Consider the following 71,909-nt stretch of genomic DNA (forward strand, 5'->3'; position numbering starts at 1 on the left):
GATGTCTCCAGATTGGCACCCCTTTGTAGTTTAGTGCCTCCATGAGATTTCCAGAGGCACCCAAAGCAAATAGTCTGAGCCTTTCTATATAAAATGTATCAAGCAAACATTAAATAAATTTCTGGGATATTTAACTATAGGCTTCTTCCTTCTTGTCACCAGTTAAAAGCGTTATGAATACTAAGACCTCATTCTCTTATCTTCATTTTAGTCTAGATGTGTGGGCAACTGGCCAAAGGATTGATGCAGCAGATCCTTTCAAAGGGGTTAGAGAAAGTACAGTTAAAGCGGAATCTTCAGGGGGAAAAGGCCTTAAAAATGCAGTTAAAGACATTGGTTGTGTGCCTTTTACCTATTTGAGATTGATGACATCTGGTAGGAGGGACAGATAATCACACTGTACTAAGCTGCTTGTCTTGAGTTTGTAATTCAGGCTAGTAAATTATGTTTTGGTTTTTGCTGCTTTAATTTAGTTGTTTTAAGTATCACCATCCAACTTTTGATTTTTTTCCTTTGGACTATTCACTAGGTGCCACCTAGAGCTTCAGTTCTCTTTATAATAGAATAAGGATCTTTTTGAACACAATTACAATTTTTCTACATGTTTTCATCATTTTTATCTTTAGGAGCTAATATTTTAAAAGTACACAAAGGTAAATTCCATAGATAACAAACACATTTTGAAGTCACAGTTAACAGTAGTCAGGGTGTAGAAAGTCGAGTTCCTTTGGTCTGCTTTAAAATTTAAGCTCTAGGATAACTGAGGTATTAAATATATATTAATTTTAGTAATTATTCATAGAAGGATATCTAACTATTTAGGAGATTAAAACTAACTCACCCTAGTCAATCCAAAGCTAGACTTAACTATTAAAGGGACTGGAAAGGAGTGTGTTGGCAAGATAGGTAGTGCCATTTGTAAAGGTGTATCTGTTTAATTTAGTGGCCTCTACTAGCTTTTTAAATCCAAAAGTCTAACTCCACATAGCCATTTCCACGAGGGAGCTATATCTAGGTCCCATACTGGGAGTTTAGAGGAAAATCTTGGCTGTACTCAAAATTGGCGCATAATTTTCACTTTTGTCTTTTTGAGGGGTCAAAAGACAAATCTAAAAGCTTACAGCATCAAGAATGTCATCAAAATATAACAGGTGCTCCTTAAATATTTGCTGTAAGTAGGAGAATGGAATTTTTACTTAGCTTACGGGTTTTTTAATTACTTCAAAAGCCATAACTGTTGAGAGAGATTGTTGGCCTGCATGGTGAGTGATTTTATTCCATGCAGGCCTTCTGTTCAGTTCAACCACAATTTTGCAGATTTGACACTTCACAGGAAAAGCTCAATCAATACCTCACTGATACCGTGGAGAGAATTAACTAAACTTCAAGTATACTTACACTCTGCTGATTGAAAAGTATCACTTGCAGATAGGTTTGCACCTGCTCCAAATAACTTGAGGATCAGATTGGTGGACAGTTGACTAGCTTAAAACGCCAATCTTGGATCTTTTCCCACCAAAGCCTCTTCCTTAATAATAGACAATTTCATCTCTACATTCTGTGTTTGAATAAAATAAAGTGGTTGTCAGCTAATTAGCTATAGTTTGGGTCTCAGTTATTACATTAATTGAAAATGATCATGAAGAAAATATGACCATTCAAAACCACTGTTCATGTTTTATAGCAAAACGAGACCAATATCTGTGGATAATCCTGGAACACTGGAAACTTGCAGAGTCATGCTAAGCAGTACAGTTAGTTATTCTTCAGCTGCCACACTTTCAAACATTCCTGACCCAACTACATTAACATCAAGAGCAATTAAAATGCTTTGGGATTTTAAAAATTCAAGTGCTAGTACTTTGGCAAGAGTTATTGCCTAATTTGCCTTGAAGTGAAGTTCAACTACTTTACAATGCGTGAAGATTCTGCTCTCTCATAGAGTGGGGCGCAGTTGTGCCAATTTGGAGTCCAGACGAATTCAGTTCATGTCAATGCCTATTGATATTCAAAAAGCAATAAGGAAACTAATTCCAGGGACGTTAGACCTTGAAATGCCGAATGGGAAATGGTGCTTTAAAAGGCAGTCTTACAATGTAAGAAATAAAGTAGAACCTCACTAGCTTGGAATTCCTGATCCTTTAGGTTTTCAAGACAAGATTAAGAGGACACAATTCAAACTAAGAAATTTTTACTTAAGCACTTTGGAAGTATCTATTCCCCTTAAATGTAAGTTACATATCTTACCTATTCATTAAAAGAAGTCTAAGCACTTGTACTTGGCAGGAATGCTAGCAGTGACTTGTGCCAGATGACTGTATGAACTTGAAAATAATAAAAATGTTTTTAAAAATATGATGCAGACTTTTTACTACTTGAGATTACCCTACTGGTGAAGTTATCTTGGTACCTACTTGTCTCAGTTAATGTTTACTTTAGAACCTAATTTTCATGCCTCATTTCCCAGTTCTAGCTTTTGGTCCTTTAGAGAGCTCCTGCTCCTGTCCTTTGGCAAGTCTTGCTTGCTGGGCATCACTTTGAATGCCACTTTTCACAGCTATAATTTTACCTTTTTTTTTTTTTTTTGTATGGTGGCTAATCTTTCCAACTGAGTCCATGATTTCTTTTCTGCAATGTATAATACTTACGTAGGCTTATTTTCCAAAGCAAAACAATACTCTCTGTTGAACCAAAATTTTCCCACCACCCCCACTTGAAGATGAAGCATATCACCTGGCAGATCACTTGAGATATTTCCATAATTAGTTTGCAAAATCTGTGTAACCTCAAGTATGAAAACTATAGAAGTTTATGCAGGAATTATAATAACCAGAAACAAATGCCAGTGTTTATTCCAAAGGAGTCAAGAGTTATTGACAGTATTTCATGGGCGAGAACTCCCACGAGACGTTTCATTAGTACAACATGGCGAGTTAGTGTTGAAACAAGGAAAATCTATGTTGTTGCCTGAAGAATGGCTGGCTGTGATGATGGGCAAAAGTCAGGTTCTGCCACTTCATGGCTGCTCTAGCATTAAGGGACGGGTTGTAATCAGGAACTTCACCTCACTCCAAAGCAGTACAAAATATACAAAGAAAAGTCTTAACACACTCCCTTTCTTCAGGGAATCTGTATCATCTGGTAGGAGGGGAATCCTGGTCCTGTTCTATGAGGACCTTGTCACGTTAACTTCTTGATAGCTTCAATCCATTCAACTCGCTCAGCCTTGCTGCTGGCCTGGATATAATAGTGTATGTCATCCTTAGTAATCACTTTGAAGAGATTTCCCTGGACATTCCCTTTAACACCTAGGCAGGAAAAAAAAAAAATCAGTGAGTGAATATCTTGCGGCTGGAACCCGGTGAAAGTCAGAATTGAGACACAGATAGAAACACTTGTGACATCTAAAATACAAATGTATTTGATTAAGGAATCCCCCCAGACATAAGCTTTTCCTTCCATTCCCATTCCCATGCCTGTGACTTAAGAGCTATCAATGGTAGATCTGGACATTCTTGAAAGCCTTTTTGGCTTGCCCCCAGTGTTGACCATAGAGCTACAATTTTGGTCACATTACGGAATCCAGTATGTTTATGTTAGAAGCAGGTACAGCTTTGGGATTTAACTGGAACCTCAATTGCCACAGTCATGAAATGGGAATACGATCTTCCTGCCTTAGTGTGATAATAGAGATTAAAGAGTGTTGCTACCCTTTTTGTACTATGTAAGTTACTGTTATTAAGTGGAAGCTTCTGGGCCAGTAAGTACAGAATCTGAGTGAGAGGCCGAGTGAATATTAAGGAGAGGATGATTTAGTTGTACTGATCACTAAAACACCCCACACACCCTTTTCACCAATTCTGAAATTAGTTTCAAAACACTTCACTCCTTGTGTTACTGACAAGGCCCAACTTAGCTCCCGTAACTCGGTCCTTCAACAGCAGAGCCTTGCTGAGCGTGTAGGAGGGAGGCCTGAAATCTTTAAAGACCGGGCCGAAGTTACACCTTACCAGTGGGAACGCCATTATCCTCCAGAGCAGACACCAGTGACCCACGAAGAGAAAACCCACCCACTGGCCGGTTCTCTTCCTACAGAGGAAAGAGACTTGGTTAGGAATTGTGTGAATGCATAAAAGGAAAGTTACACTCTCACCTGTTATTACTACACATCGTTATTACTATTCCACATTATTACTATTACTATACATCATCTGAGTGATAACCACCTCGGGTCAGCAAAGTCAGTCAGTCAGAGTTACTGTAACAGCCGATGAGGCTGAACTTAGACGTCTCTTTGCCAAGTTATTATGCACCAGTAAGGGAGCTTGGGCTTCATTTCATAGCCAGCAGCAGAAATGTGACACCCATCCTGGACCTCAGCCCTCCCAGTGGTCTGGCCTGCCCGGAGGGGGCTCCATGCTCCGGGCATAGGATGGGGGTTTCTGACTAAAGCTCAGTGGAGTAAACACCGCCTGCTCTCCACACTGTCAAAAAAAATAATGAAAAGCACACATGGCTGACCAAGGTGACGAAAGGGTCACTATCCTTGCCACTTTTGACTGAGTTGATGTCTTATCAACTCAGCAGGCTCTCTGAAACTCGGAATAGCAATTCTTTGATCAACTAGGAAAAAACACAAGAAAATTAGTAAATGGTGTTTAAATATTATATTGTGAAAAAGAAACTTTCAAAGCATTTGGTGGGGAGAAGTCGAGGAGGCAGGATCCAGGGGCTCTTGGCCCAAAGGAGGAAAGAGACTAGGAAGCTCCAGCTGAGTCTCCATCAGCCTCACCCTCCCTAACCACTCCGCACTTTCAGAGAGACAAAAATATGCTTTTTCCCTCAAAATAATGAAGTCTCCTTCCTCAGGAAGTGACGGCAGATGCTGCAGGCAGCAACACTAGGAAAGAAAGGACTATAAGGAATGAACGAGTGGTATGGAAGGGCGGGCATGGTGGGGCGGCACTTGTGGGGGTTCTGGGAGAAAGGAAACTTCGTGCTGTGCTCAAGGCAGATGGGTCTGGACCCCACAGGCAGGCACTCGGGTGCAAGGCACTCACTTTGGAAGGGTCGTAGTAGTGAAGGAAAGCCGGGTCTTTCCTCAGGACAAAGCGCCGCACCTTCCAGTTTTTCCTCTTGTGGCCCTGAACAAAGAAAGAGTCGAAGGCTCATCAGTGACAGCGGAGAGAGTCACTTCCTCTGCTTCCACACGGCTGAACCTCCAAGCCAGCCTGCTCCAGGAGGCTACTTTCCTCAGTGAGTGGGCAGGACCCCCAAGGATTGCAGTGATGTAGGGTGGACTTCCGGCTTAGGAACACTTTAGCAAAATCACTGTCACATTTAATTGAGTTGCCAGAGCCAAGGAGAGTCAGTGCTGAAGGAAAAGCGAGCAGGACCCAGACATCACTCAGGGCAACAGGGAGGCAGCAGGAGTGAACTGGACCCAAAGATACCAACGTTTTAAGTGGCAGCTTAGTCCAAAATCTTACAGGTGCAAGGACACACACACATGCACACACACACAATGAAATCACTTTAACATTCTGCATCAGAAAAAGAAAAATGATGAATTTATATGTTAAAATCTAAGTGCAAGATATTAGCATGTGACTCTCCAGTTTCACACAGCAGCCCCCATCACAAAGCTTTCTAGCCCTCAAGTCTGCAAGGCCCAGAGGCCCTCCCATGCCCTCCTCCTGTTCTTCCAGGCCCTCACTGCCTCTCGTCTCTAGTCTCCTGTCTGGCCCAGCAGAATAGGCTCTTGCATGGGTGGTCAGCCACCTCAGATCAGGCGGAGATCCTGATGTCCAAGAAGCAGGTGACAAGGACAGCACCTGCCCTGAGGAGCAACAGGAGTTGCACTGAGCGTGTGCACAGCACAGACACACATGCACACACATGTACGATGGGCCCACTAACACGGGCCTTGCAGAAGGTGCTCTGAACTCCACATGCTAGGACTTGACGATGTATTCACACCATGGCTTTGTCTTTGTGCTTGGGCAGCTGTGTGGTGACATGGTGCTACCGTTTAACGCGGTTAGCTGAGAGCAGCATCATGGCCAGTGTTAAACACGAGGCTCCCACTGCAGGTAGAATTTCATCTTATGGTAGGTGGAGAAAATGCTTGTCATTTTTAGTTCAGAAAGTCCGGCTAGGGGGTGTGAAGATCCCTACAAAAGGAGATAGAGACTCCTGGATATCTCAGGGAGTAGGGGCCCAACAAATGCAAAACACCCGCTCAGCTGGCAGTGCCCCTCCAGACAAATGTGTTAAGTGGGCAGTGCCACAGGTGTTTTGCAATGTGATGATTACTTGTGTGTGCCCTTTTCCTGCACATCCCTGTGTCTGGGCTCGTGAGTGTGAGGGGGCATGCTCATGCCCTGGGCCTTGTTCTCTGCAGCTGCACCTGGGTTCCGCTCTCGCAGATTCTGCCAATAACGAGTGCCCTCTGGAAGTTTCTGCCTGGCCCCCCCTTTGGGGTCACTGCTGCCTCCCCTGAGCCCGAGCAGTGTCTGGTCCTCCCTGCCCAAAGGCAGCCATACCTGCTTGGCCAGATAGCCTTGTTTGACCACGGTGCCGCTTAATTCCACAGAGCTAAGGTTGATTTCTTCCTTGGGGGTGGTCTTCTTCTTGTAGCTCTCCGCCTAGTGGGGAGGAGAGAGCAAGTTTCTATTACAGAGAAAATCCCAGTTCCAGGTATGAGGTCAACCATAGGGAAAAGGAAGTTCCTCGATACAGAAACCCCACTCCACCAGGGTGAACGTGCCCGCCCAACCCAAGGCCTCTCACCCAGGACGGCAGACCCCGGCCCTCCCTCTGCTGTCTCTTCCCTGTGCCCTGGTGACAAAAGAAACCTGTGCCTAACTTACGAAAGTGTACAGGGCCGTGGAGTCATCCAGGAACTGCTCGGCCAGGTCCCCAGAGCGAATGGCTCCCAGGCTCCGGGAGCCCACAGGTCTGAGGAAGTTCTCCTCCATGAGCATGGACGCGAGTGTCACGGCTTCCAGGCGGCTGGCTGCGAAGTTGCTGGAGATGAGCCAGTCCACCAGGGAGGAGCCTGCATTGGGACAGAGGCAGCACCGGTGAGATGACAGGCTGCAGACCACTTGCCTCAGGTGCTTGGCTGTAACCTTGACGTTGACATTGACATTGACGTTGACGTTGACATTGACATTGACGTTGACGTTAACATTGACGTTGACGTTGACCTCCCGGGCAGCCTGGGAGCTCTACCTAAAAGCAGACTAGAGGCTCCTACGCCCACTGCATGGAGGCATGACCCACATGTGGCTACCCCAGGTCAACCGAAGCTTTGACCCCAACTCGGTCTGGTCAAAGCACATGACTGAGTCCCAAATCTCCATGACCCAGATATCCACTGCTCAGCCTGGCTGCTGAGCGGGGAGGCTCACCTATGAAGGTCTTTTTGTAGGTGCTTCCCTGCTCCATGTTGGGGCTCGACCGGATTCCAGTGCTGCTGTCATGCATCTTGTCCACGATGCGGCTGCACAGGAGAGCAAGGCAAGAAGAGGGGCCCTCGTCACAGGGACAGGTGTGAGGAAGGGTCCCAGAGTCATTGCTCAGGGCATACAGCAAGCGGCAAATGGTACACCATGCGCCACCAAGAAAGAGAAGTATTCAGATCAGAATGTGGGAGGTGGGCTCTAAGGACCTGTTTTCTCTTTGCTCATCTAACTGTTCTAACATTTCCAAACTAAACATTTGGTAGTAAAATTAAAGAGTTGTGATCTTTAATTTAAAAACAAACAAAAAATATGTACAGTAAGGACTCTTTGTGATCTGCTGCATTAAGTCTAAACTCCCCCAGCTACTTCTCAGTCTCTCACCATCTGAATTCAGTCTTAACTACTGCTGCTCCGCCCAGCACTCCCCCCGGTTTAGCAACACCGGAGATGCACAACCAAGATTTCAGGGCCTGGCTTGGATTTTTCTGGTGAGCCCAGGAGTGGTTTCTCGCCACGTCTTCTCCAGGTTCGAGTTCCACTGCCTAGGGGGGTGGAGGAGGGTTGTGTTTCCTGCAGATGGGTTGGCATCTCAATTTCCATGACAAAAAGACTTTGAGTTTATCCCTGCTTTATATAGAGAGGAATATTGCCTCCATCACTGAGCTGCTTTCCTTCTGTTCTGCGGGACAATTCCTGCCAACAATGGAAGATCTGTTCTCAGATTTCATTTGTGTACTTGGGCTGGAAAATTCCCAAGATGAGACCTTATTTATTCCCAGTGCAGTGCTGGGCATGCAGTGGACGCTCACTGTTTCCTGAATGAGTGAATCAATGAGGAACTCACAGAACAAGAAGACAACTGCTACCAGAACACATAGCTTTTGCCACTAGGCTGCAATCAAGACCAATGACTTGGTCAGTGGGGAGTCTCAGATGCTGTGGCACAGGCCTGAGCACCCTGGCTAAAACTGAAAGGGGTGGGTCACAGAGCTGGGGAGAAACAGCAGAGGCCCAAACAGGTTGCACAGCAGGAGGGCAGGTGGGTAAGACCACTCCCAGGCAGAGGCAATAACAGGAGCAGGACAGAGACAGAGGAAGACTGTCCCACTACTCAGCAGGCCTGAGTAGCAACAGGGGCCACCTGCCCCAGAAGCTTGTCTGCCCCTCCCAGGCCACACATACAGAAGAGGCTAAAGAAAAGCCAGGAAGTGGGAGGGTCCGGCCCCAGCCAGGCACTCACTGCAGGCTGATGTGAGGGGGCAGCTTGAAGGAGTTTTTTAATATATGGAGTTGCTGGACCTTCCCCGGCTGCCCAGCATGAATAGCCCCTGTGATCTCAAAGGCCCAAGCGTCTCTCTCCTCTCGAGAACAGGCCTCCAGGAAGTACTCCGTGGATGTTCGAGTCTTCAATTTAATCAGGAGCTGTGGGAGAGACAGCCAATCAGACCAGCACTCAGAGGCTGAGCAGGCAAAAGCCAGCTGGGCCAGGGGCCAAAATGGTAGGGTCACAGGCAAAGGCCAGACCCTTGACCATCCCCCAGCTGGTGGTCTTTAAAGATTGGCTTGTACACCAAGTGATAGGAGCATCCGGTCACATAAGACAGCCTTTTCCTCGGGACAGTGTCGCACAGGGACGGCTTCCCAGATGTCTTCTAGGCCACATAGTGTTTTGACAGACCATCATTACCTTCGAGATCTTCATCGCAACCATAGCAATAGTCAGGTGGCATCATTTTATCCCATTTTATAGATAAAAAACTAAGGTTCAAAAGAGGTTCAGCTACTTGTTGAAGGTCAGACACCTGGCATTTGGTGTAGCCAGGACTAAAACCCAGGTTTTTCAAAAACTCAGCTCTTCCCATTACCCACACCACCTTCACCAACCAGGCCAGAGGTGGGAGTCTCTGGGGCAGGGAGTAGCTGGGATGCAGGGGCCTGCACTTACAGGTCGGTTTTCATACTCCAGGCAAGGGCAGGTGATGGTGCAGCCATCCAGGAGTATGCGGCCCTTGGGAGGGGTCACTTTCCTGCCCCCCTCAAGCTTGTAGTACAGCAATGTGTTCTGCTGAAGGATGAACCATCGCACCTTCCAGTTGTGGACAATGTGACCCTGAAGAAGACAGGAGAACTCTGTGGTGAGGTGGCTGAGGGGCAGTACCATGAGCAGGGAGCGTCCCGTGGCACCTGCAGCCACACTGTGCCACAGAAACAACCCCCAACAAGGGGCGCGGCCTTCTCGCTCTCTCTGGTTATTGTTTTTTTAAGCTTTATTTTATTTTTTTATTTTGAAATAACTTCAATTCAGAGAAAAGTTGAATAATATAAAGATATTTTTCAGAAACATTCAAGAATGAATTTTTAACACAATGTTCCATCACTTCCATATATTTTATCATGTATCTCCTACCAAAAAAAAAGAATATTTCCTACATCGATGATGGGAAATTTACATTAATATATTGTTTTCATCTATTCATTCTACAAAACCCATTCACATTACACCAATTGCCCCATTGTGTCCAAGGACCCAGCTCAGAATCATAAATTTTTCTTTTCATAAAGCAAGCATTGTCCTAACCAAGGATGTAAAGTACTTATACAATGAAAACTACAAGATTCTTTAAAAAGACACAGATCAAGACATAAAGAGAGGGAATGACAGTCTACATTTATAAATGGAGAGATTTAATATAAGCAAAATGACTATTCTACCAAAAGCAATATATAGATTTAATGTAATACCCACTAAAACACCAATGATATTCTTCTAGGGAATAGAAGTGAACATATTAAAACCTATGTGGAACCAAAAAGTCCTTAAATACTAAAGCACTCCTGAGAAAAAGAGAAATGGAGGCATCACGTTACATGACTTTAAACTTTACTCCACATAAAGTTTAACTGCGTGACAGCTGCATGTAAAGAATGAAGTTGCATCGCTCTCTAACAACTTGCACAAAAATAAATTCAACATCCATTAAAAACTTTCACATAAAACCTACAACAATAAAATATATAGAGGAAAAAAATGGTGATACAGTTCATGACATTAATGGTAAAGATGGTTTTAGAAACGTGACCCCTACTGCAAGGGAAATAATAAGAATTATCTTAAATCAAAGAGCTTTTACACAGTGTAAGAAAATATAAACATATTCAAAAGATGTCCTGAGCCTCCCTGGTGGCTCAAGGGGTTAAGACGCAGCCTATGAAGCTAACCACAGCCACTGCAGCATGAGTTCAATTCCCAGCCAGGGAGAAACTCACATGGTGCAGCAGACCTCTCCTGACTCGTCCACTGCTCCCCTCAGCAGTGTATTTCAGTCAATCTGCCTGTTCTGTTCCCCACTCTGTCTAGGGTGAATCCTCTCATCCCCTGCATCTCTGGCCTGTACCCCAGCTCTTGAGTGCATAAATAAATAAATCTTAAAAAAAAAAAAGACATCCTACTGAATGGGAGAAATATCACACAATCAACAAGGGGTTAACACTAGAGTTATATGACAAACAACTTTGACAACAACACAAAAGCAAGCAACCCAATTAATAAGTGGTCAACAGATCTGAACAGGCAATTCACAAAGGTATCTAGAAGGTCAACAGATATTTAGAAAAAAGTACAACATTGTTTTTAATAAGGGAGATGCAGGTCAAAACCACAATGAGGGCCTCCCCTGGTGGCGCAGGTGGTTGAGCGCTGCGCTGTGAAGCTGTCTGCAGCCTCTGCAGTGCCAGCTGGATCCCAGCCAGCTGGCGAGGATCCCACATGGCACAGCAGACCTCTCCTGTCTCGCCCGCTGTCCCCTCAGCAGTGTATTTCGGTCAGTCGGCCTGTTCTGTTCCCCACTCTGTCTCTGGTGAATCCTCTCACCCTCCCGCACATCTAGCCTTTACCCCGGTTCTTGGATAGATAGATAGATCGATAGATAGATAGATCGAGCGATCGATCGATAGATAGATAGATAGATCTTTAAAAAAAAACACAGTGAGATGTCATCTCACAGCCATGAGAATGGCACACATTAAAAAAAGGCTCTCAGCGACAAGTGCCGGAGAGGAAAATTACACAATGTTGGTAGGAATGCAAACTGGTGCAGTCATTTTAGAAAGTAATCTAGATTTACCTTCAAAAACTAAAAATGGGGCCTCCCCGGTGGCGCAGCGGTTGAGCGCTGGGTTGCAAAGCTGCCCGTGGCCTCTGCGGCGCCAGTTCGATCCCCGGCTGCTTCCCGGCCACCGGAGGAGGGTCCCGCATGGCGCGCAGACCTCTCCTGCCGCCCGCTGCTCCCCTCAGCAGTGTACTTCGGTCCTTCTGCCTGCTCTGCTCCCCGCTCTGGCTCTGGTGAATTCTCTCACCCTCCCGCGCTTCTGACTGTACCCAGTGCATGTATAAACAAACAAACAAATAAAGAAAGAAAGAAAACATGCCTCTATAAAAAAAAAAGAAAAAAAGAAAAAGAAAAAAAAACTAAAAATGGAAATACCATATGAACTAGCAATTCCACTTTGGGGCATCTATCCAAAGAACATGAAACCATCAACACCAAAAAAGTATATGCTCTACAATGCTTGTTTCAGCATTACTAACAACAGCTAGGACATGGAAACAACTTAAGTGCCCACGAATAGAGGAATGGATCAAGAAGATGTAGTATAGCCACAAATGGAATATTATGCAACCATAAAGAAAGACAAATGTTACTCTTTACAGCATAAAGGAAGGAATTCAGGGAATTTTGTGTACTAAAGCAAGTCATAATTACAAAGACAATTATAGGATATTTACATAAGGGATAATTCAATGAAGCTAAATACTCATATCAACTAGTTGATACTAATAAACCAACTGATGTTTCTGAGGTTAAGAAGGAAGGGGGGGTGAGAAGTAGTCAAAGGGGTGTAAAAGATGATGGCTGGGGGAAGAAAAAGCATCATCTTTGTCTTTATCTTTGTGATGTCTTTTGAGTTTGTAACAAAAATCTTTGGCACTGACCTTCCAGTTCCCATTTGACCTTTTTTCCTGGTTATAAACCTTGAAAGAAACTGCAAAGCATATAGAAGAGAAAATCCTACTGCTAGAAGCTGGCCGTTTTCAACATTTCACATTTCATTCAAGTCTTTTTTCCTTTCAGTTTTTATTTCTAGTTTTTTTTTTTTTAATTCAGGACCATATTACATATAGTTTTATTATTTAGTCTTCATTTTACTTAGCTTTGTTCGGTTCACACCATTAAAGTTCTTTAAAACACATTTTATTATTTAGTAAAATTTTATTGAATGACAGTATTGTATCAATTTCAGAGGTACATCTTTACCTCTATGTGTGTATAAAGCTCGCCTTACAAACACCAAGTTTCTAGTGCATTCCACTATCAGGTTGATAATCTCTAACCCTCCCACTCTCTGGTTCTTCCCCTCTCCTCTGGTAACTATTATATTTTTCAGAGTCTAAGACTTATTTTTGTTATAATTTGTTAGGTGATTTGCTTTTGTTATTTATATTCCACATATGGGAGAAACCTGATAACTATCTTTCACTTTCTGACTTATTTCACTTAGCATAATCACCCCAAGTTCCATCCATGTCACATGGTAAGATTTCACCTTTTTAACAGCTAAGTAGTATTCCACTGAGTATATATACTGCAACTTTTTAATCCAGTCATCCATTGATGGACATTTAGGTTGTTTCCATGTCTTAGCTACTGTGAATAATGCTGCTCTGAACATAGGGGTGCATATCTTTTTGAATTAGTTAAAACATGTTTTTAAATTTCCACTAAGTAGGTACATCATTTACTTGCCAGTATCCTGTGGTTTAAAACTGAGGTGGTGTCATTTTTTTACTATTATAACAAATTCTGCAATAACTAACCTTGCATAAATTTTGATCTGCATCTCTGATTTTTTCCCCCTTAGGATATATTCCTAGAAATGATTAATTACTAGTCAAAAGATGGGAACAATTTGTAAATTTGAAGCCACAATAGTACTGGTGCTAAGGGCCCTCACAGGCTCACCTAGCCAGGTGTGGCAGGGCTAAAAGGCAGGGTGGTTTGGGGGCTCCCCAGGGGGTCATAGAGTTAGCGGGTAGGGTAATCCGGTGACAGCATAAAAGTTTCTAGAACAGACAAACAGATGGGGGAGTGTCTGCTGAGGAATCAGAAAGGAATGAGTTTATTACACATTCATGGAAGAACTTTCTTGGTGTATTCCATTAGGACTAGATGTCAACCAAGAGAAATGTGCTTTCTCTGAACCAGAGGCCATTTCCACAGTTTATTCATTTCCTTGCCTGGCACGTATTAATTTCAGAAGCCTCTTCAAGGCTCACATCTGTGATACGATGATTCTCAGTGTATGCTGAGTGCTGTCAGGGAGCCAGAAATTGCACAAATACTTTCTGTGTGAGTACTGGCCTGTGTCCAAATAGACATCACATAAAGTTTAGTTTAGCAACTAAACTTTAAAAAAAAAGATTTATTTCATTTATTTATACATACAAGAGCTGGGGTGTAGGCCAAAGGTGCAGGAGGTGAGAAGATTCACCAGAGACAAAGTAGGGAGCAGAATAGGCAGATTGACTGAAACATCTGCTGAGGGGAGCAGCTGGTGAGACAGGAGAGGTCTGTTGTGCCACGTGGGTCAGCTCCCTGGCTGATGATTGAACTCAGGCTGCAGTAGCTGGCGATAGCTTGATAGCACTGAGACTTTAACCCCTGCGCCACCAGGGAGGCTCCTAAATAAAACTTTTAACAAAGTTATCTGACAAGAGTTATTAACATGCCTGCATGTCATTATGCTACGTGGTGGTCAAGCTGTTCACGTGAGGGGACTTATGTAGCCAGACAGAATTTGACAGTTGTGTTCTGTACTCTGCCCTGTCCTTGGAACCCACACAGAACAGCCATGTAGCAGGCAGATGTGTCTGCAGCCAGAAAAGACGTGCTCTGACTCCTCAGCGACTGGGGTTCTCTGCTGCATTCCGGGTGGCTCAGATTCAGGTTCCCTTTCCCAGTGATGCCTTACGGGGGGTCCTGAAGAGCACAGTAGTACATTGCCAGTGAATGAGGAAGTTAGGAAATGGGCACAGGTAGTCTTAAGAACAGGGTACCCCAAGCTCCAAGCCCATTTATCAATCTGAACAATCAGTTGGAACCAGGAGTGTGCTCCCCAAGCCCCCGTGACCTAGGTCATTCATCAGCCTAATTGGAAAGCAATCACGGGACCAGGAGGGTACCCCCCAACTCAATTAAAAATGGAATGTTCAGAACACCAACAAACACAGTAGCACAATGCTAAAGCAATGGGCCAAACCTGGTTCCAGAAGGCAGGCTAGGTAAGGTGGGAAGACTCAGTAGGACTTGGTAGCTTAGGAGAGCTCGCAGACCCAGCCAGTCAGCAAGAGAAACAACTCGGCGACTTCCAAATGCCAAACCCCGACTCCTCGCCCACTATACTCATGGAAGCACATATTTCTTGCCCCTCAGTAGACACCCACTCAGAACCCCTCTCTCCTGGAGAGCTTTCTTGTGCTTCCTCTAACCTATCAATAAATCTCTTGCTTTTCTGTAACTCATCTCACCATTGAATTCTTTCCTCCCAAGACGAGAACAGAGATCAGCCCTCGGGGAGTCCCAGGACCCTCAAGGCCCATATTTACTGGCACACAAGGCTGTGGGAGAGGAGAGGAACATAATCTAAGTTGACAGTACAGGGACCGGCATGAGGTGGAGAAAGGGAGGGAACAAAATAATCTTTAATGTTAACACAGGGGCCTCCCTGGTGATGCAAGGTGTTGAGCACAGTACTATGAAGCTGTCCGCAGCCTCTGCAGCACGAATTCGATCCCAGCCAGCCAGGGAGCTACCCACATGGTGCAGCAGACCTCTCCTGTCTCACCCGCTGCTCCCCTCAGCAGTGTGTTTCATCAGTCTGCCTGTTCTGTTCCCCACTCTGTCTCTGGTGAATCCTCTCACCCCCTGTACCTCTGGCCTATATCCCAGCTCTTGTATGCATAAATAAATACATTTTTAAAAGAATAAAAAAAAATGTTAACACAGAAACGTTATGGGTGGAATTTTGTCTGCCCCACCCCAACCGTCCCACCACCCACACTGCATCATACCACCCCTCCCCTACCGCCAAGCAAAAAATCCATATGTTGCAGCCCTAACCCCCAATACCTCAGATTGTAATTGTTTAGAGAAAGGGCCTGTAGGGTAAGGTAAAAGGTATCAGGCTTTTCTGCCCTCCTGCCATCAGGATAGATGAGGGAATCCTGTGATCCTGAATGCATGCCTGATGGCGGGCACCTGAAGTGGGAACACCTGCGCTAAGACTGTGCTTTTAAGGGCAGCGTCACAGGGACGCCAGAAGCCGAGCAGCAGCAGAAACCGAAGAGAAGCCGAGAGAGAAGCAGAGAAGAAGCAGCAGAAGCAGAGAAGGCCAGAGAGCCCAGAGAGGCCAGGGCCTCCCAGCCCCCCAGCACCCCTGCCTGCCATATGCCTGCAAAAACCCACTGAGGACTCTGACTCCTCCTTTACCCGGTCTGCTGGATCAGAAAACCTGCACTGTGGCCAGTCCTGCCCTTTACAATTGGCGTAAGTCGGCAAGATCCATGTAGACGGGTATTGGAGCCCTCTGAAGACCTGGAGGGACTAAGGAGTAACAGACTTTGCCTGTGACGACGCTGGAGGCATCATGGCGACACAGAAGAGGGACGGGGTCCAGGAGCTGCGGGATGGGACCTGGCATGAAGGAGACGCCAAAGAGGACCAGCCAACGACACCCGAAAAGACCAGCCAACGACCCCTGAGGCAGCAAGAATCGTCGAGAAGACAGGACCACGATTCAGAGCTCGCCAGTGCTGATTCAGGGAGAGGCCAACGAACTTGGCCTGATGGACATGGACTCGGACTGACAATCCCGCCAGAAGGCAGAGGACCTTGGCAGGTTATGTTTTTTTTTTGGGACTCTGGGGGTGGCCAGTGGGCCTTGATGGCCAAAGCAATCTGTGTATGCCCAGCATCTAGGCAGAGGACAAAAGCCAACTGAGAAGGCAAAAGCTGGTGCTGATGCTAAGTTGAGAAGCCCTGAGTGGCTGTTAAGGAGCCTGACTATGCTGAAGACCTGTGAGTCTCGTAAAATCACCTGTGGGTGATGCCCTGCTCGTTCTTGAGTGAGGGTGAGGAGCTGAGGAACCCGTCCTTGTGGGACGGGTGGGGAATTTGGCTTGGGGTGGAGCCCAAGCCGAATGTAGAGTTTGGATCCCCGACCCATGTGCTTGTGCAGTGGGTTGGCCTGAGTGCAGGGGTCTGCGAGTTGCATTGGTGGCCATGAAGGCCGAGTGTTGGAGCGACTGCAGACAGAAACCCTGAGGGTTGGCGATTACCCCCAACAGAATAGAATCGCCAGTCCCAGAGTGAGTGCACCTGGGGGTGGATGCTGTGTGTGGCTTGTAGCCGAGACAACAGCCAGAGAAGGCCAGGAAGCCTGACGGCTCCTGGTGTGTTATAGTAGATGCCGTGAGTGATTCCCCTCCCCAGTGCCTTCGGCAGCAGATTTGGTGGCTCATCTGCTGGTACCAATAATTGTCTTTTGTGCTAGGTTGGGGCCCTGCCTGGACTTATTTGTGTTCTGTTGTATTTTGTTATATTGTTATGTATTTGCTTTTGTGGGCCATGGCTGCATTGTTTGTTTGCTTAGAAAATTGTATATATATGTAGACTATATGGCAGAAAACCCTGAGGGGGTGGACTGTAGGATAAGGTAAAAGGTATCAGGCTTTTCTGCCCTCCTGCCATCAGGATAGATGAGGGAACCCTGTGATCCTGAATGCATGCCTGATGGCAGGCACCTGAAGTGGGTACACCTGCGCTAAGACTGTGCTTTTAAGGGCGGTGTCACAGGGACAGCAGAAGCCGAGAGAGAAGCAGAGAAGAAGCAGCAGAAGCAGAGAAGGCCAGAGAGCCCAGATAGAGTGAGGATTTGCTGGGGGCTGGGAGGCCTGCCAGCCTCCCAGGCCCCCAGCATCCCTGCCTGCCATATGCCTGGTGAACCCCAATAAAAGACCTGCAAAAACCCACTAAGGACTCTGACTCCTCCTTTACCCGGTCTGCTGGATCAGAAAACCTGCACTGTGTCCAGTCCTGCCCTTTACAGGGCCTTTAGCATTCAATCTGACTGTCCTTCTAAGAAGAGGAAGTATGGCTACCCAGAGACACTGGCATGTGCACACACAGAGGAAAGGCCCCGTGAGGACACCCCAAGAAGAGGCCAGATGAAGTTGAGGATAGAGGCTCAGAAGAAACCAAACCTGCTGACACCTGGATCTTGGGCTCTCACCTCCACAGCTGTGGGAAAACAAATCTCTGTTGTCCTGCTGTGGTGCTTTGTTACAGCAGCCCCAGCAGCTCCAGGAAACTCACACCATGAGGGGAGGAGAGACGTGGCTGGAGGTGGTAGAAGATAGTGTAACCAGCAGATGTTGACCGTTGAAAGATAACACAAAGGGCCTCCCTGGTAGCACAGGGGTTAAAGTCTCAGCACTATCAAGCTCTCGATGCCCGGACAGGGAGCAACCCACATGGTGCAGCTGACCTCTCCTGTCTTGGCTGCTGGTCCCCTCAACAGTGTATTTCAGTAGATCTGCCTGTTCGGCTCCCCACTCTGTCTCTGGTAAATCCTCTCACTTCCTGCTCCTCTGGCCTGCACCCCAGCTCTTGTATAAATAAATAAGTAAATAAATCTTTAAAAAAAAAAAAAGATGACATTCAGACCCCTGGCACTAAGGAATAGGCAGGGACCCAGTTTCTGCCAATCCCACACATGGGGCAACAATGCAAGTTTGGCAGCAACCAGAGGTGTGGAAACAGCAAATTTTGGCAAGAACAGTATGGCGAACAGGTTCTTCTGCCACCCAGCCCCTAGAGTTACCAGGGACAAATGACAAACAGTGTCAGCAGTAATATTTCCACTAGAAACGCCAAGTAGTGCCATTGAGTATTTTTGTCTGCCTGTGCCATCTCTGCTGTGTAGCATTCCAGTCAGGACCTTGGCCCTGGGTTACTTAAGATTTATTATCCTCCAAGAAATCCTTGGCCCTGGGTTACTTAAGATTTATTATCCTCCAAGAAATCCCTTCTGTGCAAACTCACTAGAGTGGCAGGTGTCAGGAGTAACTGAGAAACCCCACCGAGAGCAAAGGAGAGAGGTTGAGGAGGAAGGCTGATGAGCAAGGATGAACTTAGTGGGTAGAAAACTCAAAGCAGCTGGAGATCCTCATAAAAATGTTCAAATTCCTTGACCTAATAATTCCACTGCTGGGACCTGTGCTAAGTAAATAATTTTGAGTAAGAAAAAGGTTTTATGTCTCAAAACACTTTAGGATCATTGCTTAGGATAAAAAAGAAATGTAAAATATTCAGACTGTGTTACAATCTGGTGCCCAGAGTGGCTAGTGGGGGGCTTCTGGCCTTAACAGATGGCCAGACCCAGAATCTGAGTCATCCGAAGTCACAAAATGGTCTTTGATGTGGGCACAACACTTTGGCTTACATGGTGTAGGGTAAGGTAAAAGTATCAGGCTTTTCTGCCCTCCCGCCATCAGGATAGATGACGGAACCCTGCGGTCCTGAATGCATGCCTGATGGCGGGCACCTGGAGTAGGGTGTGGGCATAGGTAGATGGGATTCACCTAGGTTAAGACTGGGCTTTGAAGGGCGGTGTCATGGGGACGCCAGCAGAAGTGGAGAAGCAGGATTGCAGAGAAGCAGAGAACACGAGAGAAGGCCAGAGAGCCCAGAAAGAGTGAAGACATGCAGGGGGCTGGGAGGCCTACCAGGCTCCCCGCACCCCCGGCACCCCTACCTGCCGTATACCCGGTAAATCCCAATAAAAGCCTGCAAAAGCCACTGAGGGTTCCAAGAGTCCTCCTTTACCCAGTCGGCTGGATTAGAAAACCTGCTCAGTGCCCTATTCCTGACCCTATACATGGCTTCATATAAATACCTAATAAGAACTCTACTAACTATTTTAGAAAATGTCTAGAAGGATACCCCAGAAATGTAAACAGTTGCCTCCTCTGGGGACTGAAATTGAATACAGGACAGTAAGAACGGAAACTTTTTCATTTACACCCTGGAGCACCATTCTATTTTTTTTTAATATGCATATATATCTTTATAATGAAAAAATGAAGTTAAAGCCAAATAAACAAAAATCCTGATGAGATGATTAAGGAAAGCATTCATTCATTATCTACTTATTCAGCAATCAATAACTAAATTCTAATGCACCAAAGACTGTGCTGGCAGCAGAGACACAAAGATGAACCAAATTCTGCCCCCAAACAGTGGGGAGGACAATGACTGCACCCAGCAGAATTTCCAGTACAGATGATTGGTGGGCCCCCCACCTACTGGCAGTCACACCCTAGTGTAGTTTCCTTTTTTTTTTTTTAAGATTTATTTATTTATTTGTTTGTTTATACATACATGCACTGGGTACAGTCAGAAGCGCAGGAGGGTGAGAGAATTCACCAGAGCCAGAGCGGGGAGCAGAGCAGGCAGAAGGACCCAAGTACACTGCTGAGGGGAGCAGCGGGCGGCAGGAGAGGTCTGTGCGCCATGTGGGACCCTCCTCCGGTAGCCGGGGAGCAGCCAGGGATCGAACCAGCGCCGCAGAGGCTGTGGGCAGCTTAGCAACCCATCGCTCAACCGCTGCGCCACCGGGGAGACCCCCTAGTGTAGTTTAATGTTGTACAACATGATCTGTTTGACCAAGGGAATATTGGGAGTGGTGGGCAGTGAGTCCTGACATTGTTATTAAAACCTCTGTCGGGCCTCCCCGCGCTTCTAACTATACCCAGTGCTTGTATAAACAAACAAACAAATAAATAAAACATGCCTCTATTAAAAAAAAATTTAAAAAATAAAACCTCTGTCACCTCTCTCTCTATTTCTCCTTTCTCTCCCTTCCTTCCTCTCTGATCTCGCATTCTGTTAAAAACCAGTTGCCACTTGATAAGCAACACCACAGGGAGGCTCGAATGATGGCCTCCAACCACCAGTCATGCAAGGGAGCCTGAAGTCTCTCATCCACCAGGCACGCCTGCAGGCCACTGCCATGCAGGGCAACACTGACTGCAACTGCATGAAAGCAGCTGAGCCAGAATCTTGAAGCTAAGCTCTTCATGGCTACCTGAGCTTTAGCAACCGTGTGAGAAAACTTTTGTGGTTTTAAGATGTTAAGCTGTGGGGTAATGTTACACAGCAATAGGTAGCTTAAATAGCGCACAGTGCAAAGCCCAAGGAGGACCAAGATGGAAAAGGGAGCTCAGAAGAGGGTGGGTGGAGTGGGTTTAGACAGGCTCCCTGAAGAGCTGATTCTGGGGCCGAGTCTTGAGGGCTGCATGGAGTTAGCCAGGTCAGGAAGGGAGGGAAGGGAGGGCATAAAACCACCTCCGCTTTTGGGAAACTTCAAGTAGTTCTCTTTGGTTCAGGCTCAGAGACCTGTGGAGAAGGGGTGGGGAAAGTGATAAGGGCCCAGTTAGCTTCAGGTTCCATGTTGTAGAGATGGATCTTAATACTGCAACCAGAGGGGAGTCCTTGAAGACTTGTAAGCAGAAGGATAATAAGTTTAGGTTCTTGTGTTAAGAAGATCAGCCTGGGGGGGCCTCCCTGATGGCACAAGGGGTTACATCTCAGCACCACGAAGCTATCAGCAGCCACTGCAGCATGAGTTCAATCCCCAGCCAGTGAGGTGACCCACATGGCGCGGGAGACCTCTCCTGTCTCGCCCGCTGCTCCCCTCAGCAGTGTATTTTGTCAGTCTTCCTGTTCTGCCTCTGGTGAATCCTCTCACACATACCCCCACCCCCGCACCTCTGGCCTGCACCCCAGATCTTGTATGCACAATAAATAAAATAACTCTTAAAAAAAAAAAAATCAGCCTGACCACACTATGCCCCAACAGCTGAAAAACTGGACCCGAGAGCGAGCAGCTCAATCTGGAGGCGGCTGTAGTCATCCACAAAATGGGAAGGAGGGCGCCATTATCCCAGAGACAGATAAGCCGCCCCATGCCCAGAGGGCAGCCAGGACTGGTCCAGAGTTACCAGGCAAGGCGGGTCAGAGGCCACAGCGTATGGTATAAAATGAAAAAGGACCCAGACTCCTTCCACTGGGACACTTCCCCCCCTCTCCAAGCTTCTTGTCTGTAAGAGGCTGGCTGGGGCCAGTAGTGTCTTGGAGTTCCCGTGCCCCTTTGCAGGGAAGAAGGAGGAGGGTCCCTAAGCAGGCACATAACCTAGGGCTGGGCAGAAGAGGCACAGCATGTTACAGCTGGAGAGACCCTTTGAACAAGCCTGTTCTACTCCAGAACTTCAAAGGTGAGGACACTGAGGCCCAGAAAGGTCTTGCCCAAGGTCCTACAACCCTGAAGAAGCAGAGATGGTACTTGTTATGGGTTGAATTATATCCCCCGAAAAGGCGTGCTGAAGTTGTAACCCCTAGTACCTGGGAATCTGATCAGATCTGGAAATAGGGTCTTTGCAGATGTAACCAGTTCAGAGGAAGTCATGCTGGATTTGGGTGGCCCCAATTTGTCATGACTGGTATCCTTACACAAAGAAGAAAATTTGGAAATTAAGAAACACACAGGCAGAAGCTGGTCATGGGGTAAAGGCAGAGGTTAGAGTGCCGCATCCACAGGCCAAGAACACTGTGGAGTGCCCACAAGTACCAGGAGCTCAAAGGCCAGGCAAGAGTCTCCCTCAGCTGGATTCAGACTCAAAGCCTCCAGAACAGCACCCTCGTCAATTTTCCTTCTGTGCTTATTTTTCCTTTACTCATACCTTTTATATTTTTACTCTTTGGGTTATAAACATTTTAAATATCTGTATAACCATAATTTACTTAATCATTTGCTTATTTGGAGAGACACATAGGTTGTTTTCAGTACATAAATAACACTTTCGTCATACAGCTTTTACCGTATTTCCTTGGGATCAAGTCCTATGAGTGAAATTTCTAGGCAAAGCATGTTAACATGCTGTCATTTTCTGAGTGTTGGTGCCTCAGCCTCCTCTTAAAGGAACAGCAGTTCTACCCACGCCATCTGGCTTCCTTCCCCTGTCTCTCCTTTAAAGACAGGCCAAGCTCGCTCCTGTGTTTTGCCTGGAGCTTTGCTTCTTTCTTGTCTGGATTAAGAGCCAAATCCTTCATGCCCCTGCCTGTCTCCTGTTCGCCCTCAGCCCTGATGACTGTTCTATACTCTGGTTTCTGGCTAGGCCCTGCCTCACCTCTGGGCTGTATACCTCCTAAACAAATGAAATCTCACGGCCACCGTCCTGCAGCTTCCCCAGTGGACACAGGCACGGCAGCTGCCACCCAGGAGAAATGGGGACTTGAGGGAGAGGAAAAGACTGGATTGATGGTGGAAGGAAACTGTTTACAGGAACTTGGAAGCCACTTCCCTCACCTTGCAGGAAAGGGTGTGGCCTCTGCTTGTCAGAGGGTCAAGCTAAAACCTGGTCTTAGGGTTTGGCTGGAATGAGTTTCAGGTATTTCAGCCAACCCCCTTTTGTGGGCTTTGGACCTGCTGACTCTCCTCAGTTCTCTGCATCCTGAGCTGGCCAGGAGGACTGGACAGGCTGTGCAGAAAAGAACTCAAATCCTTCCTGCCCTCTAGCCACCCCCTGACCTTATAATAGTAGTGAATCATGTAAGGTAACCCCCCAGAAACAGTGGAAGACCCACAAGGGCCCGGCTAGGGGGTTGCTCTCTCCAGGATCCTACTAGGCTCAGCTGTCAACCGTGCCCCCCAGAGCTCCTGCTCAGCTCCCAGTCTCCATCCTGCTGCAGGAAAGTGGGAGAAGTTCACCATGGTTTGTCTCTTGGAAGTGCAGTTCCCTCCACATGCCGTGAGGGACCAGTCTACCCTTTGAATCTCTATGGTATGAAGCCAGTGTGGAGTTTCGCAAAGGCATGTATCTCTTCTGACCCTTGATCTGGTATCTACCTCCTATCACTCATGCTTAGTTTTGAGCAAACAACACACACGCCCTCCTCTATCATGCAAGTATAATATAATGTGACTACACTGCCTGTGCACCTAATGCTATTTGAGACTTCCAGGCTGATCTGGCAGCCAGTGGACATGGTGGGCAGTTGAGCCTTCACCTCTCTTCATCCATCCCCCTCCCTGGCCTAAACTCAGTAGAAGAGTGAAAGGCTCATCCCCTAGATTAATTTATCTGCATGCACTGTTACCATGTCAGCACAAAAGGTGACTGTGGTCACTAATATGAAAATTTTGAAGAATTTTAAAATATCAATTTTCCTCTTGCTCTTGGTTCATTTTCTCCATTAATTCTTTGCATCCATTCCTTTTTTGGGGGGGTCTGGGATCCTACCTGCTGTGGGAAAGACCAACTGGGGTGATGGGAAGGAGGGAGCAAAGGACTTCCAGTCCCAACTGTTATTAACCCTGGGGCTCTGAGCATGTTATCGCCTGTTTCTGATCCTCAGTTTCTTCATCTGTAGCCAAGTGATAACAACACCCACCCTGCAGTGGAGTGGATGTCAGCAGGTTCGATTCCTGCTCTATCACCCACTCACGCCAAGATCCTGAGCATGGGACTGGGCCTCTTCAAGCTTTGTTTTTCTCCTTGCTGAAAGAGGGTGGGTGGGGGCTCTAAGGACCCTGCAGGGTTGTTTGGGAGCAATAAAGGAGACAAAGTCCCCCACAGGACAGCAGCATGGGCTTCCCGCCTGCTCCCGCGTTATGGAGGCTGCATTACCTGGACGCAGCTCTGAACTTCAGAGCACCCTTGCCTTGTGTTAATATATAATCATATATTTCACTATTATACTCTTCACAGTTTAATAAGGGGTTTAAATGAAAAGACCCACTTCAGCAGCTGCCACCCACACTCCATGCATTATTCTAGCAGGAGTCTCCTTGCCTGTGTCTTGACCGCTCTTTTTCACCCAAATCTGACTTCCCGCCACCGTCCACCCGGCTGGGCGCAGGGACGCGAGCTCTGCCCGGCGGAGCCCCGGGTTCGGGCATGGGCACCGGCTGGGGGGGTTGATGGCGCCCGGCCGCCGCCGGGGGCCCTGCCGATGTCCGGAGGGGCTCCCCACCGCTCACCCTCTTGACGAGGAAGCCCTCCTTGAGCACGCCGTCCTCCATGCCGCGCCCGCCGGCCCTCGGACCCTCCCGCGGGCGCCGTCCGGGAGCTCCGGCCTCTCGCGCCTCCTCGCGCCGCGCACCCAGGAAGCGCCTCCGCCTGGGCGCGGTGCCGCCTCCCTGGCCCGCATCCAGAGCCAGAGGCCTCCCGGGCAGGAAATCTCTCCAGAGCGCCTTCCTGACGTGGTTCCCCGCGAAGGTGCCGAGCATCCGCGGCTGACGAGCCACCAGCCACTCCAAGTTCAAAGCCCCGCCCCGGGTCACCTTCTGGGGGCTTCGCCTCCCGTACTCGCCCACTGGCAGGCAGGGTGCCCCATCCAGGTGCCCCCAGGTGTTCTGTGCCTCGCACTATTACCGTCTTTGCCCATCTGCCTGCACCCCCAGCTTCACCAGGTGCTTGCCTGGCGCTTAGTCTGCAGCCCTTGCGCAACTTCCTGAGCTAAACTGAACTGAAAGGATTTCAAGGATGAGGGTTATCCCTGAGCGCAATGATTTCACAGAAATGCCACAGGAATGGAAGAAAATGGGGCGGGAGCCTGGGTGGATGGAACCAGGCTTCTGGTGGAGCAGGAAAAAGTTCCCATTAGCTAGCAGGTGACAGGTTTAGGGAGGCAGTCACAGTCTGCAGGGCCCCTCTGCCCCCGAAGTATACTCCCTCCCCCTAAAAATCTAGAGCTGAAGATTCCATAAATTAGGTGCAAGATTTAAGGGAATGCCAAACAACTCAGAGCTCTAGATATTAGAGTAATGCATTATATCTTTTAATCAAAATAAATGCCAAAAATCCATGGTGAACAAAACTTTTACATCAGGATGGATTCACCAATGTTCGTTCTACCAGGCCACGGTGAGGCCTGAAGCAAAAGGGGTACCTTCACACTGGTCCTGTCTTGTTGCTCGCAGGAGGCAGCTTATTCATTGTTTGCCCTGCAGTGTGGAGGGCCTTATGCTAAAAGGGAAGAGAAGGCTTGAGTTTGAGAGAGATGGTAGAAGACCAGACAAGGCTTTCAGAACCAGTCTGGAGAATCACAGCCGGCACGCTCACCCTGGGAATGGCCCACTTCAGCCTTCTGCACTGACTGATGTTTGTTCATCTCTCCCAGCAAGTCCAAAAGCCATGCGGCATCCATGCCATTCTAGAATTAACCTAGCCTCACAGACTCAGCACCTTCAGAAGCCAGGCCTGGAGTGGGTGCTAGGTTTCTATTTAATGCATAGCAAGCCCATGAGGTGAGTTCTAGTTTGGGGACATTTGGGAGATAAGATCCCATTTTTTTTTAGATTTACTTTATTTATGCATATAAGAACTGGGGTACAGGCCAGAGGTGCAGGGGTGAGAGGATTCACCTGAGACAGTGTGGGGAGCAGAACAGGCAGACTGACTGAAATACGCTGCTGAGGGGAGCAGCAGGTGAGATAGGAGAGGTCTGCTGCGCCATGTGGGTAGCTCCCTGGCTGGGGATCAAACTTGTGCTGCAGTAGCTGTGAATAGTTCATAGGTTGTGTCTTAACCCCTTGCTTATGCCACCAGGGAGGTCCAGGATTCCTTTTTTTTTCAGCATGGAAAGTAAACTCAAGCAGTTAAATAACCTGCCCGAGGAACACAAGCTCAGGTTTTAACTACAAGGCAGCATGAATGTTCATGAGCTGGAAAGAGGAAAGAATAATCTGAATTCAGAAATTTTGCTGGGCTCAAATCCAGGGCATGAGACAATGGAATGGGAAATTTTTTATCTTCTTTTCTCTAACTAACATCTCCATCTTCCGCTGGATGCCAGGGGACCAGGTGATTGTTTTGGCTGATTAGGCCTTACCGAGATATAACCTTCTGAGGCTTAGGAGAGTGGCATTTTCTATGGCGAGTGGGATTCCTAGATGAGTTCACAGAAATGCATAAGGGAAGAAAGACTGGGCCTTTCTCCTGGTAGTGCCCCTATCAGGAGGAAACTAAGGTGTCTGCCTACTTAGAACCTGATTCCTATTTTCGGGAAGCCCCTGGTCCAGCCTACCCAAGTCTGACTCACTGGACCAGTGGCATGAGTCACATCCCTCCTCCCTCTCCGCTGTGGTGACTGATCCACCGCAGGTCCACCAGTAAACCACACTGACATAAACTCAACCACAGCGAATAGGATGAAGACTGAAAGAAGCAGAAAATGGGAACAGCTGAGACTGGGGAAAAGGAGTAGGGAACAGAAGCACAGGACCCAGGATTTTGTCTTGTTCTCTTAGGCAGGATACGTCTCTCCCTCTCAGGGCCAGAGGTGGATGTAGAAGGGTCTCTGACTCTCAGAAGACCCAGATAATGCCCAGGATGTGTGAATTGTAGAGAGCTTTACAGTTAGTGTTTGGGTGTAAGTGAGCCACAATCTGAAGTGAAATTCTGCCATTAGAGAGTCATTCCTTTAGCTATAAATCTAAAGATCCCCTGTTTAAGATATTAACAGTGGAGAAGGTTAAACCATGGAGCCTTCTTTATGTGAATATCTTGACTCCAGGAGCTTATTAGATTCACAGAATCAGAATCTAACACTTAAATCATCCTATGCCAACTTCATTTTATAAAGAAATATTCCCAAAATCCAGATAAATAAATGACATGTCCAAAATCCCAAGCCTGTTAGTGGCTGAGACATGACCGGAATACAAACGGATAGTGAAAGTTCTTCCAGGCTTGCTCCCAGAAAACACAGGGGCATTTTCCCTAGCAGTGTTCTCATCAGTGCAAGAGTGCAGTGAGGAGTGACCCTGCAGGCCAGGAAGAGCTCTGTCTGTAAAATCAAAAAAAGATTTTAAACAATGTTTTCTATCAGTATTTTTTCTGACCATAAAAAGAATTTTTGTTCATGACATAAAATTTAGTAATGCTAAAAAACATATAAAAATACTCAAATTCCCTTCCGTAGACAGACAATGATTATTTTCAGACACATATATGTATTTTTAATATTTTATTTTATATAATTCTTACATCATTTTTCATTTTTGCACAATGTATGCATTTTCATTTTGGTTATATTCCCCATACAATTGTACCCCCCCTTATTTTGACCATAATCCTTCCTCTCCCTGCCCCTCCCCCCCATAGTGCAGACACATGTATTTTTTTATTTTTTATTTTTTTGTGGGACCCTCGCCAGTGGCCGGGGAATGTACTGGCGCTGCAGAGGCTGCGGGCAGCCTCGCAGCCCAGCGCTCAACCGCTGCGCCACCAGGGGAGGCCCCAGACACATATATTTTTATTAAATTTTATTTAAAATTTTTTGATCCTGCCATTTTCCATTTACAATAGCTAATACGCATCTTATTGGATCACCCAGCACTCAAAAACATAACTTTTTAAAAAATTTTATTTTTATATTCCCCATACAATTGCAACCCCCTTATTTTGACCCCAATCCTTCCTTTCCTGCCCCCCCCGCATAGTGTGTCTCTGGTTCATAGTTGTTTGTTCAGAAACATAACTTTTGTGGCTGCATACTATTTCATCAGGCCTGTGTCATAATGTATTAAGCCACTTCCATTTAGGTTGAATTTCTTGTTTCTTTGTATAGCAAGTATGATAAATATTTTGTAATGTAAACATTTCTGTACATAAATATGTCTATACATAAGCCCTAAGAGTTTCATATAAATGTCTAGAGCATAATTTTAGGTTTAAGAATATGCACTTTTTAAACTCTTGATTCATATCGCCAAACTGCTTTCTAGAAATGTACCACATGGTGCCCCTCTGGAAGCATATGATAATGCAGAGCTCAGCCAGCCACATCAGAATTAAGGGTAGAATTTTAAAAACCTTTGTTGAGTATGCCAAAACTAACAGAGACTGTTCCTGGTTGCACAGGCTCTGCCAGGGTGGACCCCTCCTTTCCAGGGGACAGTCAGTTGAAGGACATCTCTCTCCTTGCCCCCAAGAGGGCAGTGCAAGCCCAGACTAGGAAGAGGGGTTTGTGGTTTGTGGGGTCTTGGGCATCTTGGAAAGCACCCTGAAGGCACTTAAAAGCTCAGACAGAGACCCCCCCCAAAAAAAAATGGGGAAGGAGAGAGAGGTGTGCAGGTAGCAGGAAAAGCTAAAAGTTTTGCCCCCGGCCATCCATCAACCTGCCCTGTTCCAGCCAGAAGTATCCATTCATTCAGTGGAGCAAGACACTTGTATTGAGGATACCCTCTATAAAAATCACCAGCCAGTTCTTGTATGCATAAATAATAAAATCTTTTTTGAAAAAATCAGAAGCCATATGCAGCCCCTGCTGCCAGGTCCCACGCAGCAGTGTAACCAGGTACCATCTTGATTTAAACACAAATCCTCCTCAGGTCTGCGGAGGCTTACAGGGTGGGCCTGGCAAGGGACAGAGCAGTGTTCTCACACCATCTGTGTGAAGACCAGCAGTTTTCATTTCTCCTGAGTCTTGGACCATTGTGCAGTCCTAGTGTATGACTATACAGCTTCCACCACATGCAACTTCCCAGAAACTTCTATATCACCCAGACAGGTCTACATTCTCTTCAAAGAAACAAGACCATCCATCATGTACTTGAATATCATAGCAATGCCCAGTGGCCTTTGATATTACGTGGTTGGGAAAAGGGAATGTTACTGTTAGGGGAAAGGATGTCCTGAGCTAATCCCATACAGGCTTTGTGGACCCCACCCCCACTCCAGACTAAAGCCATCAGGACATTGGGAAAGACAAATCCCATCACCACCAAAGGGAGGGTGGCTGGGACCTGAGGGTGGAGTTAAGCAGCCAGGGTTGGTATAAAAAACCAAACACGTGGGCCTTGGGGTCATGCTCTGTCGCTCACCTCCTGGCTTCATGGCTCCTGGCCCGCGGCCAGCTCTCAGAGCGCCATTTTGGGATTCCAGATCGGCGGATCCGGTAGGACGCATTTAAAACTTTGTCTCCCACTTTTCTCCCTGAGTTGTACATTTCCTCATTCCCCCTTCCCTTGTAAATAAACCTTTTATTAACCTTTCGCGTGTGCCTGCAGTAGAGCATTGATAAGTCCTTTCAAGCGCGTGGGTGAGGACCCACAGTCAGGCACCCCGTTTTGTATCGGGGCTGCTCTACAACATTACCACAGAGTAACTTAGCGAAAGCTGACGATGCATCCTCCTCTCCTTCCCGCTGCCCCTCACACTGTGATGGATACTGGGTCCCCAGATGTGGAAGGGTGAAGAGTCCTTCATGAGCCCCCCGGGACCCACCTCCCTGTTCCACTGGGAAAGCTAGAACCTCCAGAGCGTGGTCATTCTCTCCAGGGTGCTCGGTCACCCTTTATTGGGGTACAGCCAGACTCCAGGGTTCCTGCCAGTGCCATCAACCTTGCCAATACTCAGAACCCAGCCCAGAAGGAGAAAGCTGTTGGGTGGCTGGGAGGGGTGGGGGTGGAGCAGGATGCAGAGAGTGACTCAGCTGTGCGGATAGGCAGAGCTGGGCATGTTTAATATAGATAAGGCCTCCCTTTCTCCCCTACCTTCCCTTTCCTTCCCTCCTGCCTTCACACCCTTCCCTACAAGTTGTTCCTGGAAGTTGGGTCTTTTTTTTTTTTTGCTTATTGTGTAGGTGTAAAAAAAGAAAAGGCTAGAACCTTGACTTGGGAATGTCTGAGGAAGCCCAGCAGGAAGAGAGTGGCCTTGCTGCAGCATGCTGACCACCAAGTATCACATCTGGTCACATCAGCTCTCCAGGCCTCAGCTCAGGCAGAGAGTCAGAAACACCTGCAAGGCTGTTGCCAGCGCACCTGAGCTACCACTCACGACAAGCAACGCGGGTCGTGCACTGCACAGAGAAGGAAAATGGGGGCGATTGCATTGCAGTTCATGCTCCAGAGTCTACTATCTGTCCCCACAGGCACCTGCGTCCTGTGTTCCCCACAAAGAAGGGTTGGGTTTTTTGTTTGTTTGTTTCCACCTAAAGGCACTACTTGCCAAAATTTAAGTCACATTCCAGCAGGACTCCATCTGCCCATAGTGGGAGCCCTTTTCTATTCCTTATAAATGTAGAGAGAACATGTCTTTCCCAGGAGCCGAGATTCCGATTCCTGTGGCTTGGAGAACCCTCTTGAAGAAGTCTCAAGCGAGGAAAGAATTTCTAAGAGTGATTCTCAGAAGCGGCTCTGAGAACCTCCGCCCTGGAAATTTCCGAGTTTCTCAGCCTTTCTCAAAGGCTCTCAACTCCATCAAGGCCCGGGGGACCAGCTGAACAGTGCCCTGGTGGTGGGGACCGCCTCCAAGTGTCTGCGCCCCGGGCGAGGGAGGGGGTGGGGTGGGGTGGGGTGGGGTGGGGTTCTGCCAAAAAAGCGTCCCCAGCCCCCGGGCACCCAGCTCTGCCCGGGGAGGGACTACCCGTTGCTGGAGAAGTGGTCTGCGTGAAACTTAAAGGATGGTAAAGCGAACCCCAACAATCTCCAATGCATAGTTAAGAAGTAGGAGGCTCGCGAGGGTTTTCTGGGGTTAAAACCCGGTGAGACGGTGGGAGGATTGAATTGTGACCTCGAGCAAACACACCCTCGCTCGGAGCTCGAGATACAGGCTGCGCTGACCAGAAGTTCCCAGACCAGCCTGGCGCTTCCCAAAGCCTAAAGCGCTCCGCGCCGCCCGCGCAGCCCCCGCACTGAGGCTCGGGCGAGTAGGGCGGAGGGGGCGGGAGCTTAGGTCGCAAAACTTAAGGAGGCAAGCACTCTCGACGTTGTGCAGGCGCAGAACAGCACCCAAGGGTGCGTGCCTCCTTAAATATTGCGCCCCAATCTCCTGCTTGCAAGCCCCAGTCCCGACAGGTGAGGCCGCTGCGGAGGAATAGGTGGTACTGTGCATGGGATGCCCAACCACGCAGTCTAGAATTTGGGGCCCTTAGAAGCCCACCCTCACAGGGAGGGTGCATCTCCTCTCAGTAGAAGATTGATAATTGTGGTCTTTCCCGTGTAATTAAGGATGTGTTTCTAGAAAATGCAGACATGGAAGAAAATATTAAACAGTGGTTGAGACTGCAGGCCCTGGATATTGTTAAAACGCAGTTGTAACTCCGGAGGGCTGCCAGGTGCCTGCCATTCAGACCCCACACTGCGACCTGACTCCTAATGCCCTCGCTCAGGGGTCACTAGAGACTCAGCTCCTCTAAGGGGAGAGCTTAAACCCAGGACAGGCTGTATAATTTGCAGGGCCCAGTACAAAATTTTTAAAAAGTGAGTTCCTCCTTCAAAAATTAAGAACTTCAAGATAGTGACAGGAGAGTATTATAACAATTGTGGGTCCTGTGCCCCTGAGCCTCCTGGGATAATTGAGCATTAAAGGTTATCCCTGTGGGCCTCCCCTGGTAGCGCAGGTGGTTGAGCGCTGTGAAGCTGCCCTCAGCCTCTGCAGCGCCGGTTCCATCCTGGGACCTCTCCTGTTGTGCCTGCTGCTCCCCTCAGCAGTGTATTCATCAGTCTGCCTGTTCTGTTCCCCGATCTGTCTCTGGTGAATCCTCTCACCCTCCCACGCATCTGGCCTGTACCCAGGTTCTTGTATAAATAAATAAATAAATAAATCTTTAAAAAAAAAAAAAAAAAAGGAAGGTTACCCCTGTGAAGCGTTTAGAAAGAACCTGTGGGTGGTAAATCATTGATAATATTAGTGATCATTATTGCCCAGCCCCAGACATTCCCTCCCAGGCCCTGAACTGTCAGACTGAGTTGATGTAAACCACCCTTGATTTTACAGTGGAGGAAATCATGCCCCATAGTAGAAGATTAAAGAATAAATGATAGATGTATGGAATGCTCCACCCTCCACTTAATTCTGGGTCGTCTTTGGGGGGGGCGGTGTGTGAAGGAGTGGAGGGGATATTAAAACACTGAATAGGGAAATACTAAGGAGAATGTCTGGGAGGGAGAGTGTTGGCCCTGCATGAACACAGTCCCCACCTCATTGCACTTCTAGACACTGGTGTTTTGAGCCCATTTGCAGGAGCATGAAGTTAGAAGAAACTGCAGAGATGCCCTCAAACATTTTGCCTCCGAAGCCTATCCAGCCTACTGTGCTTTGTGGATTCTTGGTTTGCTTTTTAGTTTCTGTCTCTTCCCTTACTGCCAGTTGCCACTTGTCACTGCTGTGAGGGTGCCATCTCCAGCAGCTACTCTATAAATTGCTTGCAATCTGATTAGACTCAGACAAATAACCCTGGTTAGTAGAATGGTGCTTAAAATAAGGATAAGTGGCATCAGGAAGCATTAGTGCTTTCATTATGTGACAGCTATTTCAGTCTCTGCAGGCTTTTATTTTTTGTCACCTGATTTCTGATTTTGTGCTTTGTTTTGCACATGAGTACGGTTGCCAGATATTGAATTCTGGATAAATGAGCCATTACTCTAGCAATAAGAAAATTGATAACATAAAAATTGCAGGCTTTAACGATGATCACTATTATTACTGTTATGGTTGTCATGATTACGATAAGAAGATTGACAGTGAATTTCCAAATTCATACTGAGAACTGGACCAGCTCCTCACTTCCTGTTACAAGTCAGGGAAATCCTTGCTATAGTGTCTCTTGTGCCTTCTCTTTCTAGATGCTATCACCAGGTAACTTATATTGAGGATGGTACTTTGCCCTTGACCCTTAATGGCACTTTCCCAAGAATTGAGGTGTACTATGATCAGAGTAGGCAGATGGGTGGTGACTTTCCAGCCCTCAGATTTGTGTCCACTTCAATCCAGGGTGCAGGTCATGTTCATCCCTTCCTTCCCTCTCTCTTACACTTCAGGAGTCTCCTGATTGACTTAGGAATGGAGACTTGGATGAGGGTGTCAGCCCCATCAGGGAGCCCAAGGCTGAGCAAGACAACTTGCTTCCTCCCAGAATGATCCTCCCCACTTCTCTCACCAGTACAATCCTGCTTGTCCCTCAGACCCATGTCGGTACCTCCTCTTCTGAAGTCCCCTCCAGCTATCACCAGACAGAGCTGTGGCTCAGTCTTATGAGTCACTTCGGCTTACCAGGAACGATAAAAGTAGTAGTAGCTGCCACATTTGGGGCACTGTGCTAAATTATCCGTTCATCGCAACAGCCTGGTCAGGCAGCTGCTGTTACTCTCTGCATCTGCAGGTGAAGAGAATGATTAAGTAACCTGTGAAAGTCCAGATTCTGGGCGCTTAACCTCAGAAGTGTACTGATATGGTGCATCATGTTCTATAGAGATCATCTCCCAAATAGCAGATCGGCAGAGGCCTGGTGCTCCGCTGACTTCTGATTGGAGCGGGTGAACGCACACAGCCACACAAAGCATGCGAGGGGTGGAGGCATTTCAAGGGCAGACATCTCTGCAGCACAATTCTAAGCTCTGTAGTCCGTCCGGTGAGGGTTTTCTCCTTGTGGCTACGGCCCGCTTGGGACACTGCTGGCTTCTGTAAGTGCACTTGGGCAGGAAGCCTGTCTGAATGCTGAGGTCTCTGGGAAAATGGAACTGGTAGAGAAGAAACTTCCATATTTTCCTCATGATCAGGAGCAACTTGAGAGAATGTGATACCTGTGAGTGAGACACTGGAGACACTTGAGCAGGTAGACCTGGTGTGGGAAACTGAAAATGGTTCAATCCTCTGAAACAGTTCTATCCTCTACACGTCTTTTGTAGTGCAAACTCCCTGAAAAGCCAGTTTGCTTTACATACCAAGTCCTGTGTTAGCCCCTGAATCAAAGCAGCAGTCAGGATTGCGTGTCCCTCTGCTCCAAGGGCTGCACCCTTGCGTCTCCGAGCTTCACACCGTCTTCCCCTTCAGCCTCAGAAGCAGCACCAGGAGCTCCCTTTCTCCTGAGGTCCTGAGTCAGGACAGTTAGAGGCTCCCTCCCCAGCCTCAGCTTTTGTACTTTAATAGGTAAGGCAGGTTTGGGACCTCAGCAGTCATTCTCCGTCTGTGATTTTACCCACCAGGTTTAGCCCTGCAAGTTTCCCTGAGCTTATCCCTGGCCTGTTCACTATCCATGCACACATGTATGTGCACACACACACAGGTACACACACAGGTATGCATGTGCATGGTGCGCACCAGCCTCCCAACTGTGCCTTGGCCCAGAAGTGGGATGACAAGTAAAATAAACAGGGCTCCTATTTATTCATGACCCTTTTCTCTAAGCTAAGGTTGTCAGATAGAATTTTCTTCACTGATGGAAATGTTTTATATCTGCTCCATCCAATACCATTAATGGCTATGGAGCACTTAAGATGTGGCTAGTGTGAGAAACTGAAGTTTAAATTTTTATTTCATTTAATTAGAATTTAAATAGCCACATGTGACCAGTGGCTGGCAAATTGGAAAATGCACATCTTGACCTCTAAGGACCAGCCCGCTTTCCAAACAGAAACCCCAGAGCCAGGGTCTGAACCATGGGAGAGGATATGAAGGGCAGACTATTTGAAGTTGGGATTGGACTGCTAGAATTAGACAGTAGGCCTGTGTTTGAGCCCTAGCTCAGGTTCAAAAACCTCATCCTTGCCCCACTTTTATACATTTTTATTTCTAATTCTCACAGCAACTCTGTCAAGATCATCTTACTCCCTCTTTGCTGGTGAGGCCCCTGAGGTTCAGAAAAATAAGAGGTGGCCCAAGGTCATGTGGTAAGTCTCCATTCCAAGCCAGCTCCTCCCACTGGGCCAGCCAAACTGCCTCTCCTTAGGCCTTTTGAAGTCAGTTCCTAGTAGGGAGGCCCAGCCCTCCCACAGAGCCGGGTACTGCTGCTGGGAGTGACTGGGATTGCAGGCTTGTGAGTCCGGTGACTGAGGAAAGTTATTGGTGTAGCTGCTTCAGCCACAGAGCTCGAGCTCCGTCCACCACATGGAGCCCACAGGTTCTAGAGGAGGCTGGGAGTCCACCTGTGTGTGGGCTGGGCTTTTTTCTCCCTAAATTTCTTCACTATCTCAATTTCTACAATAATAGAGTGGTTTTCTCTCTCTCTCTCTCTCTCTCTCTGAAAATATGGGTGAAATTATTTCATAGCACAGTTCATGGGGAATAAAAGACATTTTTGATAAGCGGGAGAGTCATTTGAAGGGTGGGGTAAGGAGGGAAGGGCAGTTCTGGGTGGAACCCCAGAATCAATGAACTTTAGTCACTGAGCCTCAAGGGCACTGGGTTCCTGGTGAGTAAAGATGCAGGGGGAAAGCGGAGAACATCGGTTGGCCAGACTTTTTCATTTACACTCCAGTCTGTTCCTCTCAAGCCAGCCTCGCATGCCCCAGGTCCTTTGCATACACGGCTCTCTGTACCTCAGCCCTCACTGACTTTTGCCTGATCCATCCCTCATCTTCCTCCATCTCCCAGCTTAAAGCTTACTTTCTGAGGGAGGCCTTTCTGGCTCCCAGGCTTTATATTGGACGTGTTGTCCTGGATCTCCCCACAGCAGCTACTCCTTTCCTCCATGTGTTTAGTTCAACCTAGGGTTCTCTGGTTGTTAGGTTGCCATTTGTCTAATATCTTACCCCCTCCTTGGATTCTAAGCTTCATAAGAACCGGGACTATGTGTGGTTTTGCTCTTGATTTTAGCCACAGCCACAGCCTCTCACAGTTGACACCTGCAGCATAGGTGCCCCTCCATGAGCAATGTCTGAATAAGCTAAATGAAAAAAGTGGATCCATGTTATGCCCCTTTCCACAAAGAAGCTGGGTCTGCCCAGACGGATGGCCAGAACTGAGTTGCATCCGTCCCCAATCCTTAACTTCCTTCGCTCATGCGTGGAAGAACAAGTGTAGCAGTTATAATGCTTTTCATTGCAAGTAACAGAAAAGTCAACCAACGGTGACTTAAACCCAAGGGAGATGTTTTTCTTTACTTAACAAGGTGTATGGAGGTAGGTGCTTCCAGAGTTGACTCAGTGGCACTGTGCTGACATCAAAAACCAGCTTTTCCCATTTTTCTGCCTAATCAACATCAGTGTATTGGTTTCTATGCAACATTCTCTCAAAACAGTGTCCCAAGCAGGAAGGAAAGGGACAGAAGGGGGTTGGAGAGGGTGTGTGTTTGCAAGATTGAAAAAAATGAAGTGGCCATCCCTATGAACCTCTAGAATGGAACTTATGCTATGCTTTTCCTATTTCTTTACCTATGACCTGCCCTCCCCAGTATCCCCACAAACCAGCTTCTGCGTGACAGAGACTGTCCTTCACTGTCTGGGCACCTCTGGTGCTTGCTAAAGCGGGGGCCCTCATGGGGCTGGGAGCTGGGAGCGGAGAGAAGCCACAGTGGCGGGTGTGGGGACGTGGGTGTCAGCTGTCCAGACAGGGGAACCTGGGGGGAGAGTGAGCATCCAGGCGCCTGTGGCCCAGGAAAGAGGAAGTGAAAGAAGACACGAGAGAGAGAGTGTGGCAAAATCTGGCACAGCCAGGAGGGTGCTGCGAGGGAGCAAAGGTGTGGACTCCGAGTCTTGTGCCAGTGCAGCTGCCTTTAGATCCCAAGCGTTTGTTCCACCACCTCAGCAGGTGTCATTTCCTCCAGGGAGGTAGGAGTGTGGCTGTCAACCAAGTGTGTGTGAGCCCTTGGGTGGCATTTGGAGGGCTCCTAAAATAGAGAAATTAAAGGATTTTAAATCCACCTCCCTCTTCTCATCTACATGGGCCAATGGCGCTCAGCACCAGCTACTTTGTAAAAAAGCGGCAGGGGAGAGGAAGAAACTAAAATATTGGGGGTTGTTAAGAGAGTTAGATGTGAAACCTGGGGTCTCCCTGGTGGCACAGGGGGTTGGGATGCAACCTATGAAGCTGTACGCACCCTCTGCAGCACGAGTTCCATCCCTGGCCCGCCAGGGAGCAACCCACATGGCGCAGCAGACCTCTCCTGACTCGCCCGCTGCTCCCCTCAGCAGTCAGTCTGCCTGTTCTGTTCCCTGCTCTGTCTCTGGTGATTCCTCTCACCCCCCACATCTCTGGCCTGTACCCCAGCTCTTGTATGCATAAATAAATAAACCTTTTAAAAGAAAAAAAGAGAAGTGAAACCTGCCCTACCCTGCCATCCTCTCCTCTTCATTCTCAGCATCTGACATTCTCTCGAGTTTTGGGTCAGGACCTGCCTGAGCAGTGTCCCAGCTGAGGCTTCCGTGGAGGGTAGAGCTGACAGGGTGGGCTGGCTGTTGGGGTACAGGGGTATCATCAGATCAGGAAGGACACACCCACTGTGTTATCCCGCCTCATGCTTGGAAGACCCAAACGGTCCCAGCTCCATTCTTGTCCAGCAGAGCAGGCTTGGCGCCCATCCACTGCGGCCTCCACCCTCATTGCCTTAATCTTCCAAGTCCCACTTGTGAAGGAGGGCATCATCCCCACTGGCTCAACTGCTTTGTCTTGCTTGGGGAAACAAAATTTAACTAATTCTGGGAATGTAACCATTTTAATGACTGGCTTATGCTGTCCAAAGCAAAACATCTCTTAAGTGGTTTCTCAAAATAACACATTGAAAACCAAAACACACTCAACATCAAACATTTAAAATATTCAGTATGACTCTCAGATTACCTCTTGCTGTGGAAAGAGAATCAGAGCAACAGTCTCTGGAACTTTTCTCCACACGGGGAGAAAATCTTGGGCCAACTGCCAAGGAAGGGGGAAGAGGAACTGAGCCTCAGCCTTGGGGTTTTCCATAAACCCAGCAGAGCTAGAAACCAGAGACCGAGGACAACAGCTGTGAGACCTTGAAAAGTAAGGGAACCTCTGTGATTTATTGGAGGCTTCATAGTCTGCCGCCCCAAATTACAGGGACAACCCGAAAGCCTCACTAGGCCAACCGTGATTACCTTCGGCAAGGGCAGACAGAGGGCAGGCTGTTTGTGGTTTAGGGTTGGGGATAGTCTAGCTTTAGGAAGAAGTGAAAGTCTAAACACTCCTGGGGCTTGTAGCTCAAAGCAAAGGCCATGTAAGGCCTGAGATTTGTCCAGGGAGCCTGGACCACTGCGTGAGGTGGGACAAGTGGAGGGGTTCCCCCGTTCTCCAGCTGTACTCTCCAATCCTTTGGTGAAAGTGAGACCTCAAGGCCTGAGAGGAATCAGAACTCACCTGGTCCTCCACAGTTTTCTCCAGGCTCCGGACCCTTTCTTCCACCCATTAAGAGCAATTAGATGATCCAAAGGAATCTGAAGGATGGACTGTGTCAGAGGTGGCTGGGGAAGGGGTTGGGTGACTTGTGCTGTGGGGGGATATGCTCACGGTGGCTGAAGACTATGAGAAGGCTTTGCAGACTCAAGCAGAAAGCTACTTTCTGTATTTGTAATTATGCCTCGTGGCTGTAAAGTACTAGCCAAATGCCCAGTGGCCACTAGGGGGCAGCTAAGTGCTACATTGATGAGCTTGCTGCCAAAGAGGCAAGAGGGGGAGCCTTGGTAGCCTGCAGGCCTTGGTAGTATCGCTAACAGCCAACCCAGGGCCTCTGAGCAAACCTGAAGCAGGTCACCTCTGTCAGGCACTTCCCTCCTTGCTTTTCTTCTGTTTCCCAAAACACACTCAGCTCCAGGGCCACAGGCACCTGCTGTCCAACATTCCTGCTAGAACTGATCTGCCCCATCTGATTTTAGTTCTTATTCCCTCAGGTCCTTCTAGAATATTGGCTACTCTGAGAAACTCCTTTACACCAACGAGCTAATAGCAGATGACAGGTCACTATTTAGCTCATGCAGGGAATCTCCTACTTGAGGAGATTTGATTTCTAATCAGATTATGTAAAGTTAGTTCCTCCAGCTCCTGATTGAGGGGTTATATTCTCCTACCTGTAAGAGGTATCTTACAGGAGTTCCTCTGACACCTAAACCTCCACAGTCAGCAGGGGGATGCCTCTGAGGATTTCTACCTCAATGTGAGAGGAACCAACCCCTTCCACATGCATATGCTAAGCCCAAAGCAGTATCTTGCACCCCAGCATCATGTAATATTCTCAGTCAGCACTTTAATAGCACTCACCATATGCCTGGAACTTTCCTAAGTACTTCCATGTACATAGACTTCACAAGAACCTCATTGGAAGACTGTTGCTATTATCTGTGTTTCACAAATGAAGAATTTGAAGCCCAGAAAGGTTAGGTACTTTGACCCAGGTCACACAGGCGGTAAGTGGAAGAGCCAAGATTCAACCCAGCAGTCTGACTCGGCAGCCAGGTTTTTCACTGGTACACATGCTGCCTCTTTCAGAGAGCTTGGGCAACTGCACATGCTCCTCTCCTCACAACCTCCTTTCTCACTAGGACTCAATCTGGAGCAGAATCTTGCCCTACTTAGTGCTACCCCTTCTTTTGGATCTCAGAATCTGCTTTTCAGGTAGATCTGAGGGCCTGGCATTCCCTCCTTTAGTGTTAATTATCCACCAGGTGACTCAGAGGAAGGGCCCTGCAGCCCCTCCTCACCGCTGCCCTGGGATCTAGGCCTCAGTGTCAGCTGGACAGAGGCAGGCTTTGGTTGGGAGAAACCAGAGGATTTTTTTTTTTTTTTCCAGAGGCATGTTTTATTTATTTATTTATTTTTTGTTTATACATGCACTGGGTACAATCAGAAGTGCGGGAGGGTGAGAGAATTCACCAGAGCCAGAGCCGGCAGAAGGACCGAAGCACACTGCTGAGGGGAGCAGCGGGCAGCAGGAGAGGTCTGCGCGCCATGTGGGACCCTCCTCCGGTGGCCGGGGAGCAGCTGGGGATCGAACCGGCACCTCTGAGGCCGCGGGCAGCTTCGCAACCCAGCGCTCAACCGCTGTGCCACCGGGGAGGCCCGAAACCAGAGGATTTTTGGCCATCTCTATTATCTCTCCCTATAGGCAGAGACCTCACCGATCATCCTACTGTTGATCCTCGTGGCAAGTGAAATTACTCGATTAGGACCAAAGGATCATTGGATCACAGACTCAGAGTGAATATTAAGTCTCAAGACCCTGCCTCTCACTTTATATAAAATAGAGCCTGCCAAGATGCATAGATTCACAAAACTTCATGGCTGAAACCATGACTAGAAACTAGATCATTCTGTTAACAACCGCATCTAACATTTATTGAGTACTTATGAAACGCTAAGCCTTTTATATGCCTGATCTCATTTAATCCCTCCAATAGGCCTGCACCCTAGCTCTGTTCTAGCTTCATTTTATAAATGAAGACACCAAGAGTCCAAGAGATGAAGTGACTTACTTGAGATCACATGGCTTGTAAATTGTGACTGAACCCAGGTTTGTGTTTGACGCCAAAGCTGCTGCTCTGCGCTATGACGGTATGTAAAGGAATCACAAGCATCCTTTTGCAAGCGGAGGGCAAGCCTGGCAGTATCACATGGAGATAGGCTGTGATACATTTCAGTCCCTTTCTGTGCTCAACAAAACCACACACCTAGGGTCACATGGACCAGGGCCCCTTGGGACAGAACCTGAATCCTGTAAATGATTTGGATTCATCTATTTATAGTCTGGGCGGGGAAAGCTAGGTTATAGGGAAAAGCATCAGGGCACAGGGAGGAGGAAAAACTGCTATGGGATAGGAAGGGTCCTGGCTCAAAAGCAGGTCCATGTAGCTCTGGTGCTGGTGAAAGCCTGTGCTGGCCCCATGCCCCATTCCAGATCCGACTTTCTGAGTGCTCTGAAAAACAAGGCTGTAAGGCAAAGCTGAAAGAGCCTTCCCACTGGGGCCACAAGTGACTTGCTGTAAGTCCTCCACCCCACAGAAAGGAAAAGGAGGACTTTTTTCCATTGGCAGGGAGGTGACCCTGGTGGAATGTCATATTGACCAGTTAATGTTTTTGGTGTCGAGGGGCTAGAGCTCTGGAGGAGGCCAGTGGTGACAACAGTTGGAGTGGAGTCTTAGAAGTGCGTGGGCAGGTGCAAGTGATGCTCTGGGTGCTGCCTTGGGACATGGATCCAGAGGCGTCTGTCAGATCTTGGTGGGCCTGCCCATCTCCTGGTAAGAGGGTGGGGCAGAAAGTTTCACTAAGAGGGCCACAAGGCTCAGCTTTCTATTCTGATTCATTGTGAACTCGGATCCAAACAGTCACTCCTTGGTACTTTGGGAAGACATAAGTACATAATACTTTGGGAAAAGGCATAATACTTTGGGAAAAGGCTTCTCCAACAGTCTTGAAACACAATCCAATAGGTTGCAAGAGAGTCCCTCCACATTCTGCCTAGATTTCAGAAAGATAAATCAGATAGCCTGTACTCCATGGAAAGGCTGGACACCCAATTCTAGTTTCCAAACTCCGGCTTAATAGGATGAAGGAAAAAAATGGATTAGGAGGCTGTGTCCCAGCAGCTCCCACACAGGAAGCTGGGGAGGAGAGGAGGCAGGGAGATTCCCACTGGAAGGCCGTGAGGCCCACGCTTTAGATGTTATCTCTGAGTGATGGTAAACCCTGGGCAACAGTGTTATTTACATCCTCCCCTTCATTGCACATTAAAATATTTTTGACATTATTTTCAATAAACATGCTGAACAAAGAGATACAGTGAGAATTAAGCCCCCCCACCCCACTCTGTCCCTCCTTCCCACAGCAAACACTATTGATTGGTAACATCTGCTCAATGTTTTGCAGTTTAAACAATGGTTTCCCATAAATTATCTCATGGGCTCCCAAGAGAGACTCCCTAAGATATTCTAGACACCCATCTTTATTGTCTTCTCTTGCAGAATGGGAGTCTAGCTCTAACAGGTGAAGTAAACTGCTCTGGGTCAGGCTTCTAGTAGGGGACAGAGTCAATCAAGACTTAGACCCTGGGGGTCTGAGCCCTTGAATGAGCTACATTGCCTGGGGGAAGGGTTGAAGGGAGAATCCTGGGTTCTTAGAACTTGGAATATGCCATAAATAGTTCATCTTTTACAAAGAGAGGCTGTGGTTGGTCAGGAAACAGGAAAAATCTCATCATGTCTTGAGTATTTACATTCCAGAGTAGACTGTTCATTCTCTGCTTTAGGGCAGGTTTACAAGGACACTTCTCTGTGTTTTAGATAATCCCACGATTAAAAGTCAGCTCTGGGGTGATGTCAGGCGAGACCGAGGATCCTGTGTGGACTAGTTTTCTTGGGCTGCTAAACCAAAATAACACAAACCAGGTGGCATAAATCAATAGAAATGTATTCTCTCCGGGTTCTGGAGGACAGAAGTCTGAAATCAAGGTGCCAGTGGATTGACTCCTCTGGGGGCTCTAAGGGAGAGTCTGTTCCAGCCTCTCTCCCAGCTCTGGCAGCTCCCTGGGAGTTCCTTGGTCTGTCCACCGTCACCTCACCTCATCTCTGCTTCCTTTGTGACGGGGTGTCTTCCTCTGTGTGTGTGTGTGTGTGTGTGTGTGTGTGTGTTTTCTCTTTTATAAAGACACCAGTCGTAGTATTTAGGGCTCACTGCAATCCAGGTATGACCTCATCTTAACTTATATCTGCGAGGATCCTATTTCCAAATAAGGTCACCTTCTGAGGTTCTGGGTGGAGGTGAATTTTGAGCTACATTTATCAACTTAATACACTGGATCTTCCCATTTTGCTCAATAAATAAGGATGGCACTTCTAGAATACTCAGTCCTCCTTACACACCTTTGTCCTAACCTAATGGTGGTGCAAGGACAATTCTGTGAGCCTACAGGGAGGGAGAGGGAGAGGGAATGAGACAAATGAAAATATCCTCAGAGCAGCTCATGGGCTGCCGCTGTCAGCCAGGGCCAGCAGCAGCCTTTGGGAAGGGAGTAGGGGTGTCATTTCATCCGCATGAACTTTGGGTCAGAAGGTTTGTATACTAGGGGCCTCACTGGTGGCACAGGCAGTTGAGCGCCGCACTGTGAAGCTGTCCGCAGCCTCCATAGCGCGGGTTCGATCCTGGCCTACTGGTGAGAATCCCACATGGCACAGCAGACCTCTCCTGTCTTGCTCTCTGCTCCCCTCAGCAGTGTATTTCTTTAGTCTGCCTGTTCTGTTCCCCGCTCTGTCTCTTGTGAACCCTCTCACCCTTCCATGCCTCTGGCCTGTACCTTGGTTCTTGTAAAAATAAATACATTAAAAAAAAAAAAGGTTTGTATACTAGTGAATGAGAGTAAGACTGTGACAGAGGGAAAAGAGAAGGGGTCAGCTGGTTTATCATGAGAATGCCCCTTACCCCAAAAGTAAATAATGGGAATTATTTTAACTTGGGATAAATAATGTTTTTTCAGAGAAAATTTTCAAGTGGGAAGAGTAAAGAAAACCAAAAAGAATGAGAACTACACCCTCATCCTGATTGAACACACTCATTAAGATTACAGTGGAATATAAAAAAAAAATGAGATGCTTCTCATTGTTTAACAAATAAATAATTTAACAAATAAATAGGCTTAACAAATAAATAGTAAGACTCACCTGGAGAATGAATAGATTAAATGCCAAAAAGTGTTTTGGGGGACTTAAAATAGCCAGACAGCGTTCTATATATTTTTATCAAGACAAAAATTCAACAGGGGAGTAGAATAGACAATAGAAAAAGATTGAATTTGTTTCAGGACTTGATGTAAGATGAATAAGCATCAGCACAGCACTATAAGAAAGAGTCACTGCTTAACAAATATCTAAGTAGTGGGACATCAGCACCGATCAAGATTAGTTCATAGCCATATTTTCACACCATGCACTCCAGTATATTTCAAATGGATCATAAAAAGCCAGAAAAGGAAATGGAAAAGCAAATGTGTTTCAACTATGATGAGGAGAAAACACTTTGACTATTGATGAAATAGATATCAGGAACAGGATGGATGGATCCAAATGTGTTTTTAAAAGCCTTTTGTGCCACAGAATGTAATAAAGCAAACACAAAAATGAAAGCCACAGAAAGGGGAGAAAGATATGTGGCAAATAAAGCTTTTTATCCAAAATAGCCAAGGAATTGATATAACTATAAAAGGCCAGTATCCTGTTCCTTTATGAAAAGTAGTCAAAGGAAATGAGTTATCATTTACACACAAAGCCTTACACAAAGAAGTGAACACCCCCCCCCCCACTATAAGTCATGAATTTGCAATTTGAACAACTTTTATATTGTCATAAAAATCAATTTAAAGGCTAAAACTTCATGTTCAATTATTCAAATTCTCTGGAGGTTAATTTGGCAAAAACTACAAAAATAGATCCTAGCCTTTGGTTTCATAATCCTACTTTTAAGAAAATGTCTAAAGAAAATAATGTGAAAGAGAAAAGATCATTTCTACAAAGTCTTCATTGCAGTATTATTTAATAAGAGAGAACAACCACTTGTACAATGATTCTAAGCCAGTGCTTCTCAGAGTGGGGTGTAAGGACTCTCTCCATCAGAAACATCTGGACATTTGCAGAAAGGCAGATTCTGGGGCCACACTTCAGAACTCATAAGTCAGAATCTCAAAAGGATATCTGGGACTATTCATTATGAAATAGGTCAGATGAGAGTTTGAGAGTCACTAAACTTGAAACAAATCATAGACCACGAGAGCATTGTCAATGACAGCCTGGTGCATGCATAGTCATTAGTAAGGGAATAATATCTACAGCAGAGAAAACACCAAAGCCAAGAGCAACAAGCACACCTGTGTAAGAGGCCCACAGGCCAGAGGCCACAACATGATAGGGGAACTAAAATCTTTAGTTGTTCATTGTGTTACATTTTATTCTGTAGATTGGTTAAAAATTCATCTGTGTCATCCAAGTTTATATATATATTGTCAAACTTAAAGAGTTCATAGAGCACCTACAAAGACTCTCCAGGATTCGTACCTCAAGCCATACCTGCCTGGATGTCACTCTCTGCCCTTTTCCTCCCTTGGGCCCTCGGCCCTGGATGATAACAAGCCCTTTTGCCTTGAGTTCTGCCCATAGCCCTTAATCATCACTATCATGTCCTTGGCTATGTCAGCTGTTGGCACTATTGTATGGGACGTGTGGAACGTGTTTTTCTCATCAGAACATTTTACTGACCACATATGTTGCACCAAATATCAGGGCAGAAGTGTGTGGTGGGGGTTGAGCTTAGCAGGTTGCATTCTGAAGACTGTTCACTATTTTCTTTTCAGGTTGAGGAAGGGAGACAGGGCTGATGGGGTGTGTTGCTAATGTAGTGCTGAGCTTCTCTGGCTCCCAGAGGGCTGACTTCCCTGCAGGCTGATCCCCAAGGCTTAGAAATTCCACCAGAGCTTTGCTTCCCATTGAAGATTCTTTCCTGGAACTTTCAGATCCATTCTTGCCTGGAGCCTTGGGGCTCCTTGCCAGGATCTTGGATCTCACAAGATACTACTGTTCAGTCAAAGTCGGCCAACCTCCCCCAAGAAGACTGCCCAGGATGCCAGGCAGGTAGGTGCCTGTGTGGGAGGGGAGAGTCTACTCTTCACGCAGAGTAGCTGGGGGAGAGCTGGGGAGAGCAGGGAGATGTAGGCCTTGCTCAGCATCACACCCAAGATTTCACTCTGGATGTTCTGCAGCTCCAAGGGAAGGTATACACTCCTTCTTTCAAATTAATACTTCTGTTCCCAGGCCCGGAAATACAGATGGCACCCCTTCCTGGCTAGCTCACTGCTGTCCCCTTATGTGGTGCCTAGTTTTTGGCATCCTTGTGTGGGCCAGCAAATGATCCCCGTTCCCATAAGGAAGGCAGGGCTCAGGACACCAGAGTGGACACTTGGGAATTGTCACTCTGTTTCCAGCCTCCTTTGGGCGCCCCTTCAACCCAGAGCCATCTTCAACCCTTCTATTAGTCCATCCCAACGAGTCAGAAACTAGCACAGAAGGTATACACTCCTTCTTTCAAATTAATACTTCTGTTCCCAGGCCCTGAAATACAGATGGCACCCCTTCCTGGCTAGCTCACTGCTGTCCCCTTATGTGGTGCCTAGTTTTTGGCATCCTTGTGTGGGCCAGCAAATGATCCCCGTTCCCATAAGGAAGGCAGGGCTCAGGACACCAGAGTGGACACTTGGGAATTGTCACTCTGTTTCCAGCCTCCTTTGGGCGCCCCTTCAACCCAGAGCCATCTTCAACCCTTCTATTAGTCCATCCCAACGAGTCAGAAACTAGCACAGAGGGCCTCCCTGGTGGCCCAAGGAGTTAACACGCAACCTATGAAGTTATCCACAGCCACTGCAGCACGAGTTCAATCCCCAGCCAGGGAGGAGACCCACATGGCGCAGCAGACCTCTCCTGTCTCACCCCCTGCTCCTCTCAGCAGTGTCTTTCAGTCAGTCTGCCTATTCTCTTCCCCACTCTGTCTCTGGTGAATCCTCTCACCCCTCTGGCCTGTACCCCGGTTCTTATATGCATAAATAAATAAATCTTTTTTTAAAAGAAAAAGAAAAAAAAGAAACTAGCACTGAGAGCAGATTCAGCCCTTTTCTAGTCATCTGTGCAGAAGCCACTCCCGGAGAAAGACCACAGGAGGGATGAGGAGAGACACTGGGCTGGGATCCCACGGTGGCTTGCAGAATGGACCTTTGCTCTTTCACCCAAAAGGTATGTCTTGAGTGTCTACTATGTGTCCAGGGCTGTGCTAGGAAGCTACAGCCAAGAACAGACTGCCACGGTCCTACCTCGTGGCAATTACAGTTCAGTGGAGGAGGCACCAAATAAGCTAGGAAGCAAATCACCAGGCCACATAATTAAACTGTAATGAGTGCTCAAGAGAAAATAAACAAATGCCATCATAGTAAATAGTGTGATTTTGCCTCACATAAGATGTTTAAGGAAGGTCTCCCTCTGAGCTGAGCCTGGGTGACACGGAAGCTGTTGACAGGGAATAGCATTAGACTGAAGGACCAGCAAGTGTAAAGGGTCTGCATGGGGGAAGAGCTTGGTCTTCTAGGAACTGCAAGTACATTGGGTTTGAGGTTCAGATCTGTGGTCTGTGATGGGGCAAGGGGTTGCAAGGTGGAGTGCAAGGGACAGATATGTCAGGCCAAGTTTAAGGATTATTTTTTTCAAGATTAAAAAATTTTTTAGGGCCTCCCCGGTGGCGCAGAGGTTGAGCGCTGGGTTGCGAAGCTGCCTGCAGCCTCCGCGGCGCAGGTTCAATCCCCGGCTGCTCCCCGGCCACTGGAGGAGGGTCCCACATGGCGTGCAGACCTCTCCTGCCGCCCGCTGCTCCCCTCAGCAGTGTCCTTCGGTCCTTCTGCCTGCTCTGCTCCCCGCTCTGGCTCTGGTGAAGTCTCTTACCCTCCCGTGCTTCTGACTGTACCCAGTGCATGTATAAACAAAGCAAGCAAACAAATAAACAAATAAATAAAAACATGCCTCTATTAAAAAAAAAAAAACAACCAAAAAAAAAATAAAAATTTTTTTAATTTATTTATGCATACAAGATCTGGAGTGTATGCCAGAGGTGCAGGGGGGTGAGAGGATTCACCAGAGACAGAGTGGGGAGCAGAACAGGCAGATCTACTGAAATACACTGCTGAGGGGAGCAGCAGGTGAGACAGGAGAGGTCTGCTGCGCCATGTGGGTAGCTCCCTGCCTGGGGATTGAGCTCATGCTGCGGTGGCTGGCAGTAGCTTGATAGCACTGAAACTTTAACCCCTGAGCCACCAGCGAGACCCCAAGTTTAGGGATTTTGATTTTTGTCTTAGTGTAATGGGGAATTATGGAAGAATTATGAGCAAGTGACACTATGATTCAAATGTTAAAGTATCACTGTGACAGGAGCTCTGGGAGTAGGCTTTAGGGACAGAAGTGGGAGAAAGGGGAGCATTTAGGAGGCCCTGCAGGGTCCAGGTAAGAGAGGACACTGCTTTGGCCCCACCAATAGAGTGAACACAGGGAAGCAGGGAATTGGAGGCCCAGCTGGGATGCTGGGCCTAGAGGAGTTGTCCGTGGGCTGGCGTGAGGGAGGAGAGGAATGGAGAATGGGTCTCAGAGCTGCAGCTCATGCAGCCTGGTGGTGGCAGTGCCCTTAACCAAGGTGGGGGAGGCAGTGCCCTTAACCAAGGTGGGGGAGACTGGAGGGAGAGGTGGAAAGGAGGGGATGGGAACAGAGCAAGGTTTCCCTGCTTATCCTGACTCCAAATAAGGAAGTCATTATCTCAAGTCCCTTCCCAACCTCTCAAGCAAGACCTGGCAACCCCATTTGACAGGCTGAAGAAACTAGGCTGAGCCCATCCAGTCATGAGTCAGGGCTAAGAGAGATTAACAAGGAGCCAGCTTGCCTGTGGGCCTTCTGTTCTCAGGGGCCAAGGCTCCCAGGCTGATAATATCTTCCCCAGCCCCACCCAAGTATCTCCCCAAGATCACTGCAAGCATTTTGACAAGGACAACCAGGACAGGATGGTCTGACCCCACGATATCTTGTCCTGTCCTTCATCTGCTCAGGAGTACCCTCCTTTTCTTTTGCATACAAAAACTGAGGTACGGTAGGCCAGAGGAGTGGGGGGTGAGAGGATTCACCAGAGACAGAGTGGGGAGCAGAACAGGCTGATTGACTGAAATACACTGCTGAGGGGAGCAGCGGGTGAGGCAGGAGAGGTCTGCTGCGACATGTGGATCAGCTCCCTGGCCAGTGATACAACCAGTGCTGCAGAGGCTGCAGATAGCTTCACAGTGCTGATGCTTAACCCCTTGAGCCACCAGGGAGGCCCAGCCCTCCTTTTCTTAAAATACCTTATCCAGTGCCCTCTCCAGAAGGTGGAGCACTCATGCGATGGGGCAGGAGCCTAAGAAGCTTGGATATTTGGCCCTGACATCATTTTGGCTCCTACCTGGTCTGGGCCCATTACTTCCCTTCACCAACAACTTTATATTTCTGACAGCAAAATGGGACACAACCCATTAGATTCAGGAAGACCTCCTGTCAGGTCCCAGCTAGCTGTGTGACCATGCAACTCTCCATGCTGCAGTTATGTCACCTGCGAAAGAAAAATAACAAACTCCTTTCCTAGGGGACCCTTGTGAGGATAAAGCAAGATTATGGGGGACATATGCTTCACACAGTGTCAAGGCCAGTGCTGAATACTTAGGTGACCATTGGTAAGGGGACAAGGGACAAACATCAGATCCTAAAGCAGATGGGAAATTGTAGGATCTGGGACAATGGTCCACATATGCCAGGTCTTACATACTCACATATTTTTGGTCTGGTCTTGCAGATTTAGGAAAGTCCAAGGAAAATGTACTGTCACTCTGTGACATTATTTGTCTCTGGGCCTCAGAGTCCCTATCTGCAAACTGTGCAAATTGTGTCTGACTCATGAGGTTGCAGTGAAACTTAAATGAGTTGGCTTTTTAAATACTGCACATGTGAAGTGTTTAGAATAATGTCACCCACTCACAAACACGCTCACACATACAACTCACCCACAAATAGCACACAGGTACCAAACACTCACACATATACAACACATACACACCATATACACATGCCACACCCCTCCCCACAACATTCCTCATTCTGCGAAGGCTCCTTACATCCATTCTTTGACTCAGTCTACCCTGCTGAAGCCTTCTGTCCAGAGGCACCAACCAGGTATGTCTAATCCAACCCCATCCAACCTATTCTCCCTGGTTTTCAGGGCCAGAGCGACCTCCCCAGAAAGGTCGTCAGAATACATCGTCCCAGGAGGCTTAGACATGATTTATTAGCTGGGTAGTTATGGGCAGCATCTGCATTTTCTTTATTGCATTGGTGATGACCTGTGCACATCTAGAGAACTAAAAATAAACAGAAGGAGCCCTTACTTGCTTGAAGCTGGGTCAATGTTTATTTTCTCAAAGATCAAACCTCCTTGATATAGATGCAAGCAACATAGAATGGGCTTTAGGTGTGTGGAGTGTGGTCTGGGGTTCAAATGTACAGGTGAGGGCCTCCCTGATGGCGCAGTGGTTGAACGCTGGATTGCGAAGCTGCCCGCGGCCTCCTCATCGCCCGTTCGATCCCCGGATGCTCCCCGGCCACCGAAGGAGGGTCCCGCATGGCACGCAGACCTCTCCTGCCGCCCGCTGCTCCCCTCAGCAGTGTACTTCGGTCCTTCTGCCTGCTCTGCTCCCCGCTCTGGCTCTGGTGAATTATCTTACCCTCCTGCACTTCTGACTGTACCCAGTGCTTGTGCAAATAAATAAATAAATCTTTTTTAAAAAAAATGTACAGGTGAGTAGCATTTACAATGAAAATCTTAGCTGTAAATCTCTCTCACCTTGCCCCACTCCTGGATCATATGGGCATAGAAGACCCCCTGTAGATTTCCCCCTTTGTCCTGCTGCTGCTCTGATTCAGTTTCCACCCTTGCCTTGTCATACTGAGCATGGGCACATTTCCCTAGTGCCTACTAAAGATCTAAATTCTTATAGTGTAATTGTGAGCATGTGATAATAAGAGCTAAGGAATGTCGGCCCAGGTCACCAGACAGAGGTCACCTTGTACACAAGCTTCTTGACCATAAATAAAACCTAGATAACAATCATGTATTTGACAAGCTTTCATGTTTGCTTGAAGGTATACCTTTCCCCCCAAGGCCACCCTAACTCAAGATAAGAAGAGAAGATGCTAACCCTGGGAACAGACACACCTGAAGACCACCTTCCACACTAAACAGTGCTGAATGACTTCACCTCACTGTATCCTGCTTGGGACAGGTTTTTTTGGGAAATGCTAATTTCTCTATCTTCTTTTCTTGTCACAAGAAAATAAATACTTGCCTTTTGTGTACTCCTTCTTGGCAGTGTCTTTTATTAGGCCCAGATACCCACCAAGAGAATGGACCCATGGTATTGGGCTACATCATTAGGCCCTGACAGAGAGCTTCAGAGCTGACCCTTCTCTCTCGAATCCATTTTTCTCCAGGTAGAGGACCAGTATTCCAGCAATAATGAAGCCAAGGGATAAAAATGGAGCATTAACTTTTTTTTTTTTAAGATTTATTTATTTATACAAGCACTGGGTATAGTCAGAAGCGTGGGAGGGTGAGAGAATTCCCCAGAGCCAGAGCAGGGAGCAGAGCAGGCAGAAGGACCGAAGTACACTGCTGAGGGGAGCAGCGGGTGGCAGGAGAGGTCTGCGTGCCATGCAGGACCCTCCTCCAGTGGCCGGGGAGCAGCCGGGGATCGAACCGGCGCTGAGAAGGCCGCGGGCAGCTTCGCAACCCAGTGCTCAACCGCTGTGCCACCAGGGAGGCCCTGCAGCAATAACTTTTACTCAAATATTTTGAGGAAAATAAATAGGATTTTAATATAGACTAGAATGCAATTTTTTTATTTTATTTTATTATTTATTTATTTTTAATTTTTTTTTAATTTTTTATTTATTTTTTATTTTTTAAAAAAGATTTATTTATTTGTTTATACAAGCACTGGGTACAGTCAGAAGCGCGGGAGGGTGAGAGAATTCACCAGAGCAGGGAGCAATACAGGCAGACGGATGAAATACACTGCTGAGGGGAGCAGCGGGCGGCAGGAGAGGTCTGCACGCCATGTGGGACTCTCCTCCAGTGGCCGGGGAGCAGCCGGGGATCGAACTGGTGCCGCAGAGGCTGCGGGCAGCTTCGCAACCCAGCGCTCAACCGCTACGCCACAGGGGAGGCCCTAGAATGCAAAATTTGATGACATTTTTTAAATGAAATATTAATCTGAAAAGATTAATATTGGTATATATAACTGGTATGGGTCAAGCAAACAAAACTGGGGTCCAAGTTCATGCGTCTATGGTCTAGAATAAGGTCTTCTCCAACTCTTGCTCAGCAAACTCCATCTTCTAGAAGCTCAGCAGAGCTTGAGATATCTGGCCAGGGATAGAGGTGGTGTGCAACAGAGGATAAATGAAAAGTTAGTGAACCTCATCCTTTCCTATTTCTTCCAACTAGAGATCAAAATACATGGACAGCAGCTTCCAAAACCCTTGGCAGTGAGCCGAGGTAATTGTCAACCCGCCTGTGGATCCCTTTACAAAGTGGTACCTCCAAAGAAAGAACCATTAAGTAATCTTCCGCCTAACACTCAGGGCATGCTTCTCTGGAAGTCTCAGTAGACAAAGTGCTTAAGATCCTATCATAGTTAATTTTATGTGTCAGCTTGTTTGGGTCATGAGCTGTCCATTATTTTGGATGTGGCCATGGGGGTGTTTCTGGGTGAGAAATACTTGAATGGTAAATGCAGCAAAGCAGATTGCCCTCCCCAGGGTGGGTGGGCCCCACCCAAGCCCTTGGAAACCTGAATAGAACAAAAAAGGCAAGGTAAAGAAGAATTCACTGTCTCTGCCCCACTGTTTTTGAGCTTCTCCTGTCTGAGCTCAGACTTGGATTGGAACTGCTGACTGGAGGACTTCTCAGTCTCCATAGTCATGTGAGCTGATTCTTTTTCATGAATCTCTCTCTATATTACATATTACATATCATATATCTAGAATCTATGTCTGTCTCATATTAGCTCTGTTTTGTAGAAGAATCCAAACTAACATAGACCCACAATACTTTTAGGGGTACATGAAGATGTTTTAATTTTAATTTCTTTCAAAGTCAGCATAAGATAAATGTAGGAAAAATGAACACAGAAATGAGTCAAGGTCAGATTGTATTTGTCTTTATGCCAACGAGCTGGTAACATCATTTTAGATCTGTTTGTATGGAGAAGTGGGCCCACAAAGGCACACGTGCCAAAGGCTCATGAAGTCATAGTGTGACCTTGCTAATACTCTGCCGTGCTCCATCTTCAGGATTGGGATTCTGACCTGGGAGCCAATGGCCACTATTGCTTCAGTGGGTTGATCTTACCTTGACCTTGAAGAAGAGCTTCTTTTTGGAGCCCAGTTGTATTTGAGTTGCTTTTATTAATAGAACTCTGTGCATGTGTGTGTGTTGGGGGACAGGGGGTCTAGCAGGCACAAGGTGAAGTAAGCTAGAACGATAGTAACAGCTTCTTCTGGAATAAACCATGACTGTCAAGGGTCACCCCCTCCTCCCTGGTCCCCTCCACCAGTTTTTCTCTGTATTTTGTCCTGGTTCTTATCTGATTAGGTTGACCTCTCTCCTGTAGACCAGGTCGAAATATTTAGCGAGCCTACATGATGTGGCAGATACTGCTCAGGGCAGTGATAAACAACTAGATGCTCACGGCCTTTGAAGGCAGACAGTCTCATCAAGTTGTTAGAGCACAGAGTACAAAGTGCTAGGGGTTGACCCATTCTAATTCTCCCTGTATGAACTTGGCTTCACTGAAGGACAAAGAACCATTTGAGCAGGGCTTGAAGGAATAAATATGATTCTGACCACGGAGGTGGCCTCAGGGAAAAGGGAAGAGGTGCACAGGTCTCCCCAAGTTCCCACAGGGAAGAATTTGCTTGTGATCAGAAATGGGATGGAACCAATAAAAGTTGCATTGAATAAGTTCTATGAGCAAAGTAACAAGTCTGTTCTGTGACAGTGTACAATGATTTCTTCTACCACCACTTGGTATTTTGTGCCTTGCAATCTTTTTATTCACCTGCAACTTGATAGGGAAAGGACATTCCAAGCATAGAGCATGGCACCCACAGAGGAGGGCCAGAGTTCTGGGAAGGGCCGATAGTACTGTCTGGTCAGAAATGGCGGGGTGGTGAGACACAAGAATAGCATGGCCCCCATCAAGCACCCTGTCCTGAAAATCAGGAACAGGAACTAAGGAAAGCTTTCTTCCTTGCTTTTCATGGGAGGAGAGTGATCTCTTGATGATGAATGTGATCATATATGTGTCTAGAGTGTGTTTTTAGGTCTCTAGATATATACAACCAACTGATTTAGTAACTGTTATATACTATAGTGTGGTATAATAAAAATATCTATTTATTTGGTCTTTGCCCTTGTTTTCCTGGCACAGAGCTCCTAAAGCTCTTGGAATTTCCTGAGTGATAAGACAGTCTTTGTTATTCAGAAGGAACCCTTTTGTGCTAATGAGGTGATTCAGAGTGGGACTCCTAGATAGCTTCAGGATGGGGGCTGATTACCAGAAAGACTAACCACATGTTTTGATTAGAGGGTGGGAATTTTTAGGCCTACTTCCCAATCTGTGGGGTGGAAAGAGGTTGGGAGCTGGAGAGCGGCATAAAATTCTTGAACAAGATTTGGAGAGTTTCCAAGTCGGTGAACACATCAGGTACTGGGCAGGTGGCATGTCCTGAGAGGCTGTGGCAGCTCCACCCTCCTCCATCCCCATACTTTGCCCTGTGGCTCCATTCCACTTGGCTGCTTCTGAGTTGTATTCTTTATAATAAAGTAGCAGTTGTATGTAATGCACTTTTCTGAATTCTGTGCCATTCTATTGAATTATTGAACTTGAGTGGGGGAGAATCATGGAAACCTCCACATTTCTAATTGGCCAGGCAGAAGGAGAGTCACCTGGGCATCTCATTTGCAGCTGGCATCTGAAATGGGACAATCTTGTGGGATCCAGGTAGATAGTATCATAACTGAATTGTCAAACACCTCACTGGCGTTGGAAAATTAGAGAATTATTATAGCAAAACAACCCATATTTGGTGTTGGGAAAAAATCCACATTGGGTGTCAAAAAAAAAAAATACATAAAGAAATGGTAATTCATAAGAAAACATCACCAACCAGGCTTAATGGAGATGATTTACAAAGAAGTTCATGCTCTTCATAGTTTGTTTATTACTAATGTAAAGCCCTTTTGGATCTGGAACTGTTATAGGGCAGCCCCGATACAAAACAGGGTGCCTGACTGTGGGTCCTCACCCGCGCGCTTAAAAGGACTTATCAGTGCTCTACTGCAGGCACATGCGAAAGGTTAATAGAAGGGTTATTTACAAGGGAAGGGCAAATGAGGATGTACAGCCCAGGGAGAAAAGTGGGAGACAAAGTTTTAAACGTGTCCTACCCGATCCGCTGATCAGGAATTCCAAAATGGCACTCTGAGAGCTGGCCGCAAGCCAGGAGCCGTGAAGCCAGGAGGCGAGCGAGAAAGCGACCCCCAAGGCCCACGTGTTTGGTTTTTATACCCAACCTGGCTGCTTAGCTCCACCCTCAGGTCCCAGCCACCTTCCCTTTGGTGGTGACGGGATTTGTCTTTCCCAATGTCCTGATGGCTTTGGTCTGGAGTGGGGGTGAAGTCCACATAGCCTGTATGGGATTAGCTCAGAACATCCTTTCCCCCTAACAGAACCACTCCTGCGAGTCCACAAAAACAGGGCTTTCCAGGAAAAACTCGATCTTCTGTTCATTTTAATGGCAAGTTGGGAGTTCAGATAGAGGATACACAAGGTCCCCAGACCCAGTCCTCTCGGCCACTTATACTGAATGGAATAAGAGGAGGCTTCTGACGCTTCTTGGCCTAGAAGTCCATTGGAGGTAAGTCCTTCTAGAAGGATGTGGAAAAGAGAAAAAGCACTAGGTTTCAGCCTGGTTCTTCCACAGACGTCCTCTATGCCTTGCTCTTGTCTATGCTTCAACTTCCTCATCTGTAAAATAAGGGGCACAAGATTGCTAAGTTCTGCCACCTTTATGAGTGGTATTTTGTGACTCTGGCTCATGGGAGGAAGGGGGATGTGTTACCTCAGAGATTGCTAGAGAGCACAGTAAAAAAGTGGACATGCCGGTTATCAAACGGTCTACAAATTATTCCTGTGCCGCCCTGGAACCAGACATCCTCTATTAAATGAAAGTCAGAGAAGTGGAGAGAGAGAGGGTATTGGTTCCCAGCTCAGCAGAGGTGGGGTTCCAAGCTATTTTTTTTTTTTTAATATTTATTTATTTATACAAGCACCAGGTACAGTCAGAAGCGCGGGAGGGTGAGAGAATCCACCAGAGCCAGAGCTGGGAGCAGAGCAGGCAGAAGGACCGAAGTACACTGCTGAGGGGAGCAGCGGGCGGCAGGAGAGGTCTGCGCGCCATGCGGGACCCTCCTCCGGTGGCCGGGGAGCAGCCGGGGATCGAACTGGCGCTGCAGAGGCTGCGGGCAGCTTCGGAACCCAGTGCTCAACCGCTGCGCCACCGGGGAGGCCCGGTTCCAAGCTATTTGGAGGGTGTCCTGTCTAGTACCCTACTCTACAGTCCTGTTTCTCCCCAGTTTCTCCCCAGTTTCTCTTTCTAGCAGGAGCAGCACAGTCACCACCCATATTTTCAAGGGCCTGTTCATCTGATGAATCATTAAGATATCAAAGTCTCATTCAATACTCACGTGACACAAAGCAGGGAGGGAGAGTTATTATGCTGGATGGTAGAGTCAGAATTCAAAAATATGCCTGCTAACTTGGAAAATGGGTTGAAGCTAACAAGATTAAGTTTATTAGGGAGAAATGAGAACCCAAGCTCCAATCCAGAAAGACAAAGTGATCAGGAGTTGGCAAATGATATCCTATGTGTCATATCCAGCCTACTGCCTGTTTTTGTAAAATTAGATTTTATCAGCACATAGTCACGTTCATTTGTTTATATACCATCTATGGCTGCTTCATGCTACAATGACCCAGCTGAATAATTGAGCAGAGATTGAGATGCCCACCATGTCTAAAATGTTTGCTAACTGGGTGACCCCTTCACTAGACAGGGAAGTCCAATTTATAGCTATTCAAGTTAAAAGGTTAAAAAAAAAAGTGTGATTATTTTTTTAAAGATTTGTTTATTTATGAATACAAGAACTGGGGTACAGGCCAGAGGTGCAGGGGGGTGGGTGAGAGGATTCACCAGAGACAGTGGGGAACAGAACAGGTAGATTGACTGAAATACACTGTTGAGGGGAGCAGCAGGCGAGACAGGAGAGGTCTGCTGCGCCATGTGGGTCACCTCCCTGGCCGGGGATCTAACTCGTGCTACAGTGGCTGTGGATAGCTTCATAGTGCTGTGACTTAACCCCTTGTATCACCAGGGAGGCCCCAAAGTGTGATTATTTAGTCTGCAATAATAGCATTATAATGTTAAGACAAAGAATGTATAATTTAGATGTAAATGACCAAAAGTAATACAAAATTAGCTCTGGAGGAATGTTTTGGAGGAATGCTGTACTATCTCAGAGATAAACAAGCCCCAGAGAAAGTGGTGAGCTTCAAGAATAGTCTAATCAGGAAATTCCTGTCTCTTGCCTCTTCTGCTTATAACCTCTTTTGTAACTACCGACCAGCTTTCTGTGTATGGCCAAAAACCATGGCTACAGCAAGTTTCCTATGTCTACTTTGCCAGTTTTCACCAATCTTTGTTTTCTCTTTTCCCTCAACTCATAGAAAGATGACATCTCCAGCCTCTCCTACCCTATGGTTAGTTACCTAAGGCTAGGATTGAAATCTGAGTAGGGGATGTGGGTGCAAGTGACGTGCATCACTTTGAGGCAGAAGCATTCAGAGCAGTCAGGCCTTCTCCACATCCTCCACTCCACTTCCCACCCCTCCATTTCCCTCATCTCTTTCTTCAGAGCTGCAGTGAAAGATTCTTGAAATAATGGAGTCATCTTGGATCTTGGATCCCTGAATCACCACTTGGAGGAGAGCTTCCCAGAAGTACTGAATCTCTGCAAACTTTGCTTGAGAAGTAAATACATTTTTATTTGCTAAAACCACTAATATTTTAGGATTGATTAATTTCTGCAGTACAGCCTACCATATCCTGATCAACGGAGCTACCAATAACTGCTGAGGCTTACATCTTACAGTTTCAGTCACCAGGGAGGCACTCAAATCCAAAGATCCCAAGAGATGAATTGATGGGAACAGTTTAAATGTAATTCCAATCTCTTAGCCAATCAACTGTCCTTGGGGGCAAAGTCATAGGTGAATTTGAAGTCCTCACAGGACCAAATGGATGGATTTTTGGGAGGCTGTGCATATCCAGAAGAGAGCCAAGAAAGTTGGAGGGGGTTAAGGGGAGTGATGACAAAGGAAGACAATAGACAACAACGCTGGGCTACCAAATGCTGGAGTGCTGGCTCTGAGCATAGTATTTTGAAAGGAATCCTGAGTCAGGATTCCTGACAAATCCATTAGAACATATTGGGAAGAAAGGGAGTGGAGCCATAAGGAAGAATCCTTAAAGAACCTGGCCTAAAGGTAGAATTAAAGGAAGAGGAGAGGTTTAATCTACAAATAGAAGACTTGGCAGGGACACAGGGACACTTTAGGCTGGTAAACAACCGTCCCACAAGAGGGACCCTGTGATCCTCCCAAGGGCCAAAGGAGGCTCAGAAGGTGGACCTGACAGAAGTTGGCTTGCAGCCCAACTTCAGGAGGAACTTCTATTACAGCCAACTGCAGAGTTCAGGCTCCCAGGAGGCACTGAGGTGGCTGTCCTGAGGGCACCCCAGCCAACTCGGCCAGAAGGGTTGAAGGCAAGACTCCTGCGTTCCTGGACTGGATGTCCATCTGCACCTTCCCTCCAATACTAAGATTCTCAGAATGACCTAAAATTGGTGACCCAGTGTGATCAAGAGGCCAAGTAAACTCTGCTTTGGGGCAGATATGAGTTACTGACTATGGTCCACGTTGCCCAGGAGCTTGCTGTGTGTAGGGTAGGTAAAGTATCAGGTTTTTCTGCCCTCCCACCATTGGGCTTAATGGTGGATCCTTGCAGCCCTGAATGCGTGCCTGATGGCGGACACCTGGAGTAAGGTGTGGGCATGCATAAGTGGGTACACCTGGGCTGAGAGGCTGGGTTTATAAGGGTGGCGCAGAGTGCAGTGTGGTGGCGCGGTGTCGAGGATGGAGGAGTGCAGCGGAGCGTATGGAGGAGTGTGGCGGAGAGTGACAGAGTGTGACGGAGTATGGTGACTACAGAAGGCGGAGAGTATGAAGTCAACAGGCCTGCTAGAACCGTTAATGAACCTACCCGCTATGGGTTGGTTGCGTTACAATTGGCGTAGACGGCAGGACGGTTCAAAGCAGGACGTCTCTCCGCAGACAGATATAGAACCCTTTGGAACCTGGGGAGGCATTGCCGGGTGGCCGGTCACAAGTAGATGGTACCCGGTAGCCGACCTCCTCTCCCAGTGGGCACCTCTCCAGGGATGTCCAGAGGTAGATGGATCCCCGGGACAGCTGGAACAGGCCCATACGAAATAGAAGAGACCCTGGATGGATGCAGTGCCCGCGAGGCGGCAGGGGCCGTGGGATGGGTGTTCCTCACAGCTCTGCGAGAGTCCAGGCAGAAAGAGCCATCCAGAATCCAGCAAGTACGGCATGAGATGCGGGAAGAGATGCGGATACTACAACAACATTTGAGGATTCTGGAGGAAGAAGTTCGGAGAAACCAACCCACCATTCCGGAGACGCCAGACTGTCTCAGAAAGAAAGGAGAGGGCGGCTGGCCCTTTGCCCAAATCGCAGCCGGCGGTGGCAAACAAACCTGCGACCCCAGAGATGCCAGACCCCTCTGGCGAGGAGAAGGAGGCTGGTCCCACGCTCCAAGCCCGCCCGGTGGAGACTCAGAAAATGAGGCGGCAGCAACCCATGGCCCCAGGGGGTCAGGCTGCGGGACCACCACAGATGACGGAATTTACTACCTACCGACCAAACACCCAGGCGGAACTGGTGGACTTGGGCAAACAGTTTCGCCAGAAACCAGGGGAATGTTTGGCAGCCTGGCTGCTACGTTTATGGGACCTGGGGGTGGACGGGATTATCTGCACGGCTCAAGAGATGGAGAGACTGGCCTCCGTGACTTTAAACCTATCCTTGAGACAAGCTGCAGAACAGCCAGTGGTATGGCCAGGGCGACCACACCCTGCTGGAATGGATAATGGCTGCCATACGGACAGTATGGGCAGATGCAGGAGACGTGCTGGAGACAGTAAGCGGATGGCAGATGTACATCGAGCTGGTACAGGTACTTCGGAAATTGGGGATGCGGCAGGCCATGTTTAATGTCAACACCCGTGGTCCTGACTACGAGGGTATCACAGCAAGGATGAGAGACTTGGTATTACAGATTGCCCCCTCATCCTCATTTGGATCCCTCATGGCAGTTCTAGCGCCCTATGTGGGACGTCAGATACACGACGTCTCAATGATAGCTACCTTGGGCGAAGCTGAGAGCAGGCATGCTCAAACTCAGAAAAAAATACAGGTAGTTGTTGAAAAGTCAAAAGGAATGCCAAGGAGGGCAAGGAAGCCTCTTGGTATCACAGAACCTGTAACCAAATATGGACAGATTTAGTGAGAGCAGGCGTAGATCACACCGAAATACATGCACAGCCCAATGCATATTTGCTAGAATTATGGAAGCAGCTGCAAGATGACCAGAGGTTCACACCCATGATAGAGACTGCTGCCCAGGGGATGCCTGGAAGCTCCAGGCCTCAGGCGCGCGCCCTGCGCCTGGAAGACCACTTGCTGCCAACCCCGTCCTCGGGCAATGGCCTGATTGCTTTCAAATAGGGTGAGGGCCAAGGAACCTGTCCACAGGGGAAGGGTGGGGACCGTAGGCCACATGTGGAGCTTGCCATCCACTGGTCCCCGACTAACGTGCAAAGGGTTTTAGCCTTGGTAGACACAGGAGCAGAATGTACTCTGCTCTATGGAAATTCAGGAAAATTTCAAGGGTCTATTTGTTATATAGATGGCTCTGGAGGCCAGAGTGTCAAGGTGAACAGCAGTGAGACAATCTCTGGGGATTGGGCAATTACCCCTGAAAGAGTATAAGGTTATGTATCGTCCATCCCGGAGTGCATCCTGGGAGTGGATGTACTACGTGGCTGATGGCTAGAGACCACAGCCAGAGAAGGCCAGGAAGCCTGACGGCACTCACCAGCTGCTGGACCTTCAAGTTCATCTCTTTTGAGTCTCAGTTTTCTGATCTGCAAACAGGGAAGAATCGTATCTCCCTTGTAAAAGGATCTTTAAGAAGATATCAAGGCCTCAGTTACACCAGCAGCAGAGCTAAGGCCGGCTTGAGGGCAGCATGGTGGGGGTGGGTGGTAGGTTTCAGTCTTAAGAGCCTGGTTTCCAGGTCATAGTGCCCTGGCTCAGCACCTCCTAGCTGCTTGGCCCCGGGGGGCTGTGCTTAACCTGTTCACTTCAGTTTCCTCACCAGTAAAACAGACACATGTGTCATAGTTAAATACTTCATGTAATTAAGAGGGTCAGATGATACTTACAAAGTGTTTAGCACAGTGCGTGGCACAAAATACAGAAGAGTCTGCTAAAAGCACTACTGGTAGTCTAGTTCAACCCTATAAACCCTTATACAATTTTGGTTTTACCTACCAAATTCCTGGTAAACAAATCCTTGAAATGATCTTCCCTTCTTCCTTTCAAAGATAGCAATTTAATTCCTTTCTTCCTTCATGTGGCACTAACTGCTCAAAACTTGTTTTGTTTTGTTTTGTTTTTTAAGATTTATTTATTTATTTATACAAGCACTGGGTACAGTCAGAAGCGCGGGAGGGTGAGAGGATTCACCAGAGCCAGAGCGGAGAACAGAACAGGCAGACTGACGAAATACACTGCTGAGGAGAGCAGCGGGTGGTAGGAGAAGTCTGCGCGCCATGTGGGACCCTCGCCATCGGCCGGGGATCGAACTGCCGCCAGCCCAGCACTCAACTGCTGCACCACCAGGGGAGGCCCCACTTCTAGTCTTTCTTTTTTCTAATTTTCTAGTTTCCTTTTCTTCCAAAAGTCAGCAGAGACCCATGTCTATATTCCTCTGTTTGCAGCATGGGGTCCCTGGGTGTATAGAAATCCAAACATCTGTCCAGGGCACTTTACAATCTGAGGTCACTCCATTCATTCATTCATGCATTCATTCATTCAACACCAATGGGGCACCACGTGTGTCCCTGGCATTATGTCCCTGGCATTATTGGAGGTATAGGATAAATAGGACAAGGTTTCTGCCCTCAACAAGCTCCCAAATCAAGAAACAAGGAAACCAACAGTAAGAAAACAGATCACTAAGGGGAAATGGTAAGGGGAAGCCCTGGGCCCCAAGGGAACACAGGAGGGAGACAACCTAGGCTTAGGGAATGCCACCTCCTGATGGATACCCTGTCCTGGCCCTGGCACTGCTGCTGAGAATGCCTAGATGCTGCTGGCCTCAATAAGGGGGTTGGCCTGGTCTCATCTCTCCTTCTCACTCCTCCACTGTGCCCCGTTTTCTCCTCCTCATATATTCACTCCCACCCCCAAGCCTGCCATGTGTCACCACCTCTTCCTACAGTATTCTCTCATACTTTGGCTCCCAATTGACAACTTTTTTCTTTTAGATCTTGGTTCAGTTGGGGCTTCCTCCAGGTCGCCTTCCCCTGACCTCCCTGACTAGGTCAAAACCCTGTGACAGAGAAGCTCCTAGAAATTTGTACCCCTGTTTTGTAGCCATGACATACACATTTTGTGATTATTTAATTCTCATCTCCTGCAGATCAAAAACAAGGAGAGGGAATGAATGAATAAAAAAATTAATGAATAAACCATGTCAATGTGTATACTAATCCTGAGAAACTGTGGAAATCATTGCTTCATTATAAAGTCACTTACAGTTATTGATAATAACTAGCATTTATCATCTATAATAAACCTTGGAAGAGGTCATTCGCTCTTTCACTCATTCATTCACAAAAATTGAGATCTTGCTTTAGGTCAGATCCAGTCCTCAGCACTGGGAAGAAATAGCACTGAGAACGATAGGCATGTGCCCTGCCCTCTGGATCCCACCGCAGTATGGTTCAATCCCCAGTCAGGGAGCTGACCCACAGAAATCCAAACATCTATCCAGGGCACTTTACAATCCGAGGCCTAGGTTGTCTCTCTCCTGTGTTCCCTTGGGGCCCAGGGCTTCCCCTTACCATTTCCCCTTAGTGATCTGTTTTCTTACTGTTGGTTTCCTTGTTTCTTGATTTGGGAGCTTGTTGAGGGCAGAAACCTTGTCCTATTTATCCTCTACCTCCAATGCCTGACATAATGCAGACCTCTCCTGCCTTACCTGCTGCTCCCCTCAGCAGTGTATTTCAGTAGATCTGCCTGTTCTGTTTCCCACTCTCTCTGGTGAATACTCTCACCCTCCCACACCTCTGGCCTACACCCCTGTTCCTGTATGCATAAATAAATAAATCTTAAAACAAACAAACAAACAAATGCACCATGACAGAGATCCCAGACATTGCAGTGAGACCAACTGTTGTCACCACACAGAAGATTGCCCCCTCTAGGATATCTCAATGAGAAGGATGACACTGAGGAAATACAGGGAAGCTCTCTGGGGAAATCCAGTCTCAGTGGACTGAGAGAAGACCACCTCGAGCTGGTTTCCTAGTGCCTGTGGGGTGTCTCTGTTGTTAGTACCAGACGCTCCAGGACAGTAGGCTGGCTGGGGCCAGGGCATGGCAGAAAGTGGTTGCTCTCTGGTGCCAGGGGTCTTTCTCAGCTGGCCAGGGAGCTGTTGTCAGCTGCTGGTGCCTATGGCTGCCATTCTCCTGCCTCAGCAGCCAGGAGCGGGAAACGAGGTGCAGCTGGCCAGTCTGCTGTAATAGAGAGTCCAGCAGCTCCTGAAACCTGAGATGATGGGCTGAGGTCAGTGCTTGCCCTTGCTCCCCATCTAGGGGTGAATTTTAGCCTGCAGAATTTGTTGCACTCAACAAGGGACCTCTGACAGTGGATAAAGGGACAGAGGCAATGTGGGGACTTCTCAGGGACAATGGAGGTGGAAGTGGAGCTAGAGGGGGTGTGTCTCCTCCCCCGGCTCAGGGTGCAGGGAATGGTGTGTGGTTCTCTCCATTTATGGACTCATCATGATGCCTGCCAGTTCCATCGTTCATTCAACAATTGTCGATTGAGCCCCTTTCGTATGTCAGCCCCACACAATGGTGGGCGCTCAGGATGTGGGACTGAATGAGATGTGGTCCCCAACCTTTTCTCAGGTCATTTGGACATTTCGTTTATTCTAAAGCACTTGTCGGGAGCACCAGTGATCCTTGTTACAATCCTGTGAGCCTCAGGGGAGCATTACTGTTACTGCCCACTGATGAGCAAGCAGAGGCAGGGAGAGCTGTAGAAATCTGCTGAAGGGGAAGCCAGAGCCAGCAACCAGATCCTGATGGTCCTCTTGCCTTCACATCACTGCAGGGAGTCAGGGACGCGGTAGTTTATACTGACTTTTATCGCTTCACCCTAAGCACTGGCATTTGAAAGTAAAACTTGATGAATTAAGGGAGACTTCATGGAGCCTCTGACCTTGTTCTCCTTATTCACTATTTTGCTTTTTATCATCTTCTTTCTGAACAGAACCAAAGCTCTTGACAGGAAAGGAGATAGATCAGAGAGACCCATTTAAAGTTTTTGCTTTTACCATCACATTATACCCAGGGGCCCATCTTGACCAGCTCTGCTTAGAATGTCTCAGTGGTTGGACACAAACCCAGCTTGGTTTGCAGTTGAAAGGTCTCCGGGTTACACATAAGCCGGAGGTTCAGAGACACAGCTAATGCTCTGTGCCTCTTCCAAGCTCCAAAGAGCACCCTGTTCCCCACCAAGGCACTCAATAAACACTAACTGATTAGTTGATTGGGAACAATAAGTATATAGTAGAAGTGCCTGGAAAGACAATCTCCCACAGGCTTCCAGCCAGCCGGGGGCTCAAGGGACAGGAGTTTTCAGATCAATGTGCTTGCTCATTCCCAAGGCAAAATTTAAAGTGAGTGACTGAGCATTATTTGAAAACAGTGCAAAACTGGAAACTACACAAATGCTTGGTGATAGGGGAATAGATAAGCTAACTGGGTTATAGTAAGATTCCCAAAGACTCGTCTTTTTAAAGATGACAATACAATATGGACAACATGGACAGCATAGAGAAATGTGTACCAGGCACCAAAATAGGTAAAGCAGAATGCGAAAAGAATGTAGAAAGATACAAAGTTACACTTAGAATGATGAGAAGAAAACTTGATTATTAGCTCCTCTCTCTCTTTTTCTTTTTGTTGTAAAGTTCATTAAGCAAAGAAAATGGTAAAGAAAATGGTGGTAACACAATCATATCTGTCACACTGTGTGATGTGATGGGCATGATGACCCAGGGAGCCTGAGGTTGCCAATCAGGGACTTTATGATTTTGAACAGCCACTATCTTGATCCTTAGTTTGTGATCTGTCAGGTGGGAATTTTAATACTTACCCTGTATCTGTCCCACAAGATAAGGAAGTAAGGTCATTTAGTAAGGTCATTTGCCCCACTTAGCATGACATTCATAGGTTTCTATGTAGAAATAATAATGTGTTTGACTATGGAATGCTGGCTCACACCTGGCTCAAGAGTTACAAAATAGCCGGGCGTGGTGGCGCGCGCCTGTAGTCCCAGCTACTCGGGAGGCAGAGGCAGGAGGATCGCTTGAGTCCAGGAGTTCTGGGCTGCAGTGCGCTATGCCGATCGGGTGTCCGCACTAAGTTCGGCATCAGTATGGTGACCTCCCGGGAGCGGGGGACCACCAGGTTGCCTAAGGAGGGGTGAACCGGCCCAGGTCGGAAACGGAGCAGGTCAAAAACTCCCGTGCTGATCAGTAGTGGGATCGCGCCTGTGAATAGCCACTGCACTCCAGCCTGGGCAACATAGCGAGACCCTGACTCGAAAAAAAAAAAAAAAAGAAAAAGAAAAAAAAAAAAAAAGAGTTACAAAATATACAACATATTAATGTCATTATCTTTCATAAATCCAATAAGTCTTGTGAAATACTATGGGTTTTAGGGACAGGATTGTGGACTAATGCTAAATACATTAGACACATTATTTTATTTAATTTAATCTTCACAACAGTCCCAAAGAATAGGTTTTATTACTCCTGTTTTATAATGAGAAAACTTACATGTATAGAGGTTAAGAATGTTGCCTTCCTATTAATGAGTGGCCAAGGTCAGATCAGGAGCATTCAGAGTCCATGATTTTGGTTACTATAACTGCACCAGCAGGAGTCCAAAAATACTGCTAGAGTGACATCTGTTCACGTTTGACTTGTGAAACTAACAAAGGAGGATACTTCTACTATCTGACTGATTGTATGCTAAGTACTGATTGTATGCTAGACTGATGCTAAATCTCATTTGACCTCTGCAACTCAAGGAAGTATGGATTATTATCAGCCCCAAATTCAGATCAGGAAAGTGAGGCTCAGCGAGGTTATAGAACATGCTGAAGTGAGTCTGGTCTCACGAGCCCAAAGCCTGGGATGTTACATTTATTGTTGGGCTAAACAGAAGTTGCCAGGGGAACACAGTGTCGGCCACATTTCAGAAAGATGAAGAAAGGGGCTGATGTAAACAGAGCTTTGAACTCGGAGCAATCTGGCTCCTTCATTTCCTGGTCCTTCCCCCTCCCTCCTTCTGGGAAACGAGGTCAGCTGTCATCTGAAGGGCATGAAATGGAAGCCAGGATTGGATGTCAAGTGTCTTTTGGCAGAGTCACAGGCAAGAAAAATATGCGAAGAACTATTGAATAGAAGGGATGTACAGATATGTCAATCGGTGGGAGAAGATAAGTTGTTTTTTAGGATGCTCAGCATCTACACAAAGGCAGGAATGATGAGATATTCCTGCAAAAGGAGCCATCTGGTCCTGCTGGTCAGCATCCCTGAGACCCTGGGGGAACAGATTGAGTGAAAGTCAGCAAGATAACACCTTGCTGTCATTTTGTTTTCATTTCCAAAGTGACCCAAGGAAGAGGCTTGCCCTTTGGTGTTGAAGAGGTCCAGACAAGCGTCTGCCTAGTGCCTCGACTCTTGGCTTGGTTCAGCAGGAGAGACTGTCACAGGAGTAGCAGTGGGCAAGCCAGAGAGGCAGTGGGCACTAGCTGTCCTTGACTGTTGTCCATCCAGAGACAGCTGGCTGCCTGCCTCTAAAGGACTCCTGGGGACCCTACTGTGGAAAAGGCCAGCTCTTTTTTTTTAATATTTAATTTATGCATATAAGAACTGGGGTGTGGAGGGGGTGAGAGGATTCACCAGAGACAGAGCGGGAAACAGAACAGGCAGACTGATTGAAATACACTGCTGAGGGGAGAGGCAGGCGAGACAGGAGAGGTCTGCCGCACCACGTGGGTTACCTCCCTGGCCTGGAATCGAACTCGTGCTGCATGGCTGTGGATAGCTTCATAGTGCTGCGTCTTAACCCCTTGAGCCACCAGAGAGGCCCAAAATCTCAGCTCTTAAACCATACTAATCTCAGTTGGATCAGGGCTGAATCCTGGGATATACACAGAATTTGGAATTTGCACTCTGGGTGCTTTACAGTTTATAAAAGAAGGGCTTGGTTTGAGATACTCCCATGTTGGAGCTTCCTCTAGCTTTCAGCCATCAACCTAAGACTCAGACAGGTGTTGAGGTGCCATGCCTAGATGTACCAGGCAAGGTCTCCTGACAGAGGGGTGGGGATTGGATAGGAATAGCAGCATCTCAGAGGGTTAGGAAGGGGGAGTGTAAAAGCTAAAGATACATCCACAGGTGATAGACGGATATTTAAAAGAAATCAACTGTGTACCCAGGCTGTGGATTGCCCACATGCAGAAAGTCCTCACTACTGTTCAGAGTGGAGGGAGAGAGGTTGGTTGCAAGCAACAAAATCAACCCATAAACCAAAACAGAATTGGAAAGCGGGGCATCTCCTCATGGACTTGAAGGAAATGCCAAGAATAAGCTGAGAAAACAGGAGGAATCCAAATGCCTCCAAGGACCCAGGAAGCAGGAATGATTTATTGGACAGGCCCTTCAGCTTTTTTGTGGTTTCAAATTAAAGAGAAACCTGGTTGTCCTGGCTTGGACATCCTGGCCCATCCTTGGCCTGGGAGAGAAGTGGGGCGGTTCATTCTGCAAAGCGGGAGCTACATGTATTGTACTTGGCAAGGGTGTATTATGCTCCCGCTCACTAGGATCATGAATTTGCCCTAGTTTGCCCCGCAAGGTTGTGGTTTGCTCACAGAAAGTTCTACATCCCAGGTGGGGGCCTAAGGTGGCCAATGAGAAATCCCTCAAGGACAACAACCACAGGAACTTAAATAACAAGGATGTCTAATGTTCTATTTTAAGATGTTTGCTATGCTGACTTAGACGTTAAGTCTCCCTCTGGTTGCTCCAAACCTTCAACAGTTACAGTATAGTGTGGGGCAGGCGGGGACAGGCTCCCAGCGAATTAAACTAAGCTGACTAAACTTGAAATAAAAACCACTGAACTAAATCTCAGAGATGCTCAGTGTCTTGTCAAAAGTCATGCAGATAGTAAGTGGCAGAGGCAAGTGTAGAGTTAAAGTCTATTTTTAATTCAGTACTTGTGCTGTTCTCCCACCCTTGCCTGGTCTGTCCTGATGCTGCTAGACCCTTGTGGGGTGGTGGGAGAGAGAGCGCACCTGAGAGAGCGAGAACCTTTGTGAAACCTGGCATGTCCCAGCTGGTGCAGTCCAGCGCGGGGCAGGAATGCTCCCATAACAGGTCAAGAGGGATTTGCAGAATCAAACAGAACCACCTTTCAGTTATGTTGACCTCAATCCATGATCTGGGGGGGGACTGGAGTGATGCTAAGGGTGTGAGGGACCCCCAGGTCCTGCCTGTTATCTTCCCTGCCTGGACAGGCCCCTCAGGAGAGGGTTCCCGGGGGGCGGGGGAAGGGCAGGCCCCACACTTCCCCTTTCTGCCCTCACATGCATGTCTCTCTCCATCTCTCCCCTGGCCCTACTGACTGACCCCTGCTGCTCCCTCACAGCCTCCTCCCATTCTCACCACACTCACCACACTCCAGCCACACTGGCCTTTCATCTGTTCCTCAGACTATCCAGACTCATTCCCATCTTTGGACTTTTGTACTAGCGATTTCCTCTGTGTGGAACTGGAATCTTCTTTCCCATGTTCACATGACTAACCCTCCTCTTTCTCCAGGTTTCAGGCTAAATATCATCTCTTCCCTAAGACCTAGCAGAAGGCACTCCCTAGTCATTTGCATACCACTCTGTTTTAGTGTTTTACAATCTGTTGTTTTCTTTTTTTCTTTTCTTTTTTTTTTTTTTTTAGTGCCTAAGGTAAACCTGTTGTTTTCTTGTTAATTTGTTTACCATCTGTCTCTCCCTGCCTTGGCTTACAGGATATTTCATGTTCGAAGCCTGGCTTCCTAGGGAATCCAGCATTCAGCCCTGGGAGCCAGTATAGACCCTTGCTGCCCCCACTGTGCGAGCTCCCAGCCTTCACACAGCTGGCCTTTCTACCTGGAAGGCTTGCTCTTCACCTCACCCTCCACTTCACCCCTTCTCCTGGCTAAACCAGACATAGAGATATTTGCTAGGCCCCTAAATCTAGTTCATTCTTCTTTTCCTAAGTCAGCCCTTCAGGGTGCTCTGTTAACTGCAATTCAGGTAGAGGTTTCTGGCAGGGAGGACAGAGATGAGTCTGCCTTGTTCACTGTGGTGCCCCAGGCCTGGCGCTGGACCTGATGTGTGATAGGTAAATGGACACCCCCCTACTTCCTTTCTGTTTGGAAAGTGGGATTGCAAGAGAGTGCTGCACTGACAGCACTGGGAGAACTCAGGTGCTAGTGCTGGTGGGCTGCACACTGACAGTTTCCAGGGAGACAGCCCCCATCATGAATTTGCTGAACTAAATTGAGAGCTGGGGCCAGGGAGAGCTGGAAGTAAAGAGAGACCGATGCTGCAGGCTGTAAGCACACTCAACGGTCTATAGCTGGGCCAAGAGGAGTAAGTGTTCCAGGGAGAGGGAACACAGGGTCCAAGACAAAGCAGTGAGCAGGGAGCTGCAGGGGCAGCTATAATTCATTCTCCGGGATTGCACAGAACTGAGGGGGAGGCGAACAAGAAATGAGGCCAAACCGCAACTGGCTTACAAGCCTCATTAGGGCACCAGGTGAGCATGATCCTAAAAGTAATGGGAAATCATTAGTCTAGAGAAGAGTGTGAGGTGGTCGGATCTGCATGTAAACCAAAGAATCACAGCAGCTCCAGGATGAGTCCTGTGAAGGAGAGCTCTGTCAGTCCTCCTAGACACAAGCTGAGCCCCAGCTCTCCCTCCACCTCCACCCCTGGTTGCCCCACAGGTCCTTCCAGCTCTCGCTCTTCATGAACAAATGTGAATGTGAACTTTGGAAAAAGAGTGTTTGCAGATGCACTTAGAATTTTTAGATGAAATCATCTGGATTACCTAGCTGGGCCTTTGACACATGTCTCTAGGGGAGGCAGAAGACAGACAGAAGAGGATGCTGGGATATGACCACAGGGGTGTGATGTTGCTGCAGTGTGGGAAGCTAAGAAGCCCCCAAATGCAACATTCACCAGCAGCTGGGAAAGCCAGAGAAAGAGTCTCTCCCAACCTCCAGAGGGCAGCCCCTGCTGACATTTTTTTTTTAAAAAAGATTTATTTATTTATGCATACAAGAGCTGGGGTACAGGTCAGAGATGCAGGGGGTGACAGGCTTCACCAGAGACAGAGTGGGGAACAGAACAGGCAGACTGACTGAAATACACTGCTGAGGGGAGCAGCGGGCGAGACAGGAGAGGTCTACTCGCCATGTAGGTAGCTCCCTGGCCGGCCAGGAATGGAATTCATGCTGTAGAGGCTGCGGACAGCTTCATGGGGACAGCTTCATAGGTTGCTTCTTAACCCCTTGCGCCACCAGGGAGGCCCCCTGCTGACATCTTGATTTCAGCATTCTGACTGCCAGAAGTGTGAGAAGAAATGTGGGTTGCTATGAGTCCCCTAGTTTGTGGTGGTTTATCACTGAAGCCCGAGGAAACTAACATGTTGCCACACCATTCAGAAGATTCCACCACAGGGCCCCTCGCAGAGGATCCCGATAGACCAGAAATCTTCCTTTCTGTTTGGAAAGTGTGATAGTGACAGAAGCAAGGAACCAGACCAGAATCTCAGTGGGTCTTTCTTCTCTGTACTGCTTGGCACTGAAAGGATATCTTTGCCCACACTGAGGAAGTAAATCACCAGCATGAAGCAGTGTCCCAATCAGGAGAGCTGGCCCCAGTCCAAAGACTGTGAGGGAATGCTGGCGGAGCCCCGCAGCCCAAGTTGCTCCCCAGTGATCGGCACAGAAGTGGCAAGGATGCATGCTATTTAAATAGGGTTCCTAGTTTCAGGTCCACACAGGAGGAGCCCTTGGAGCTGTGGAACTCAGCCTGCTCTGTAGGATGGGCTTCCTGGGGCTGGTGTGCTATGAGACTTGGTCTATGGAGAGATTGCCTAGAGCACCCAATGCATGCTGACTTTGCTCTACAGGGTCCCCACTTGGGCATCTCCCTGGGCACAATGTCTGTTTCCTGACTGAGAAGCAGCCCACCTCTGAAGGCATCAGTATACCACTTTCAGATCCCTATACTCTCTCCCCTGGGCATCCTTACCTATCCCTGGAGACAAACAGACTTCTCTATTAGAGCTGTCTCCTTTGGAGGGCTGATCAGTACTGTAGTGAT

General features: G+C 47.5%; 1 protein-coding gene across 1 annotated transcript; it reads right to left on the reverse strand.

Annotated features, from left to right (window-relative positions):
- Nucleotides 1-3,180: 3,180 nt before the first annotated feature.
- PLEK2 (pleckstrin 2) lies at nt 3,181-24,821 on the reverse strand (the record flags this gene model as incomplete). Its single annotated transcript, XM_084239847.1, has 9 exons — nt 24,627-24,821; nt 9,415-9,579; nt 8,710-8,891; nt 7,416-7,507; nt 6,873-7,060; nt 6,546-6,647; nt 5,061-5,144; nt 4,011-4,089; nt 3,181-3,308 (listed from the first exon to the last, which is right to left on the reverse strand). The coding sequence occupies exons 1-9, from the start codon at nt 24,666-24,668 to the stop codon at nt 3,181-3,183; spliced, it is 1,062 nt and encodes a 353-aa protein (XP_084095973.1). The 5' UTR covers nt 24,669-24,821.
- Between the last annotated feature and the right edge of the window lie 47,088 nt (nt 24,822-71,909).

This window comes from Talpa europaea (genome assembly GCF_964194135.1).
Source record: "Talpa europaea genome assembly, chromosome: 8".
Taxonomy (NCBI): Eukaryota; Metazoa; Chordata; class Mammalia; order Eulipotyphla; family Talpidae; genus Talpa; species Talpa europaea.